The following is a 72,089-nucleotide window of genomic DNA, read 5'->3' as shown; positions in this document are numbered from 1 at the left end:
CCAAATCCTGGAGACAGCAGGATGGTCAAGGGGAAAAACGTTCCAACAATTCTACCATAAACCAGTGGTTAAACCTGGAACTTTTGCAGAATCAATTTTAAATTCTGTAATATGATTTCACCCCATAAAATAGGGGCTATAATTTGTTGTTAATAAATGTATCATGGATTTTCAATGTCGGATTCATGTTTAAACATGTTAACACAATTCCTCCCTTAGTCAATTAAGGCAGATGTGATGCATGGACTCGTTTCCACTGCATGAAATCACAGAGCTTTGAAATCTTCACGTAGCCACTCACGTGACTCCGAAGTAAAATAGTAAGATTAAACGAGAATTTACCAGTTCGAAATTTGATCATTATTTTATGAGAAGTAACGTTGAGGGATTATGTGCCCTCCGCTCCCACCCTTGATCATAAAGTTCAACTGGTAACCTCTTCTCTAATCTTACTATGTTCAGTCATTACTGTTATCTGTGATTTCACACTGCTGCTTTGAAGAATGACATGCATGCGTCCTGGCGGGTTCTTCTTCACGTAATCCCTTAACGTTACTCCTCATAAAATAATGATCAAACTTCGAACTGGTAAGTTCTCGTTTAATCTTACTATTTTTCTTGGTCTATTTGCTGTGGCCCCTGTAGTTTGTTTATCAAGAAAACCTGGTTGTTAAACTGCAGTTAGTTTATCAAGGAAAACTGGTTTTAAAACAGCATCAGGTTAACCAAGGTAACCTATCAAATAAAAATCTGAGATATGAAGACATCATTTACAGGCTGTGGTTAATCCATCTGTGTGTGCACTTAAACTGTCATTTATGCACATTGTACAGTCATTGATACAAACCAAATAAGTATAAAATAATCTCCTGCAAATAAACTGCTTCAAGGAAGTATCTATCGGAAATACCACAAGTCTCAAATCTGCAGAAGAACTGACAAAATGCGAATGCTATTAGTTGAAATTAAATGCAGTGTTGAGAGCACCAATAATCCTGCGGGAAATGTATTCAATACAATGTTTTGCAAGAAAGCAACAAGTTATCTCAACTGAGAAGTGAGGACAGATTCATTTGGGCGAGTAAGAGGGTGATCAAGAAGGTAAGAGCAATGCAAGAGAAGTGGCACACTTTACGACACATGATTTTCCAAATAATGCAAGTTTCTCTCAAATTCTCGCAAACCACCGATATGACGTAGATGTAAAACATTCTTTCTCTTTCCACTTTCATTAAACACATTCCACTTTCACTGAAAATAATCATAGACTCCTTGGTCAGTCACTAGTTTGCCCTCAAATGACCATGCTGCACCTACTCCACTGTTTAGTGCCATCATGAATCTCTCTATCCACAAAATGTACTTGAAGGTCACTAGACAAAATTGTGCAAGCAATGTTTATATAAACTTTGTAATCCTAACCCTGTAAAACATCCATTACATCCTTTGCAAAGCTACAAGTCTTACTCTTCTACTTTCTTCCAAGTGTTGTCCCTGTTGCTTCAACAGGAATGCAGCAGCTTGTTATGACAGTCTGAAGGCTGAAGAAGGATCTTGACCCGAAACGTCAACCATTCCTTCTCTACAGACTTGCTGCCTGTCTCGCTGCGTTACTCCAGCTTTTTGTATTTATTTGGATTTGGTTATTTAATTTAGTTTAATTTATTGTCATGAGTACCTAGATACAGTGGAAAGCTTTACTGTTGCATGCACATTATCAGTACACATGAATCTCAATGCCTGATAGTGATACTCCCCCACGAGTGAGAACTCTTTCTTTCTTTACCACTTTCTCAATGTCCCACTTTCCGCAACCCCACTCCCCATCTCTCAAACCAATAGCCTTATATTCTATCAGGTTGTTTCCCAGGCTGCATTTTCTCTTTAGGTTTGATTGTGAGATGGTTGTCAACTTCAGTTGTGAGGATACCAGAAATGTTTGTTCTCTTAAAAGTGAGGGACTAGTTTATTGATATAACAGGATATGTTGAATGGATGGAGTGATTTATAGTGGTGTAAAATTGTGAGGGGGTGGGGGGGGAAGTGTTGAATCCCTTTGGTGGACAGATGAGATATGAAGACATCTGAATAGAAAGGCATGAGTGTAACTGCAAGGTGAATTGGTGTGATAAATGTGGTGCGGAAGTGATAAAAGACTGAACGCATGCACAAAACAGTAAGTGAATACGGGTGGCACAGTGGCAGAGTTGCTGCCATACAGCGCAAGAGACCAGTGTTCAATCCTGACTATGCTATCTATACAGAGTTTGTATGTTCTCCCTGTGACCACATGGGGTTTTCTCCTGGTGCCTCTGTTTCTTCCCATTTCCAAAGACGTGCAGGCTTGTAGGTTAATTGGCTCCTGTAAATTGTCCCTAGTGTGTGGAATAGAACTTGTGTATCGGTAATTGTTGGTTGGCATGAACTCGGTGGACCGAAAGGCCTGTCTCCACGCTGTATGTCTAAACAATACTTCACTGTGTTTTTTTTTCTTGATTGAGATCATTAAGCTGCTTGTGGCGCTGAATCCCGGAGTAGAACACTACATCTCTGCTTTTTTTTTTTTAAGGTGCATTGTTCCTTGCACTAGACAAAGGATTTAAACTCCCCCCCCCCCTCTAAATATCTCTACTAGAGTAGTCAGACGAAACTTACTGAGCTGTTTTTGCATGCTTAAAGCCTTCTTTATGATTTTCTATTGAAGGAAAGCAACTCGTGTATCAATCAGTCCAATTTTAAATTCTGACCTGAAATGGCATCCAGTACATGCTAATACCTTAGCTAGATTAAACGGTTTCCAGCAAACATACTGCTGAATATTTTGGATCTGCTGTCTACACAGGATCAATCTCTGCTCTCACTATACTGATAACAGATAGACCAACAACTCTGCAGAGAATGTAATTTATTTTGGGAGAAATATTTTATGTGGCTGGACTTCACCTGAAAACAACAGATTCCCTGCAGACTGACAGGAATTTAGCATTCCCATGCACAATCCCAACGTTGTGGTCAGCAGACAGGTTTGTATTGCTGTCAACATTTGGCGCTGGATTCCGCATGGAGCCAAGGATGGTAGCACAAAGTTGTGGAAAATTTAAGCATTAAGGGAGATGAAGGATATGGGAAGAGTTTGGGAAAGTAGTTTGACGTCAAGATTGGATCAGCTTTGAATACTGTAGTTATGCTCTGAGTCTACTTTTGCTCCAGCTTTATTATCCTCTGAGCTAAACCACAAAACTGGCAAAGAATAAGCAGGAAGATGAATGTTGTGAGCAGCTTTATCAGGTTTGTTCATCTCGCTTTTGTGGCTCATTAACTCCAAATTTTGATGAGTGTAATCTATTTGAAGGTAATTCAGATAATTTGTCCCTGGTTGATTCCAATATTTATGCATGCTAGCGATTAACCTACTTATTGCTAGGGGGGGGAGAGGAGGAAGGGGGGAGAGGAGGAAGGGGGGGAGGATGAGGGGGGAGTGGAGTGGAAAAGAGAAGGAGTTGGAAGAGAAGCCGGGGAGAGAGAGGCCGTGGGGGAAAGAAGCCCGGGGGGGGGGTGGGAAGAGAGGCCGGGGCAGAGAGGCCAGGGCGGAGAGAGTCTTCAGCTATAATCTTTGGTCTTCAGTCCACGGCCCGATTGGGGGTGGAGGGAGTGGGGGTGGAGGGAGTGGGGGTGGAGGGAGTGGGGGTGGAGGGAGTGGGGGTGGAGGGAGGGGTGGGGGATGGATGACGTCACTCACAGCATGAGGAAGACGGCACGCAGATCCATTGTGACATCATTCGCGACAGACAGTCATTTTTAGTTTTAGTTTAAATCTTTTTATTTGAATTTTGAATTTAACAGCAATTTGCATACATACAATGATAACAGACAGTGATAATCAGGACATAATTGTACAACAGTATGTAAACGACCCTCAAAACCCTTACCCTTACCCTTACCCACCCTCGCCACCCGGGAACAAACAACATTCACATACGTACACATCCACACAAATACGATTAAAAAAAAAAAATTTAATAAAAAGAAAATTTAAAAAAAAGGAAAAAAAAGAAGGGAGAAAAAAGAAGAAATTAAATACAAAATAAATAAAAATAAAAAATAAATAAAAAAATTGTGGGGAGGGAGGAGGGAGGGGGGAGGGGTTGAGGGGATAGCAGCTGCAATAAGACAGAGCTGTGATAGAGGACACTCAGTCCACTTCCGAGTCCGGAAACAAGTTAAGAGAGTTAATAAGTTCCAGGAAAGGGTTCGATGTATTTAGGAATGTCTTGGTAGAGCCTTTGAGAGAGAACCTAAGTTTTTCAAGCTTTAAATTGTAGAGCACCTCCTTGATCCAGCGGGCGTGTGTCGGGGGACAGGTAAGTCTCCAGTTAAGCAAAATCAGTCTCCGGGCTAACAGGGTTGTAAAAGCCAGGACCCGCTTCAACGCAACAGAGAGATTGGTGTTGGGGGGAATACCAAAAATAGCTGACAGTGGGTTTGGAGGAATAGTCTGGCCATAGGCTCTGCTTAGCACGTCGAAAGCACTCCTCCAAAAGGTTGCTAGCTTAGGGCAAGACCAAAACATATGACTATGGTTCGCAAGGGATTGATTGCATCTGTTGCAGGTGTCTTTAACAGCGGGGTATATTCTAGATAATCTTGCGTTTGTGTAGTGGACTTTGTGAAGGACTTTGCATTGGATTAGGCCATGACGGGCACATATGGAGGAAGAATGGATCAAATCCAAGGCAGAGTCCCATTGCTGGTCTGTAAGTTTCATATTCAGCTCGCCCTCCCACGCAGCTTTTAATGAGGTATAAGGTTTCAATATAACCGACCCTAACAAGTTGTACAAAAAAGAGATGCATTTCTTCCGGTTGGGATCTAGAGCTAGGATGGAATCGGTCAGGGTTTCAGGGGGACGATTTGGGAAATGGGGGAATATCTTCTTCACAAAATTCCTAATCTGGAAAAAACGAAAAAGGTGGGAGTTTGGGAGGCTATAGTTGTACGAAAGCTCCGCAAAAGACGAAAAAATACCATCCTTGTATAGGTTTTTGATACTACTGATGCCATTACTATGCCAGGTTTTGAATGCGGAGTCTGTACTTGAAGGTTTAAAGATGTGATTTTTAAGCAGTGGGGTCAAGATGGAAGGGCCTTGTAAACCAAAGTTTTTCCTAAATTGACTCCATATCTTGAGCGAGAGGGACGCAATTGGGCCTGCACCCGCAGATGTTATAGAAAGGGGGAGTTGAGAGCATAGGACAGACCGCAACGGGAGATGTGAACTCGCCTTTTCCATGTGCACCCAGGTCGGTAGGTGGTCGCAATCATCATTCATCCAGTACAGGATTTTTTGCAAGTTAGCAGCCCAGTAGTATCGCCTAAAGTCAGGAAGTGCCAAACCGCCGTCACTCTTAGGAGACTGCAGTAGCGTCTTTCGAATTCTGGCCGGTTTGCTACCCCATAAAAATTTAGATATTCTCCTTTCTAATTTATCAAAAAAAGATTTAGTGATAAATATAGGAACATGCTGGAAAAGGTACAGGAATTTGGGTAGGACGACCATCTTGACCAGATTTATCCGGGCCGCGAGGGATAACGGTAAGACTGACCAGCGGTCAAAGTCTCTTTCAGCTTTCTCAACCAGAGGCAGGAAGTTTGTGCGGAACATATCAAATATAGGTATTGTGATAAAAACGCCGAGGTAGCGAAATCCGTCCTCCGCCCATTTGAATGAGGTTAAAAAGCGAGGGAGCTGCTTAGCCAATGAGTTAATTGGTAATAGTTCACTTTTTTGGTAGTTATGTTTATAACCAGAGTACACCCCAAACCGTTCTAAAATATTCATAATCACAGGGAGAGAGCTGACTGGATTCGAGATGTACAGGAGCAGGTCATCCGCATACAATGAGACTTTATGAATTGTGTCAAACCGTGTGATACCTTTAAAGCCCTTCTCTGAGCGTAACCAGACCGCCAAGGGTTCTATCGCGACAGCAAACAGAAGTGGTGATAACGGGCAACCCTGCCTGGTACCTCTCCGAAGGGGGAAGTGGGGCGACAGTGTGTTGTTTGTTTGTACTGAGGCCACCGGGGACGAGTATAATAGACTGACCCAATGAATGAAACTATTGCCGAGGCCAAACCTGTCCATCGCCTCGTATAGGTACTTCCACTCGACCCTGTCGAAAGCTTTTTCGGCGTCGAGGGAGACCACTATCTCCGGGGTCTCACTACTTGGTGAATGGATGATGTTAAGGAGACGCCTAGTATTGTGGGAGGACTGTCGGCCTGGCATAAACCCTGTTTGATCTAATGAGATAATAAAGGGCATCACGTGTTGAAGATGGAGCGCAAGAACTTTAGAGAGGATTTTGAGGTCCACATTCAAGAGTGAAATTGGTCTATAGCTACTACAAAGCAGAGGATCTTTCTCCTTTTTAAGAATTAGGGAGATAGTAGCCAACGACAAGGTGGGCGGTAGGCGACGATGTAAAAACGCCTCATTGTACATATCTCTCAGGACTGGTGCGAGGAGAGCAGAGAAAGCTTTGTAATATTCTACAGTGAAGCCGTCAGGGCCGGGCGACTTTCCGCTTTGCAGCGATGTGATGGCTGCTTGGACCTCAGTGACAGTTATGGGACCACCCAAGACTTTCGTGGCTTCATCGTCAATTCGGGGAAACGTCATACTACGGAACATGTCATCTGCAGTGGGAGGACAATCGGAAGCGTATAGCTCAGCGTAAAATTTAGCAAATGCTTTATTAATTCTAAGAGGATCGGTATGAATCTCCCCTAAGCTGGATCTAATGGCTGGAATTAGCCGTGAAGTCGCCTCGGTTCTGGCCTGATGGGCCAAAAGCTTCCCAGGTTTATCCCCAGATTCAAAAAAGTGTTGCCTAGATTTAAGCAGTCGTAACTTGGCTTTATTGGTAGATATGAGGTCAAAGTCTATTTGTAACCTAAAGCGTTCTTTATAAAAATTAGGGTCTGGGTCAGATGCGTATTTATCATCAATGTCCTTTATTTTTCGTAACAGGTCTGCCATTTGGGACGTCTCAGCTCTTTTCAGGTTGGAGACAAAAGAGATGAGTTGGCCCCTAATATAAGCTTTTGAAGCTTCCCAGAGTATACCTCTTGCTATGTCCGGCGAGTCATTTTTAGTTTTGACATATTTTTAAACATTATCAGTAATAAGTAGAGAAATAAAGCATGAAGGACTCAGAGAAGTAAGTTTGGACTCCACGGGAAAAATGTCTACTGGAATATGTAAAATTGTTTCCGATACCACGTCGTCTTTTCACGAAGATGTGATTATACACAAACAACCACACAAATAAATACACATCCAAGATCAGACTTATAATAGTTACTAGACCAAGTGGGTCCCGTTGGGTTCCATTCCCACAATGCGTAGTTGCTGGGGGGAGGGTATGTAGCATCACACACACGCTAACCACCTCACACCCACTAACCACCCCACTTCATATTATATTAATATTATTCATTCGCTCCTTTTACCCCATCCCCCGCCCTATCCACTCATGCATAACCCCCATAACCTCCAGTCGCGGCTAGAGAGGGAGGGAGGTAAAGAGAGTGAGGACTGAGGCAGGCAGAGGGCAGAGGCATTGGGCAGGGACAGGGGGCAGGGGGAGAGGGCAGAGGGCAGGATGCAGGAGGCAGAGGGCAGAGGGCAGAGGGCAGAGGGCAGAGGGCAGAGGGCAGAGGGCAGAGGGCAGAGGGCAGAGGGCAGAGGGCAGAGGGAGAGGACAGTCAGCAGGTAGAGACAGAGGCAGAAGGCAGAGGGCAGCAGCAGAGAGAGGGCAATGACAGAGGCAGAGAACTGCAGCCACCTCCACGCCAGGCACCAACACTAAGACCCCTAGCGAGGCGGTGAGAGCGCGAGGCGGTGAGAGGGCAAGGCGGCGAGTGGCTGATGTGGCGAGACAGCGTGGTGGCGAGGGGGGCGTGTGGGCGAGCGGGCAAGGGGGCGAGCGAGCGGGTGGGCGGGCGAGCGAGCGTCAACCGAAGGACAGTGAGTTGGGCAGCTGCAGTCTTTAGCTATGATCTTTGGTCTTCAGTCCACGGCCTGACTTCATCTCCGGCTGCATGTTTTGAATTGCGTGAGGGTTGAGGTGGGAGTGACACCAGATGCAGCGATAGGAAGCCGCATGCAGACCCATTGTGACGTCAGCAGTGAAAGGCAGTCATTTTTTCATTCAAATTTTTGCCATTTTTTGTACATTTTCGGTAATAATTCGAGAAATAAAGCAGGACATTTTCAGATAAGTGGCTATGGACTCCAGGGGGAAAATATCTACCGGAATATATTAAAAAATTATCGTTATGCCCCTGTCCCACTTAGGAAACCTGAACGGAATCCTCTGGTGATCTTGCGCCCCACCCAACGTTTCCATGAGTCGCCATAGGTTTTGGTCACTTGCCTGGAAAGCCTCGACCGGCGTGGGCTACATCTAATGACAAATGATCCTACAGGATCTTTGCTACCGACCGCACACACACACACACACACACACAAACACATCGCGAAGTTGGGGGCCAGGGACAGCGGAGGAGCGCTGTCTGCACGATGAAGAGGAAGGTAAATGGCTGCCACAGAGCACGGTAAGTCCTTCAGAGAATGCGGGTGGGAGGGAGAGAAGGGGAAAGAAGGGGAGAGAAGGACAGAGAAGAGAAGGGGAAGAGAAAGGATGAGAAGGGAAGAGAGAAGGGGAGAGAAGGGGAGAGAGGGAGGGAGAAGGGGAGGGAGAAGGGAGAGAGAAGGGGAGAGAGAAGGGGAGAGAGAAGGGGAGAGAGAAGGGGAGTGAAGCGGGGAGTGAAGCGGGGAGAAGGGGGGGAGAAGGAGTGGAGACAGTTTTAAGAAGTTTAATAAAGTTAGCAGGCATTTTACCTTCCGGCAGATCTTCTAGGTCCTGAAAACTCCAATGAGCCAACCAAAATGGCCGGTCAGTGAAGGAGATTGCCTTCGACTGCCTGTAAGTAAATAGCAACCCCACTCCACTGGCTTCGACCAAACGGCAACCTATTTTTAGTCGAGGCCGGTTTTGGTTTTGTTGAAATAATCGCTGGAACATAGAAGAAGCCTCGGCTATGGGGAAACCACTTTCGACCGAGTGACCAAAACCTCCGGGAACTTCACGGAAACCTTTGGTAGGGTGCAAGGTCTCCAGAGGTTTCTGTTCAGGTTTCCTAAGTGGGACAGGGCTCAAAGTGGGACAGGAGCATTACCACGTCATATTTTTGTGAAGATGTGATTATACACAAAAAAACATGAATAAATTAACATCCAAGATCAGACTTTTAATAGTTACTAGAACAAGTGGGACCCATTGAGTCCTGTCCACTCAACATGGTGGTGGGGGGTAGGGCGCCCTGTGGTGTCACACAGACAATAACCACCCACTCGCACACACGCACTAACCGCCCACCACACACACACTCACTAACCCCCACCCCCACACACACACACTAAACACTCCCCCACATACACACATGCACACTTACCACCCCTCCACACACACTACCCCCCCACACATACATACTAACCACCGCCCTCACACACACCCCCCCCACACACACACACACTCACACACACACACTCACACACACACACTAATACCCCCCCACACACACACACTAACCACCCCCGACACACACGCACTAACCACACACACTAACCACACACACTAACCACCCCCCCCACAGACATACTAACCAGCCCCCCTCGCACAACACACACTAACCACCCCCCCCACACACACACAGTAACCCCCCCCGACACACTAACCAGCCCCCCCCCACAACACACACACTCCCCCCCCCCCCCCACACACACACACAAAGTAACCAACCCCCCTCACACACACACTAACCACCACCTTGATATTATATTCCTATTATTCATTGGCTCCTTTAACGCATCCGCACCCTATCTCGAGGGGGGAGGGGAGAGAGTAGGGGTGGAGGGAGTGCGGTGGGCAGATGGGATGGGAGAGGGAGTAGAGAGGCAGGGTGAGGCTGGGAAAGGAGGGGGAGAGGGAAATGGAGAGGGGGAGGATGAGAGGGTCAGGAGGGAGGAGGGGAGAGGGGGGTGGGAATAGAGTGGAGAGGAGAGGGTGAGATGGGGAGAGAGTGTGGAGGGAGAAGGGGAGTGGGAGGGGACGGGGAGGGGGGAGGAGGAAGGGGGAGGGAGAGAGGGGGGATGGGAAGGGGGGGTGGAGAGCAGGGAGGGGGAGGGGGAGAGAGGGGGGAGGGAGGAGGAGGGGGAGGAAGAGGAGGGGTGAGGGAGGAGGAGGGGGAAGGGAGGAGGGTGAGGGGAGGAGGGAGTGGGGAGGAGGTGAGGAGAGGGGGAATAGAGGGGAGGAAGGGGGATAGGGAGAGAGGGAGAGGAGGGAGGGGAAGAGGGGGGGAGAGGGGGGATTGTAGAGGGAGAGAGTAGAGGGGAATGGGGAGAGAGAGTGGGGAGAGGGAGGGGAGGAGGGGAGGGGAGGGTTGGTGGGAGAGGAGGATAGAGAGGTGAAGGGAATAGGGAGGGGAGGAGGGAGAGAGGAAGGGAAGAGGGGGAGGGGAGGAGGGAGAGAGGAGGGGAGGAGGGGTAGAGGAGGAGGGAGGGGAGTGAGAGGGGAGGGGGTTGGGAGGACGGGGGAATAGTGGGAAGGGAGGGGAGGGATAGGGGGGGAGAGGGGGAAGAATGGGGAGGGAGTGGGAAGAAGGGTAGGGGAGGAATGGTAGGGGAGGAGGGAGGGGGAGGGGAAAGAGAGACAGGGAGCAGGGAGGGAGAGAGAGGGGAAGGGGAGAGAGTGGAGGGAGAGAGAAGAGAGGGAGAGAGAAGGGGGGGGAGAGAGGGTAGGGGAGACAGGGTAGGGGAGAGAGAGGAGGGGGAGAGAGGGGAGGGGGAGAGAGGCGAGGGGGAGCGAGGATAGGGGAGATAGGGGAGAGGGAGAGAGGATAGGGAGAGGGGGAGAGAGGTGAGGGGGAGAGAGTGGGGAGGGGAAGGGGAGGAGGAGGGGAAGGGGAGGGTGGATGGGAGAGAGGGGGAGGGGGAGGGGGAGGAGAATGGGGAGGGGGAGGGGCAGATAGAGTGGGAGAATGGTAGAGAGGGAGGATGGTAGAGGGGGAGGGGTAGATAGGGATGGGGCGTAGACAGGGGGTAGGTCAACTTGTTCTATTTGATCTTATTTGATAGTGCACGCCAAACCACGTGAAATTGCAATCTCCCACCCCGTCCCATCGTGATGTCATATCATATGTAAATGAGATCCATTGTGATTGGAAATCTGTGAGATGGCACTGTGACTCAAGTAGCAGTTTGATTTTAATTGGTTTGATGTTTTTAACTAAAAAAGCGGGGAAATTAATAACCAAATTTTCTAATTTTCAAAACAAAATGTGGAGGAGGAAAAACTCTACAGGATTATGTAAAAATGTCTCCGTTACGGCAAAGAGTGGAGGAGTAAATCCACAAACAGCTTAAACAAATTTTCGCGAAATAGAATCCGTTACAAACCAACAAACCAATGAGAGTTTTAATCAAATACAGGTATGTGATGGGGATTTGCCTCAACAGAGATAAACTTAGATACGGTGGTGATTGTTTGTTCCTGCCATCCAGCAAACTTTTTTTGGTGCAAACCATCTAGAATGGCATGTGCAATAAATATGTCTGAAACTTCACAGAGGCCCTGTGTGTATAAGTGTTGAAGACAGAAAAGAATCATCATCTGAGATGCGTAATGGGCCTGTCCCACTTAGGCGACTTTTTAGGCAACTACAGGAGGCTATGCGGTCGCCACATGTTCGAGGGTGGTTGCCGGGGAGCCGCCTTCATGGTCGTGAGCAGTACCCTCAGACTCACAACAAGTCGTAATGGCATTCTGGTCGCCGCTAATTTGTTGAAAAGTTGTTGAAAAATTAGCGGTGACCAGAATATTGATGCCATGGAGAGTAGCAAAAATTCTTCTGACGAAGGTGCAGTGGTAGTGGGTCACCAGGAGGACGAAGGTTGTCATAGTTTGTTACTGTTGGTGACCGGTGAATTTCATTGGCTCATTGGGAAAAAAAATGTAAGCAGTAGTTTTCAGAACCAAGGATAACCGACCGGTAATGTTAAAGTCCGTTGAGCTTCACAGCCGTGTATCTCTGGCTTCTTAAAATGTGTCTCTTCTCCTACTCCCCACCTTGTCTTCCCCTTTTCTCCCCTTCTCCCCCCTCTCCCTCCCGCTCTCCCCTCTTTTAAAATAATTAAGTGACCCTTCCCATACACTGTGCTTTCACTGTCTTAATTACAGTGCCAACCTTCCTGTTCATCGTGGTGTGTGTCTGTATCACATTGGCTTTGCACCGTGTGACTTTCACTCACACAGTGCTCCCCCTGCTTGCCCTGTCCCCCACCTGCCCATAAACCCCGTAACAAAAATCAACTAAGCCGGGTTCAAAAACCAAAGCTTTGCAAAAGTATGTAAAAAGTTATTGGTTCCAAATGCCATTTGAAAGTTTTGTTTTACCAACTTTTACATTTTAGGAAGGTTTCCAAAAGGTATTTTAAACTTTTCATTCTTTTAGAATTTTTTAATAGTTTACTAATATTGTGAAATTAAATTGACAGTCTATTGAGTGGTGAGAAAAGAAAATGTAGCTAACTTCATGGCTTTTAAAAAAAACAGAAAAAAAAGGGAACAGCCACAGATGGAAGATTTGGGAAGGAGCCATAACTTCAGCGACGAAGACCTGAACAGACGTCTTAACAAAGTGGTGTTGCGGCGTCATCAGTTTTTGGGGAATGGGAAGAGCAGGGCTCCCAGAGAATCAGTATGTTTGCATGGAAGGAGGTGGCAGAGATTGTGAGCAGAAACTCCAATGTGCCACCGAGTGCAGAGCAATGCGGCAAGGAACTTAATGACTTATCATGTGCTGCTCGGGCTTGTAATGTTATTTGATATTTTAAAGAGTATTTATTTGTCATATGTACCAAAAATGGAGCAACAACATTCTTTACTAGCAGCACAACAGTCTTAGAAACACAAGGCTCTACTTTTTTTTACCTTACTGCTGCCTGAATTGGAGGGTTTCAGTTACAGGGAGAGTTTGGATTGTTTTCTCCAGAATGTCGGAGGTTGAGGGGAGACTTGATAAAAGTATATAAAATTATGAGAGGTTTTAATGGGGTAGGCAGTCGGAACCTTTTTCTAAGGTTGGAAGTGTCCAGCACTAAGGGGCATAGTTATAAGGTGAGAAAGAGACAGTTTAATGGAGATGAGCAGGGCAAGTCATTTTACACAGTGGTGGGGGGCTGAAACACATTGCCATGAGTGGTGATGAAGGCAGATAGTGGTGTTGAAAAGGCCTTTGGATAAACACATGGAAATGCAGGGAATAGAGGGATATGGATCATGTGCAAACAGATGAGATCAGTTTAAATTGACATCATGTTCGGCACAAACAGTGTAGGCCGAATGGCCTGTTCCTGCGCTGTACATTATATAATGAATAACATGATAAACTAGCAAAAAAACTTAAAATAAATAAAAACTCAATATAGTACAAAACAAGGCCTGAAGTCCCTACTACAACCAAGGCATTTCATAATTTGAAGTTTAGTTGGAGTTTGAAGTGTTCAGTAGCCTTGGGAAGAAACTGTTCCTGAACTTGAATGTCCCAAGAACTTGAAGTTATTGACACTCTCCCACCACTGACCAATCGATGAAGACAGGTTTATGGATCCTCAATCTTCCTCTTATAAAGTCAACAATCAGCTCCCTTGTTTTACTGATGTTGAGAACAGGGTTGCTGTTCTGGCACCATTAAATAAAACGATCATCAGTGTATTTAAAGATGGATTTGGAACTGTGTCTGGCTACATGAGTATAGAGTAGAGCAGGGGACTCAGCACCCAGCCTTGAGGTGCCCCTGTGCTGATGGCTATCGAGGAGGAAGTGTTGTTGCCAATTCTTACCAATTGTTTTCTGTTGCTAAGGAAATCAAAGATCCAGTTGCATAGGGATGTACAGAGGCCCACAGTTCCCCAAGCTTGGAAGATTTGCTGGAACAGTGATTAGCAACACAGATCTTTATGCATAATGTAGGTGATTATCGTTCAAAATAATTAAAACTGGAAAGAAAATTGTTATTGGGTATTAGCCCCTTTAAGTGGCTGTAATGATTTGTATTTGCCACGCGGAGTAGTGGGAGAGTACATTTTGTGATTCTTTTCTTGTAGCCAAACTATCGAAGTTGGGACTCTTTCTCAGAGTGACGTTTTTGTGTTTAGAGTAAGCTGATCCAAAATAAACATTGGAAGAATAAAGGAACCATGGTCTATTCCAAGAGGTTGACAGAGTATGGAGAAAGGACTGCCCGGCTACTGTTAATCAATGGTAGTCTGGTGTCTGGTGCCCAGTCAGACATTGAGGGCAAGGGAGGTGAGAGTCGCACACAACACATTGGAAAAACGCTTATTGGCTGTAATATGTGAAGAGGAGATTTAATAGCATCAACATCTGAGCTTCTGCAAAGTGACATTTGAAGTAACTTTACTAATGTAATCACTTTTTTTCCCCTTTCAACTGGATATACAGAGTGTGGACTTCCCAGCCAATGGTGCAGAAACTGATGGGAAATGCCATGATGTTGCAACAGCGAGCGAGGCGGTGGAGAGCGAGTCGGAGGAGAATCAACATGACCGGCATTCCGAAGAAGAGGAAGAGAATGGACGTACTGACTGCAAGGGCAGGCAAAGCAGTGCCACTATTCCTGCACCCGTGGTGTGCCTTAAGGCCACCAAACTTGGGTCACTTTACCTCAGCTGACAACCTCTCCGTCAGCCAGCCAATCTAGCTTTAGCAGCAGCTGAGCTCTAATGATGGAACCATTCAGCCAAGGTGTCAGAGGTGTGTCTGGCCAAGGGGATCGGGGAGAACCTGCAATAGTCACACTAGAAGCTGCCCAGACAGCTATGAGACGAGGAAAACATCATCGTCATGTGGATATTAACTTGGAGAATCATTTATTTTCTGCAGATGTGAAGCATTTAATCCTGGAGCAAAATAGCAGGCACCTTGAGTATCTTTCTTCCATTGCACGAGATTAAGTATTCCTATATAATGCTTTGCAAGCAACTGGCAACAAATAATCAAGTTACTAACAATCCTTTGGCCCTCATCAATGAAAGTATTTCTAAACACGGCCCTCGCTCAACATGTGTCTGCCAATACAAATCAAAGCTTTCGAGATAGAGTCATAGAGTCATAGATTAATACAATGTGGAAACAGGACCTTCGGCCCAACTCGCCCACACCGGCCAACAATGTCCCAGCTACCTTAGTCCCACTTGTCTGCACTTGGTCCATAACCCTCCAAACCCGTCCTATCCATGTACCTGTCCAACTGTTTCTTAAACGATGGGATAGTCCCAGCCTCAACTACCTCCTCTGGCAGCTTGTTCCATCCACTCACCACCCTCTGTGTGAAAAAGTTACCTCTCGGATTCCTATTAAATCATTTCCCCTTCACCTTGAACCTACTGTATGTCCCCTGGTCCTCGATTCCCCTACTCTTATAACCATATAACCATATAACAATTACAGCACGGAAACAGGCCATCTCGACCCTTCTAGTCCGTGCCGAACACGTATTCTCCCCTAGTCCCATATACCTGCGCTCAGACCATAACCCTCCATTCCTTTCCCGTCCATATAACTATCCAATTTATTTTTGAAAGATAAAAACGAACCTGCCTCCACCACCTTCACTGGAAGCTCATTCCACACAGCTACCACTCTCTGAGTAAAGAAGTTCCCCCTCATGTTACCTCTAAACTTTTGTCCCTTAATTCTCAAGTCATGTCCCCTTGTTTGAATCTTCCCTACTCTCGGTGGGAAAAGCTTATCCACATCAACTCTGTCTATCCCTCTCATCATTTTAAAGACCTCTATCAGGTCCCCCCTTAACCTTCTGCGCTCCAAAGAATAAAGCCCTAACTTGTTCAACCTTTCTCTGTAACTTAGTTGCTGAAACCCAGGCAACATTCTAGTAAATCTCCTCTGTACTCTCTCTATTTTGTTGACATCCTTCCTATAATTAGGCGACCAAAATTGTAAACCATACTCCAGAATTGGCCTCACCAATGCCTTGTACAATTTTAACATTACATCCCAACTTCTATACTTGGTAAAAGACTCTGTGTATCTACCCGATCTATTCCTCTCATGATTTGTATACCTCTATAAAATCTCCCCTCATCCTCCTACGCCTCATGGAATAGAGACCCAGCCTACTCAACCTCTCCCTAAAGCTCAAACTTTCCAGTCCTGGCAACATCCTCGTAAATCTTTTCTGAACCCTTTCAAGCTTGACAATAGCTTTCCTGTAACATGATGCCCAGAACTGAACACAATATTCTAAATGCAGTCTCCCCAACGTCTTATACAACTGCAACATGACCTCCCAACTTCTATACTCAATACTCTTTTTGTCTTTTTGTCCACCTTATCTACCTACGACTCAGCAATAATATTAGACAATCGCCTCTGCAAGCTCCCATTGTTCACACAGTAAGCTCAGTAGTAAAGCGAGCAGCCACCAAAGAACCCTCCCGCACCAACTCTTCCTGCTTCCAGCATAGATGGCCAAGTGCCCGCAGTTACACATCTGAAAGATACCTTTGAGCAGGAGCCTCCAAGCTCTGAGTTCTCTACTGACAGCCATAGCAATAATGCCACCTGAGTCTCAATTCAAACCAGTACCTGAAGAGGTTATTATTTTTGATGTATATTTTTAATATATCGTGTTGTGATTTGCTAGTTAGTATTTCTACAGTTTATATCACTGCTAGTCTTCCATTCGGTAGGCATTTTTACTCAACTTCATCAACTTCATCAATTTTAACTGTTGCTACTGCTGACAAACATTGCTAATTATTTGTAATTTTATGTTTAACGACAAACACAAAATTTGTGCGTGTAAAAGTTTCTAATAACTTTATCAAAAGTATTGTTCTAAAAATGTTCGGTTTCAATTAAAAAAAGTCACAATTACATGTTTGAAACCTCCTGGTCACTTGGTGTGCTTTCATGCAAGTGAAGTCAGCATGGAAGCCAATCTTGGGAGCTAGTTTGGCCATTAGGGACGATAGATGGTGCAATGGGCTAAGTGCTCGGCTGGCGACCGGAAGGTAGCCGGTTCGAATCCCGCTTGGAGTGCATACTGTCGTTGTGTCCTTGGGCAAGACACTTCACCCACCTTTGCCTGTGTGTGAATGTGTGTGAGTGATTGGTGGTGGTCGGAGGGGCCGTAGGCGCAGATTAGCAGCCACGCTTCCGTCAGCCTGCCCCAGGGCAGCTGTGGCTACAGAAGTAGCTCACCACCACCGAGTGTGACTGAGGAATGTATGAATAATGCGATGTAAAGCGCCTTGAGTATTCTAGAAAGGCGCTATATAAATCCCATCCATTATTATTATTATTATTATTATTATTATTATTATTATATTGTGCACAAGTTAAGTCAACAAATTTGACACAGCAGCATGAGAGGCACAAAGGGTCAGAGAAACAGACAAAAATAATCATGCATAAATCACACACAATTTCTCCAAGAAAAAAGATTATAAAAACATATCTAGATAGAAATAAATCCATGGCAGTGCATGAGGTGGGCCATAATGTTATGCTGTCAATGTAGGATTGGGGTTGTGCAGGTGAGTTCAAGAATCTGATGGTAGTAGTAAAATAGCAGTTGCTGAATGTGGTGGTGAGGAACTTAAGGCTTCTGTACACTGCCTGATGGTCACAATGAACAGAAGGCATAGCCTGGTGGTGGGGGGTCCTTGATGATAGATGTCACCTCATGTTGACACTTTTGATGGAGGGGAGGTGCTGAGGATATGATAGGTTTGCAACCTCTTGCGTTCCTGTACATTGGAATACTGTACCAGGCTGTGGTGAAACATGTCAGTTTACTTTCTACAGTACATCTGTCAAAATATATATTTGGAGACCTGCCGAATCGTCTTAAATTTCTAAGTAGAGATGTCAGCTGCTATCTTTGTGATTACATCTATGTGCTGGGCCCAGGACACATCATTCGAAATGTTAAGCCCAGGAATTTGAATCTGTTAATTCTCCACCACTTTCCCAGCAATGAAAACTGGCATTCTGTCTCCTAACTTCCCCTTTCTGAAGTTGTCTATTTTTTTCTTGCAGATTACGAACACCGATGGTCCTCACCCATGAACATGTGGAAGAAGATGGTCCACCTAACTGATGAGTGCTTAACTGAATCTGTTTTGGTGAGAGCTTGCTGAATGTGATAATAATAATAATAATAATATATTTTATTGTCATTGCACGTCAGTGCAATGAGATTTAGTGTTCAGCTCCACTGATGTACCAGGGGAGAGAAGGAGGGAGGAGTGGAGACAACTTTTGTTATCTCCAAATGTGATCAGCATGTATCTTCTTGTACTTTGCCCTATTTTATTTGCAAGTGACTCTTTTTCTGTTTTTCCTAATGTGCCTGTCCCACTGAGGCGACTTTTTAGGCGACTGCAGGAGATTATGCAGTCGCCAGATTGTCGCCTCATGTTCGCGGGTGGTTGCTGGGGAGTCGCCTTCATGGTCGTGAAGAGTTCCCCATTCTGGGAACTAGTCACGGCCTCATTATGGTCGCCGCAAATTTGTCAATTTGTTAACGACTAGAATGAAGCCGCCATGGAGAGTAGTGAGATTTCTCGTGCCGTAGGTGGGTTGCCAGGAGGTCCTAGTCGGTTGCCGGGAGGTCAAAGGTTCTCATAGGTTATTGTAGGTTGTAGCCAGTGCTGACCGGTGAATTTCATTGGCTCATTGGGGAAAAAAAAGTAAGCAGTAGTTTTCAGAACCAAGGATAACCAACCGGAAATATTAAATATCTGCCGAGCTTCACAGTCGTGTATCTCTGGCTTCTTAAAAGTTGTCTGGTTTCTTAAAAGTTTTCTCCCTCCTTCTCTCCCCTCTCCCCCCTCTTTTAGAGGACTTACCGTACACTGTGCTTTAGCCATCTTAATTACAGCACCAACCTTCCTGGTCATCGCGGTGTGTGTCTATATCACCTTGGCCTTGCACCGTGTGAATTTCACTCAGACAACGCTCCCCCAGCTTGCACTGTCCCCCACCTGCATAATGGGCTGGTGAAGGAAGCGATGTGTGTGTGTTCCAATCTGACAGTCGCTGTACCAGTTGCTGGTTTTTCAGATAACTGCCGACCTGAAAAATCGCCTGTGGGACAGGCCCACAAGGCAGAATTTTGCTACATTATCAAGTCAGTGATGAAAGATTGAGGAACAATGTTATTCCTTCAACAATTGAGAAATGCAGAAAAATGGAAATTCAATCAGCATGAGAATTGGAGATTCAAATCTGAAATTTAGCATTGAGAATGTAACCAAAGTTAAACTGTAAGTGATGCTGGAATATGTAGTTAGTAGTTCACAAACAGCCAGTACTGGCATTGGAAAGTTAACGGCAATATGTAGAGGTGGTAATTTAATGTTGCCAAAAGGTGGGTCAGCACTCTGAAACTTGGATGTGGCACAAAGGTTATAAAAGTTATTTAATTTTGCTGAGTTCAACAGAAAAAAAAGGTGCTAACATGATTTGTGGGTGAATGTTTCAAATTGATGGAGAGGAAGAGGATATGCTGCTTTATAGCTCAATTCCCTGTAGTGGTTTGTGTACGATTGATGGGTTGAATGTCTATTTTTGTCAAAGACTTAGTGCAAGTCACCACATTATTTTTGTCCACAGTTTATTTAGATTTTAGACTTTAAAGATACCCAGTGTGGAAAAGGGCCCTTCCATAATTACAGCAAACGAATTGCTGAGTGAATTAATGAAGAAATAAAAAAAGCTTGTAGCAAAGAAAATGCAATAATCATGGGGCTTTAATCTTTATATGCATAGGAAAATCAAATTGCTAAAGGTTTTTGGAGAATAAATTCATAGAATACTTTCAGAACTATTCCCTTCAACAACTTATGAAATCAGAAAATAAATTGGCTATCATGCAATGAGACACACTTAATTAGTGATTTCATGTAAAAGAACCTTTGGAGGGAAAATGACCAAAATATAATAGTAAGATTAAACGAGAACTTACCAGTTTGAAGTTTGATCTGTATTTAATGAGGAGTTGCGATGAGGGATTACGTGAAGAAGCCCACCAGGACGCATGCGTGTCATTCTTCAAAGCAGCGGTGTGAAATCACAGATAACTGTAATGACTAAACATAGTAAGATTAGAGAAGAGATACCCGTTAAGTATATGATCAAGGGTGGGAGCGGAGGGCACGTAATCCCTCATCGTAACTCCTCATAAAATACAGATCAAACTTCAAACTGGTAAGTTCTCGTTTAATCTTCCTTTTTTACTTCGGAGTCACGTGAGTGACTACGTGAAGATTTTAAAGCTCTGTGATTTCATGCCGTGGAAACGAGTCCATGCATCACGTCTGCCTTGATGACTGTAGGAGGAATTGTGTTAACATAATTTGGACATGAATTCGACATTGAAATCATAAAATTTGTTAACACAAAATTATAACCCTTTTTATGGGTTTAAATTAATTTACAGAACTTAAAATTGTTTCTGCAAACGTTCCAGGTTTCATTACTGGTTTGTTGTAAAATAATTGGAATGTTTTTTCCCCAGACCATCCTGCTGCCTTGAGGATTTGGTCCATTGGTACATCCAAATGTATCGCTGCCGATGTAGCTGCAGCCCTGGTGGAATGAGATTTAAAAATATTAGTATCCACCCCAGCCTGTGTTAGCACCTGTTTCAGCCATCTTGAGATGGTCTGGACCGTCACTCTTTTGTGTGGTTGCTTGTGGCTGACCAAAAGTGCCTTCTCATTGCCTCTTAGGATTTTCGTTGTCTCCATGTATAACGACAGATGTCTTACTATACAGAGACGGTCATCTGTTGGGTATGACCTAAATTGTATATTGAGGCCTGCTGATCCCTGTCTGTTCTGCTTTACTAACTCATAGATATGAAACGTAATATTTTCTGTTGAGGAAGTCATGTTGTCCAGTCTTAGTTTATGCAGTGACTGTGCCCTCTGTGCCGTGACCAATGCCATTAGCATGACTGTTTTTAATGTCAGTCTGTTGCTGGAGACCAATTCCTGAGCATCTTCAGGACAATACTTACATCCCATATTTGGGAGTACCTGGTTCTTGGGGGATTAGCATTAAAAATTCCCCTCATAACTTTTGTTACCAGTGGGTGAGTCCCAACAGAGTAACGCTCTGTCCCCTGCCATAGGTAAGTCGATAGGGCACTTCTGCCGCAGTTGATGGCACTGTAACTGAGCCCCTCATCATAGTGGAGGCCTGCCAGATATTCCAGAACAGACGGGATGTTCATGTCTCTGTAGGTGATGTTGTTTTTATGGCAGTACATCTCCCACTTCCTGATATAGACCAGATACTGTTTATTGGCTGACTGTCTTTGGGCCGCCGAGATTATGTTCACTGTTCGGTCTGTCAGTCCCAGTTGAAGTCTGGAGTCTGAAGAAGGGTTTCGGCCCGAAACGTCGCCTATTTCCTTCGCTCCATAGATGCTGCTGCACCCGCTGAGTTTCCCCAGCAATTTTGTGTACCAGTTGTAATAGAGGTGTTTTTAAACTCTACAAATTAATAAGTTCAAATGTTTATGGCATGGGTGGCTATCCCTTGTTACGGGATGTAGCAATAAATCTGGTCTATGTGGGATGGTGATACATGGTTCTAATACCATGTTTAATACCACTGGGAATCATGGTTGAGTAGGCCAATCGGGTACTACCAAAATACCAGATGCAGAGTCTTGTTGTATTTTCCTTAATACCCGACTGATGAGGCAGAAAGGAGGGAATCCGTAAATAAACAATTTCCCCCCAATGCAGCAAAAATGCATCTGTCGCCGCTGCCCCAGGGTCTGGATCCCATGAAACATAATTTGATAACTGGTGGTTAAGTCTGGATGCGAATAGATCGATATCTGGTGTTCCATATTTTGCTGTAATATCAGCAAATACTTTTTTATTCTACATCCATTCGGTGTTTTCATTAAATTTGCGTGACCTGGTGTCTACCACTAAATTTAGTCTTCCTGGTAGGTAAGTGGCTGATAACCAAATATCTCTCTGGATACACCATTGACAAATTGTATTAGCCAGATTGTCACATGATGTCGATTTGTTTCCACCCATGTGGTTAATGTATGCTACCACGGTGGTATTGTCTATCTGTAGTCTAACATGCTGGTGATATGACCCAGTACAATATGACTTTAGGCCATGGAATGCACCCAACATTTCCAGGTAGTTTATGCCCAGTGTGAGTAATAATGATGCCTCCTGAGCAGTCCATCTACCTCCACAGCTGGTGATGGTATTGGTGGCTCCCCACCCAAGTGCACTGGCATCAGTTTGTAGTACCATGGAAGGGTTACTGACAATGATTGGATTGGAACAAAGCCAGATCTATCCACCATTTTAGTTCCATTTTAGCTTTGATTGGTAGTTTCATAGGTCTGTCAAAGTGACCTGCATTCATTTTGAGTGCTTGTATTTTTGCTCTCCGTAAGTTTTGGTAATGTAGAGGTCCAAATTGTGTGGCTGGAAAGGCAGCCACCATTTTGCCAATTACTTTTGCTACCAATCTGATGGATGGTTTGCTGATGTCAATGAGGTTATTGCAAGCCTCTATTAAATATCTAGCCTTTCCCTTAGGCAGAGTCACCGACATGTGAACTGAGTCAATGGTGAACCCCAAATAGTCCATTGTAGTGAAAGGTGTTAGTTTAGATTTAACTGGATGGATAATAAATCCCACTTTTTCAAATAACTGTTTTGTGGCTGTTACAGTTTGTTTGGCCAATTCCAAAGTTTTGCCCACAATGAGTATGTCATCTAAATATGCCATGACCATGTGTTTACGTTTACGTAGAAACGCTAGGGCTGGTTTCAAAATTTTTGTGAACAGCCTGGGGGCTGATGATAAGCCATTTGGCAGTGCTTTATACTGCCATGTTGTCCCATCCAGTTGAATTTTAAGTAACATCTGTGGTCACCTCGTATAGGCACTGAACAGTAAGCATCTTTTAAATCAATGCTGGCCATGAAGTAACCTTTGGAAATTAATTGTTTAGCAGTAACAAAGGTTTCCATTTTGAAGTGAATATATTGTACAAATGTATTCAATTTTGTCAGATCTATGATGATGCGACAACCACCATCTATTTTGTTTTTGGTAAATATATTGGACACGAATTCTAATGGTTCGTGTTGAATTTTCTCAATTACACCTTTTACGTAAAGCCGCTCCAGTTCAGCTTGCGCTTTTGATTTTTCTTTATCAGAAAGCACGAACATTCGGTTCGGTATATGTTGAACTGGAGGGCTGTACTTGTGTATAAACTCTATTGTATTTCCCTGGATACTGCTTAAGATGTAAGTATCGGTTGTTAACATGCTCCATGCATTCAGAAAAGAGTGTAATCTCCCCCCAACCTCCATGCTCCCTGTATTTTGTAGGAAACCAGACCCACCTACCTCCATAGTTACCAGTGGCAGGTTTACTTCTTTTTTGTAGGTTCTTCGCTGCTGTTGTTGCGCTGGTGTCTGGATTTTCGGTTTGATTGGCGTTGGAGGTCCCCGCATCTTCCAAGAAGGCCGGCCTGGGCCATGGCCTAAAAAGACTCATGTTTTGAGTACCGGGCCTTCGAGCTTTCACCAGTTCTGCTGGTGGGTATGTAGGGGTGCTGTCTTTGGCTGTAGTGGGTTTTTGTTGGAGTCCCTTTTATTAGTCCCAGGGTTTTTGCTTCCTCATCGAGCTCCTTGACTTGCTTTGATAGGTTGCCTCCAAACAATAGTATTGGTGGTTTTGTGGACCCAGGTTTGCACAGTCCCTGCACCCCTTGCACACTTGTCTTTCCTTCTGCGGACCCCTCTTCCAGGTCAGCCCAGAACTGACTTGCAGTGCTCCCCTCTGATGAGGTAGAAGCACTGTGCAGCCCTTCAAGAGGTACTGCTGTGGGTTTATCATAGGGCCCACAGTGACCCGACTCCATCTCCCGGAGTCTGTCACGTTGGAGCAAATGCTCCACACACCGCTCCATCCGGCTCCAGCGCTCTCGGTCGCTGGCCGCCCGCGGTTGTTCAAAGTCGGACTCCTCTGAGTCCACGACCTTGTTTGTTTTGTGTATAGCCTTACCGCCCGGCCACGTGGATCTGGCCGGTGCGGAGGCGACATCGGGCACAGCTGATCCCACTATCGGAGATCCGAGTGCCGCTGGCTGCTGCTGGCTGCCCGCTGCTCCGCGGTCCTCCCTCACCAGCTTTGTCGCAGCCCTCTGGTGCGGAGGCGACATCGGGCACAGCTGATCCCATTATAGGTGATTCAAGTGCCGCTGGCCGCTGCTAGCCCACCAGCTTTGTCGCAGCCCGTTGGTTTCTCCACCTGTAATCAGCATGGGAAAACACAAAAAGACCGCAGCTCTTACCTGCAGGTCCTGGGTTTAAATTGTCGCTACGGGGGAACGTCGTTCCACCCCACCTCCTGCCGTTTTCGACTTGTCAAAAGTCGACGGCCCCATTCTGAATAGTCTCCCGCCCGGCCGTGGTGTTCTGGCCGGCGCGGGACCAAAAGTCAGCACAGCTGATCCCTTACGGGGCTTGTGCCTTCAGCTGCTGCTGGCTCCCGCAACTTTGCGGTCCTCCCCAGCTAGCTTCACTTGCAGCACTTGTGGACACTATTTTGTCCAGCCTCCCCCCCTGTGTAAAAACAGCGCGGGGACAAAAACTACCGCAGAGTAAATCACTTACCTGCAGGTCGCGGTTTCAAACTTACCGCTGCGGGGGAACGCTCCACCCCGCCTGTCGTTTCGCAAGCGTGAAAGCGATAAGACACGCATGCGTCCTGGCGGGCTTCTTCACGTAGTCACTCACATGACTCTGAAGTAAAATAGAAATCTATATGTAGCAGGGGAGAAATAGATAAGTTGAAAATTAGAGATTTGAACAGAAATGCAGCCCATTTGAATTTAGAAAATATTTCCAAATTCTCAGTGAAGATATATTTTGTTGATTAATAATTACCCACAACAAAACTGATTTATCCTTGACTAATGAAGATGATTAAGGTATTAATTTAAAAGATTATAATGTTGGCAAATAGAGTAGCAAATGCGTCAATATGGACAATCTGGAACATGGATTCCTGAGTTGGTAATCATGGGGAGCTGGTGATGAAAGATTTGATTGCTGTTATTATTGCATGTGGTGGATGAATGGAATTAGGTTGTGTTCACTTGTTATGGAAGTGGTAATGGAATGTTATGAAGGGTAGCTTTATTAAGTAAAGTTGCCAAAAGTTGTGGGAAGAACATGCATTTGAAAATTGGTTTATTTCAGGCTATTAACCTGACGAGGTAAACTACCTCATATCACTAGCACAAACCTTAAATTCAATTAGATTAATAAGGACCTGGTTAATACAAAGTGCAGCCAAACATTGGTTGGTTGGATTGATTAACTGGGTGACCTTTAGGAGCTATGTTACGGAGAAACATGGCGGACGAGGCGACGCTCCATGTCCACAGCGGCATCCCGCTGCTGCGTGGAAGCGGCTCAAGGAGGAATACCATGCTCTGATTAAGTACGTGGAAAATAACAAACAAGCTGACAACGACTGATTCAGAATGTGGCACAAGGTGGTTCAGAAAATGTTAGTACATCCATGAACTCCTGAAGTATGAATTTGACATTGAGTTTGACATTCCGGTCACGTATCCCACGACGGCACCGGAGATCGCTGTCCCAGAGCTGGACGGGAAAATGGCTAAAGTGCACAGATTTTATTGGGATGCATCACAGCATGGTTTGGGAAAAGCTCCATCCAATAACGCAAACATTTGCAGTTATTTGCAGATGCAGCCCAGACCACAACCCAACCCTCCCTTCCATTCACTCAATCTATACTTCACCCCTATAATCAAGTCTCACCCCGGTCATTTCCTCTTTTTTTTTTTAACCCAACATTATTTAATTCATTATTTACAATAATATTTACTGAACAAAATTAAACTAAACAAAACCAACCACCATAATACAAGACAAACAAATATACTAAATACATTATTATACAACTATATTGTAATCCTTATTGAGGATGATTTTAATCCCACACAGAGCTGAACGGTCCTGTAAATGCCAGAGGACGCCCATGGACAGCGCGTAGTACATCTCACGTACCACCTGGGAGCGCACGTAACCCCAGAAAAGAGCCAGGCAGCCGGCTCAGGCAGAGCTCTCTTCTGCATAGCGCCTTGACTCATGGATGACCAACTTGGCCAGGCCCAGGAATAACCCAACCAGGGTGTGGAGGAAGTGGAGGGTGTGGAGAGAAGCCCGTACAGGAGACGCTTGCCTGCGTCCCGGAGGGAGATGAAGGGTGGTGAGGAAAGGCGGCTCAGGTTGTGGGGGACCAGCTCCCAAGAAGGAATACGGCGCCTGGGTCCAACGAGTACTTCCGGCTGAGCGGGGTTTTGCTCAGCCGCGAGGACTCCACACGTTATCCTGGTGGGTGGGACAAGGGCTGGCCACACTCACGATCGGGCCCTGTCGCCTTCCGCTGGTGGAGGGGGTCCTGGTCGAAGGCAACCAGGTTCCAGACTCTTAGCAAGTCCCGGTAGAAGCCGGGCATCCTCTGCATGACAGTATTGTTGACGTCCACCAACGGTATCCCGGTCACTCCCTCTTCACCCCGCTCCCATCAAGCAAGAGGTACAGAAACGTGAAAATAAATACCTCCAGATTCAGATACATTTTCTTCCCACCTGTCATCCGTGAACAGAACCATCCTACCACTAGTAACTAGTGAGCAGTTCTGAGCAACCATCTGCCTCATTGAAGTCCCTCAGACTATCTTTAATCAGACTATACTGGATTTTATCTTGCACTAAACATTATTCCAGTTATCCTATATCTGTGCACTGTGGACAGCTCGATTATAATCATGTATTGTGTTACCGCTGAGCGGTTAGCAAATGACAAAAAGCTTTTCACTGTACCTCAGTACACATGACAATAAACCATACTAAATCAAGCGGGTACAGATTGGTACATTTCAAACAGGCTGGTTTACTAATGCCTTGGATATAAAGAGGGTTTGAAACGATGACAAAATTAAACAGCATGTTGTCTTATGAAAGCCTTGTGAATAACTCCATTGAGAACCAGGCTTCTGAAAGAGGAAATGAAAAGGCTGATAAGATGAGCAAAGTGGGAATATGAGAAGTGAAAATCAATTAATATACAAAGAAATCAAAACATCTTGGCAGGTAAATAGTTGGCAGGTAGTACAAGGAGGGGTGTTCATGGTGGCAGAGCAGTAGAGTTGTTGCCTTACAGCACCTGAGACATTGGTTTGATCATGACTACAGGAGCAATGTGTATGAAGTTTGTACATTCTCCCTGTGGCCATGTGGGATGTCTTGGGCAACTCCAGATTTCCCCCAGACTCCAAAGATGTGCAGGTTTGTAGGTTAATTGGCTTCTGTAAAATTGTAAATTGGTCCCAGTGTGTAGCACAGTGCTAATGTATGGGTGATCGCTAGTTACTGCAGACTTGGTGGGCCAACAGGCCTGTTTCCATGCTGTATCTCTAAAGCCTAAAGGGTGGACCTAATGAGACAAGAATCATACTTGGAGGAAACATTTAGAATAATAAACCGGTGCTTCATTTTAGATTTTACCAAGAAGGCAGAGGAGATCATGGTTTAGCTGATCATTTATCAGGATAAAGTGTGAGAAAGGATGGGTATTATTAAATTAATTATTCCGTTCCATTGAACTGTATACTAAAATGGAGAGACAGGAGACTGCTGGAATGTTGATCAATACACAAGGTTCCGGAGGAACTCTGCATTGCAGGCAGCATAGGTGGAGGATAATGTATAGACGACATCTTGGGTGAGACCCTTCTTCAGATTCGGTTGCTCAATGATACGGTGCAGAAATTGCAGAAAAAGCCCCCATAATCTTTTTATCCACCCATTACAGAGCAGATGGGGAAATGGGAAATATAACAGCTGGTTATAAAAGAAGTGTAAAGATGCTTCAGGCAACTGCAAACTAATCAGTTTACTCACTGAGTGGGGAAGTTAGTAAAAATAAAAATCAAGTGAAAAAAGTAAGAGGCACTTGGAGAAATGATTTGATTAAAGAGAGCCAGCATGGATTTGACTAAACTAATTAAATTTCATGATGAGGAAATAGAGAAGGTTGTTGAATGAAATGCAGTAGGATGCTTTTGTCATAGAAGACACTTGATAAAGTCCCACGTAAAAGGCAAGGTTAGCAAAACTGAGCCGGTGGAATTAAAGGGGCTCATTTAATTCTAGCCATCGATCTAGCCATCCTGATGAGACACAAAGAATGGAAGACAATCAAAAGCTCCTTGAGTCAAGACATGGGGACTTTGGCAGTTTACCTACGACAGTGGCGTCTAAAGCTGAGCGAAGGCAAAACAGTGTCAACAGCATTTCATCTAAACAACAAGGAAACTAAGCGAGAGCTAGCTGTCTTCCTTAACATCAAGCGCTTGGACTTCCAACAAACACCCACTTACCTCGGCGTAAAGCTGGACCGGTCGATTAAATTCCGTCAACACCTGGCTGGTCTCCGCAACAAGGTCATGGCACGTAGTGGCCTCATCCGACGCCTGGCAGGAACAAGTTGGGGAGCCAGTCCATCAACTCTTGGCACCTCTGCCTTAGCTCTTGTGTAGGCTCCAGCTGAGTACTGCACACCTGTATGGAGTAGAGGTAGACATACGAGCCTGAACAGCACCTTATGAACCATCACTGGGTGCCTTCAACATACTCCAGTCGAGCAGCTCCCTATACTTGCAGGCATTCTGCCTGCAGGGATCCGAAGGCAAGCAGCAACTCTGGCACTATCTCATCATGCCATGGACCCAGATCATATCCTCCGTCAGGCTATCAGCAGAGAGCAGAAGCCACCCCGACTGAAGTCCCATCACCACTTTGCTCCACATGGAAAACAACTCCAAAACAAAACTGAGACAAAAGCACACTCGATAGCCACCAAGTGGCCGCAGGAGTGGAAGGCAACCTCATCTCCATTACACAGCTACATCTCTTCACCAGATAAAAGCTGTGCAGGGTCTGAGCTCCCCAGAGGTACGCTCAACAGACTTCGTACTGGAGTTGGGTGTTTCAATGCCAGCATGTGGGGATGAGGGCTCCGCCAGAGCCTAACCTGTGAATGCGGAGCAGAACAACAGATAGCCAACCATGTCATCTCTGGGTGCCCACTCTACCACCCACCAAATGGAGCTCAGGGCCTGGCAGACATTGACACAGAGACAACAACCAGGCTGCTCAACACCCGGCTTGAGATTTAACTATTCCTTTAGTTTATGTTTCATTCGCAAGAAGAAGAAGAAGAGTTAATTCCCTTTTAGGAATAGGAATTGGAACTGACAGTCATGGGAAGTTGGCTTCATAAGAGTAGGCAAAAGAGTAATGAATGATTATATGTGACAATAATCCTATCCATGATAGTTAATTCCTATCCATGACAGATGAGTGTCATGGATAGGAATGAACTGTCATAGATTGGAATTTGGCTGAATAATAGTAACAGTAGGCAAAGCAGTAATGAAGGGATTTTTTTTAGATTTAAGTATGTTAGTCTGTGATATTTCTTTGGGTCATTGCTGGGACCACTGAATTGTTTAAATACATGTTTTAAATATCAGAACATGGCTGTGCAGAGTATGATTTCTGACTTTAAATATGACACTAGATTACAAAATGTGCTAAACAATGATGGGGGTAGTGGTGGACTGCAAATACAAATATGGAGAGGTTGACCCTATGGGCAAACGAGCGGCTAATGAAATTGAATAGATGTGTGAACTGAAAGGTTTTGTCTGGAAGAAAAAAAAATATATATATACACAAAATAATGCACTTCTAAAGTGTGTTTGGAACAGTGGGATCTTGGCTATACATATGTATACATCCTTATAACTGAATAATCACATTGAGCTTCATAAAAAGAAGCAATGAGTCCAGAGCAAAGCACTCTCAGAACCAGTAGATCAGTGGTGGATAATTAAGCAATTAAAGGAAGGTAGAAAATGGGGCCCGAAGAAATATTCTTTTTTTTAGAAATATCACTCGTCCATGTTCCCCGGATATGCTGCCTGACCCGCTGAGTTACTCTAGCACTTTGTGTCCTATTTAGTTAATGGAAGGTGAAGGTTGCAAGACCATCCCCATTCTCAATGATGGCAGGCCCAGCAAGTGTGTGCAAATAATTACGCTGAATCATTTCTACACAATTTTTAGCCAGATGTGTCAAATAGAAGAATGATATTGGCTTCCTCTGTGATCACCACCATCATCACAGTTGCCAGTATCCAGCCAATTCAATTTACTCCACATGATATCAAGATTCACTGGGAGTATGGGTTACAGCAAAGGCATGGGACCAGGCAACATCTAAGCAGGTATTAAAGACCAGTGGCACTAACAATATAGGGAAGTGTGTCTGCATGTTCTTTTCACAAGGAGCAGAGGAAATCCAATGTTGCTAATTATCCTGCAATTAGTGAATTCACAATCGTCAGCAAAGTGATGGAAGATGCTGTTGCCAACGTTAATAAGTGGCACTTAGTCACCAAATAATAGGCACAAAGTGCTGGAGTAAACTCAGTGGATCACACAGAATCCCTGGAGGAAAAGGATGGGTGATGTGTTGGGTTGGGACCCTTCTTCAGACCCATCCTTTTTCTCCAGAGTTGCTGCCTGACCTGCTGAGTTACTCCAGCACTCTGTGTCTATCTTTGGTATAATTCAGCATCTGCAGTTCTTTGTTTCTACATTTAGTCACCAATAACCTGTTACTGATGCCCAGATTAGATTTCACTGAGGTTCAACGACCTGAATTACAAATGTATATTGAGATATTGATCTTGACATCAGGACATCAACTGACCAAGAATGACATCAAGCAGCCCTGGTAAAATTGAAATCAGTGAGCATCAAGAGAATACACTCCATTGGGTGGAATCATACCTTGCATAAAGTATGATAGTTGTTAGAAATCATTCATCCCAGTTCAAAGACTTTCCTGCAAGAGTTCTTCAGGCAGTGTCCTCAGCCCAACCATCTTCAAGTGCTTCATCAATGACCTTCCGTAAGTCAAAAATTGAGATGGTTATTAATGATTCCACAATGTTTAGTCTGTTTGCAATTACTTTGTAAAGGGGCAGCCCGTACCTGCCTTCTGGAAAACATATATAAAATTTAGGCACAGGCTGATAATTAGCAAGTAATATTCATTCCACAATGATCATCACCTATAACAGTGTTGAAGCGTCTTCCCTGACATTTAGTGACATTCACATTTCTTGGTCCCCACCTCCTGGACACCACTTTCCTGGTTGAGTGTAGCTCCAAGAACTCTCAGGAAGTCTAATGTCCAAGACAAAACAGCCAACTCAATTGGTATTACACTTGCTACGCTAAACAATAATTCCCTGCAGAATCTATCCATATCCCATTTGCAGAATTATCTCAGCATGCTGTTCCATTTATATTTGTATCGTCGACAAACTTGAAATCTTATGTTTCATTCACTCCTTCATTTCTGTGCTACTGGGGTCCACTCTCCCAGCTCTGTCATCAATTCATAAATAACTGCATTGATGCAGCTTCATCCACTCAATAGACCTCAACCATTTCATTATCTTTGCAGTCAAATCTCACCCTACTCTCATTTTCACATGATCCATCTCTGACCCTTCCCTTCCCTTTTGGATCTATTCATCTTCATCTCAGGGATATGCTTGCCATGAATGTCAATTGTCCACATGGAAACCTTTAAGCTGCATCCTCAGACAATGACAATCCTCCTTGACACGCGGCAAAATTCTGCTGTATCTCCATTTATACCTTTGCAAACACACCACCATAGTGGGCCAGATCTCGAACAATAACAAGCTGGAGTATATTAAGAAGATACGGAGCTTAGATGCATGTCAAGACTCCACCTCCGTCAACATCAGCAAAATGAAGGAACTGGGAATTCATTTCAGGAAGTGAGATGGAATACATGGCCCAGTCTGCAGCAATGGTGTTGATATGGAGATGGTCAAGATCTTCAAGTTCTTAGGTATATCTATCACCAATAATTTGACTTGGTCAATCAACATTGAAAATGTAGCTAATAAAGCACACGAATACCTCTACTTCCTTAGAAGATGAATGACTTACCAATTTTTGTAGCTCTAGAAAGCATCCTATCATGATGCATCACAGCTTGGCGAGGCAACTAATCTAACCATGACTGCAAGAATTTGCAAAGTCATGGAAGCAACCCAATCTATTACACAAACCAGCCTCATTCCCATTGACTTCATCTACACTTGTGCTGTCCCAACAAAGCAGCCAACTTAATCAAGGACGAGTTACATCCCAATCATTCTCTCTTCTTCCTTTCCTATTGAGTAGAAGATACAAAGGCATGAGAGCATGTATCACAAGCTTCAAGAACAGCTTCTTCTCCAGTGTTTTCAGACTCTTGTGTGTACCACCCTAATGCTAGGGATGTATTCCTGAATTTCTAATTTATCTCATTGCAGCACTTGCACTAAAGTTATGGACAAAGGAATTATTAGATCACAACTTTTGGGATTATCAGGTTTTAGGATAATATTGATTTTTGACGGGCATCAAATTTAAGGGTGATGTCAAAAAGGCCAAATGATCATAGAAACATAGAAACATAGAAATTAGGTGCAGGAGTAGGCCATTCGGCCCTTCGAGCCTTCGATCAAGAGAGATAGGAACAGGAAAAGGCCATTCGACGCCTTGAGTTTGCTCTGATATTCAATATTATCATGATTGATCCAATGTTTTCCAATTTCACTCTTAAGGATGCTAGAGCTAAATTTGATAAGCTATTTTTTTCTTCCTTCAGGACACAGGTTCTTGCTGTTGAGGTGAATACCACAGAATACCACAGAATACCACAAGATTGGTACTCAGCACAGCAGCATTCAAGATTTAAGTGGTGAAATCTGCTGTAAAAGTGGATTGGAACACAGCTTTTGAAAAAGTCTGACCTGTTGGAGGATGTATCTAGCTTCACTGGTTGGCACCGAGGAGGCATTTCATTAGATTGAGTGGGCATCAAGTGTGAGGCAATTCGTGTTGCACAAAATAGAACATTTGAAGAGAAATAACATCATAGGACTATTGCAAAAAAAAAAAACAGGTTACGTGCACCTAGATGCAAAGGATTGTTAATGTAATATCTTATGCATCACTAATTGTTTGGCCTTTCATGTCTACTGTGTGTGTACTACTTCAGTGTTCTCAGTGATATCTAGACACTGCTAGTTCTATAATAGACACCAAAAACCTTGTATTTTAATGCTTTTCTTAATAGCATTACTAGTCACTTGTCAGGAAAGATAGCAAGATCGGTAAAACATATACTAAAATGTAATGAATAGCAGATTAATTTTAGAAAATTTTCAGCAAATTAAAAACACCAATTTAACAATAATTCCTGCTACTGTTTTCCTTCTTTTAAAATGTACGTGGTTATTTTACAATTAATATAAACATTTGTGGTGAGTAAATATCCCTTCCTAAAAATATTTCTGTGTGATTATTTCTCCACAATCACTGGAGCAAAGCATGGTTGGAACTGGATTTGAATTTAGATTTGCAATACCATTCAGTGCAGCTAAATTCTGCTTCACTGAATAAAATACATTGATGTAGGGCAGTGCAGCAAATTGCTCGAGTGGATTGTGCAAATATATACTTTGTCCCTTGTCCTCAATTTTCCAATAAGAACACAGGCATTTTATATGATAGTCTTGGTTGTTGTGGGATTAAGGGATACCAATTCTTTGATTTGATTCTCTCTTGATCTTTCCTTGTGCCTTTGTCCTTTATCATCAAACTTTAATATTATGCCACCCACATTTACAGCTGGATTGTCCTGCAAGTGCTATCATCCCAAGAATTGAGCTTCATTGTAAACAAACTATGCTTATGAAGAATTAAGGTTAGTGAAGATGGAACAGATGTGTCTCAGATCATTACAGTTTTGCTGTAATATTATATGGCAGAGTGTCTGCTTCAATCTGTTTTGTTGTTTAGCCTATTTTAGATTGCTCATGTTTCCATTTATGATGCGTACTTGCACGTAACAATAAATAACATTTGCAACAGTAGATCTGGTTGGCATGATAACTAATTTTCACCCAGCAATTTAGAGAATACAGAATTTGCTTGAGGGAGATAAACTAAAAACCACTGATGTTTTTAAAGAAATGCACCAATTAAAGTGTGAGGGAGAAGGAAGTAGTAGGGTGTACTGAACAAATAAGATGAAATAATGTGAAGGAAGGAACTACAGATGCTGGTTTAAAACGAAGGTAGTCACAAAAAGCGGGAGTAACTGAACAGGACAGGAAGCATCTCAGGAGAGAAGGAATGGGTGATGTTTCGGGTCGAGATCCTTCTTCAGACCCGAAACATCACCCATTCCTTCTCTCCAGAGATGCTGTCTGTCCCGCTGAGTTACTCCTGCTTTTTGTGTCTATCTTTAGAATAATGTGAAGATTAACGTGGGGATTAAGCATGATCAACCATTCCCTGTGCTATATTATCTGTGATTTCATGCCGCAGATTCAAATCCTGGCCTCTCACTGCGTCGATTGACTCAATATAATTAAAATAATGAATAATGCATCAACCATAACATTGCTTTAACGAATTAACGGTTTATTTTTACAAAGAAAACAATAGTAATCCCTCTATCCCAGGGGGAAACTATATAACTGAATTTAAAAAAGAATCGGCAAAAACCCCCAGCCTTGTAATAGGCTTTACGATAAAACCTTTGGAACATCAGTTCACTGGACCATCCTGCGGCCGCGAGGATATGGTCTATAGGGACGTCCATCACCTGGCCGCTGAAGTTGATGCCGCCCTGGTGGAATGAGATTTAAAACTATCAGTGTCAATCCCAGCGCTTACCAGAACTTGCTTTAGCCATCTTAAGATAGTTTGCACCGACACCTTACTGTGCGTTTTTTTGTGGCTTATGAACAACGCTGACTCTGTTCCCCTCAAGGTTCTGGTAGCCTCAATGTAATGACATGACACTCCACACAACATGACACTCCACACAAGCGGTAATCCTTGGGATATGCCGAAAAGATAATCTTACACCCTGTCGCCCCTATTCTACTCTGCTTGAGCAGATCATAAACATAAAAAGTGATGGCATTTGCTGATACCTCCATCTTGTCTAGCTGCAGCATCTGTAATGTCTGCACACGTTGGGCTGATACCAACGCCATAAGCATGACCACCTTCATGGTAGGTTTGGCTAGAGATAGGACTGTGACAGGAGCCCACTGGCGAAGCAGCATTAGAACTTCGCTCACATTCCAGATAACCGAATACCTGGGCTTGGGAGGATTGGAATTAAAAACTCCCTTCATTAATCTAGAAACTAACGGATGTGTCCCCACTGAATGTAATTCTGACACCATGGGTAAATATGAAGACAGAGTACTTATGGCTGTGTTGATCGCACTATAGCTTAACTTTTGATCGAAATAGAGAGTTGACAAAAATTCTAGCACATCTGGGATGCCTGCAGTTTGATATGAAACATTCTGCCGTAAGCAGAACACCTCCCACTTTCTTATTGAAGAAATGTACTGCTTTTGGGTACTATCCCTCCAGGCCGCAGTGATAACATCCACGGTGCGCTCGGATTGTCCTCTCCCCAAATATGGTCTCCTTAGAATCTGCAAATTAACAGATCAATACGATCATGTAAAGGATGCTGATCGCTAGTTACCGGATTCACCAGTGGCTTTTTGTGTTTGGGAACAATCATGTGAGGCTCAATAGCCATCTCCAAAACATGAGCATACCATGGCTGAGTAGGCCAGTCGGGTACCACCAATACTCCTGAAGCGGAGTCCTGCTTGATTTTTTGCAGGCATCGATTGACGAGGCAGAATGGAGGAAATACATATATAAGCATTCCACCCCAGTGCAGCGAGAACGCATCGACTGCTGCTGCCCCAGGATCTGGTTCCCATGAAACATATTTAGGCAACTGGTGGTTTAGTTTGGATGCAAACAAATCGCTATCAGGCATCCCAAACCGCGCAACAACATTTTCAAATATATCATGGTTCAACATCCATTCTATGTTGTCATTGAATTGTTGTGACCTTGTGTCTGCGACTATGTTGAATCTACCAGGTAAATGGATTGCTGAAATCCAAATGTTCCTGTCAATACACCAGCTCCAGATCTGATTAGCCAACCTATCACAAGCTTTCGACTTGACTCCACCCATATGATTCAGATATGCTACTGCTGTAGTGTTGTCAATTTGAACCTGCACATGCACCTGACTTTTGCTAAAACAATAAGCTTTAAGCCCATAGAATGTTCCCAGAAGCTCTAAATAATTGATCCCTCGCAATTGCAGAAGGGATGCCTCATCACTATTCCATCTGCCTCCACAGCTGGAACCCATATCAGTAGCACCCCAACCTAGGCCACTGACATCAGTCTGTAAAACTATAGAAGGTGGGTCAACCAAAACCTTTCTGGAGCTAGTTGCAACATTCATAATCCACCATTGTATCTCAGAAATGGCTTCTGTTGGCAACTTCATAGGCCTGTCAAAATGGCCTGCATGTACGCTCAATGCTTGTTCTTTTGCTCGTTGTAATTGTTGATAATGCAGAGGCCCAAACTGCACAGCTGGAAAAGCAGCCACCAGCTTGCCAATCAACGTGGCCACCTGCCTACTTGAGGGTAGTTGTTCCTCAACAAGCTTGACACATTCTTCAATTAACTGCTGCCTTTTATCACTCGGCAGAGTCACTAACATGTGATCTGAGCTAATGGTGAAGCCCAAGTAATCAATAACTTTAACTGGTGTTAATTTGGATTTATATGGATGGATAATGAACCCCAACTGCTCAAAACTGAGTTTAACAACTGACACAGATGATCCAGCTGCCTCCCTAGTGTTCCCTACAATAAAAATATCATCCAAATAGGCCATTACCACATGACCCTGAGTTCGGAGTAAGCCAAGAATTGGTTTTAACAATTTGGTAAACAATCTCGGAGATGAGGTTAACCATTAGGCAGTGCTTTGAATTGCCACAATTGACTCATCCAGCTAAATGTCAAATATCTCCGATCAACACAATGAACAGACATTGAGTAATAAGCATCCTTGAGATCTATGCTTGCCATATAACACCCTTTGGAAACCAGCTGTTTAGCAGTAGAGAAAGTTTCCATTTTGAAATGTCTATACTGCACAAAAGGGTTGAGGCTCGTCAGGTCCAGAATGATTCTACACCCCCAATCCTTTTTAGACCTAGGAAAAATACTTGACACAAACTGATGGGATTGACCAACCGACTTCTCAATAACCCCTTTTTTGCATGATATCTCAAGCTCTGCCTGTATCTGTATATTCTCTTCATGTGAAAACACGAGTGTCCGACGTGGGACATGCCGAGTGGGCGGACACACAGTAGGGCAGAATTCAATTCGAAACCCCTCTATACTGCCCAGCACAAATGGATCTGATGTTATCTCCTGCCATTCTTTGAGAAACAAGTGTAACCTGCCCCCAACTTGAACATCTTACCCACTTAATTTATTTCCTTCAGGAGCAAAATCTCTTACCTGCACATTTCCTGACTGTGCTTGTTGCCCCCCAGCCCCTCGTACAGAAATCCATCTTTGCCCTTGTGCCTGTGGCAGGATACCATCTTCGTGTGTTCGAGAATGAATGACTCGTCCCTTCACCAGTCTCTGTGATAGCACTCTGTCGATTGGGGAAAAACCTTTTGCCCATTCTGCTACTTGTTGGCACTTTGATGAGGCCCACAGTTTTTGCCTCTTCATCCAGTTCTTTGACTCGCTTTGCGAGGTCCTCCCTAAACAACAGATTTGGTAACTGAACATTATTAGGTTTGCAGAGTGCTACACATTTTGGGTGAATGGCTGGGCGTATGGCACTCTTTCTAAGGCAGTTCATTTCAAAATGTGCACTGCACAAAAGCCCCAGAGCATCCTTGTGAACTTCAGTCCCCCTCGACCACCATTCTGGCGAACGCAGTGATACCTGCTGCTAACAACTTGAGCACCTTCTGGAGCTTCAACTCTTGTGTCCTCACTGCAATCCCCATTTGCCCCATATAACATGGTTGACCAACGGCACCTTCAACAACCCACAGTTAACCGGGGTTTCATATGTTTTAGCAGTTTCGTCCATTGTCAGCATATAATGGCACATTTCATGAAGCATGGGAGAGCATATAATTAATTGTAGTAGCCAACTCCTCCCCCAATGGCTCCCCTGCTTCTCTGGGGATTGCAAACTTAGCAGCCAAATTAGGTACAAAGACCTCTTGCCCTTCACCCTTTGGGCTATGTTCAGCCACTACCTCGGCATGAGCATACTCCTGACCCGACACACCCTCCTCCTCAATAAGGGGGCGATTATGCAGCCCTACTACAGGCACTGCTGGCACAGGCTCTCCAACAGCCTGGCGAGAACACCACTCCTCCTACCGGAGAGCATCCTTCTCGAGTAACCTCTCCATCAGGTGCTCGTTTTGTGTGAGCCATGAGCAAACGGACTCGCCTTGTGGAGGTGAAACCTCCTGGCCGACTTTGGGTCTATAGGCCTGGCAGACTTGAATGTGGCCTTACTCCCTACCGGTGCGGCAACGATGCTCCCAGGCAGCGAGTCTGCAGTCGCAAGCCTCCCTGCTTGCGACAAAGTCGGTGAACTCGGCAGGCACCCGCCAACCACACTCCCGCGGTCCTGCACACTTTTCGCCATGGGTCGCCTCACCTTCACCTTACTCGCCTTCACCTTACTTGCTTTCTGCATCGTCAAACTCGAAAAACAACCACCAACACAGAAAGCGGCATCAAGACTAAGTTTTCCACCGAGAGAGAGTCTGTGTGTGAGTGTCTGTGTGAAGTGGAGGGTGTGTGTGATCAACAAATAACAAATAGTACAAATAATATAGCCTTTCTTAGTTCAGAGCTTATTTGTTATGTATAATAGCCTGATGGGTGTCAGGAAGAACCTGTTCCTCAATGTGGATGTTACAGTTTTCAGTTTACAAATGTCGGACGTGACTCTTGAAGTCGGGCGTCAGTCACCCTCTGGGATAGCAGCTACATTAATGCCTGGTGGAAGAACTGCACATTCTCGATTTAAGATACCCATCCAAGTGGCCGAGGATACATTCTGCAACATCGAGAAGAACTCTAAGACGGCACATTTCATGAGGCAAGTGAAAGTCATTGTTTGGGATGAATGTCCAATAATTAGGCGAAAAAAGCTTTGAAGTGGTGGACAGCGGTGAAGGAGGTCAATCTTGAGATAGCCATCAGGGCTGTGCTCCCTGCTGATCACCAGCCCCGCACACTCACCCCATACGACATGTACGTGGCACTGAGCAGGATTAATGCACATAAGGCTGCTGGCCCTGACGGCATCCCCAGGCGCGTCCTCAGGCCCTGTGCTGCGCAGCTGACAGACGTCTGGACTGACATCTTCAACCTGTCACTTGCCCAAGCAGTTGTCCCCATGTACCAAACCATTCCACTGCAGCGAGCCTCAACGACTTCCGCCCAGTTGCACTTACTCCCATCATCACCAAGTGCTTCGAGAGGCTGGTCCTGGCACACCTCAAAGGCTGCCTACCTCCCACACTGGATCCCTATCAGTTCGCCTACCGCAAGAACAGGAGTACGGAGGATGCCATCTCAATGGCACTTCACTCTGCCCTCTCCCACCTCGACAACAGAGACACCTACGTAAGAATGCTGTTCATCGATTATAGCTCAGCATTCAACACCACTATACCCTCTAAACTGATCACCAAACTCGGCGACCTGGGCATCGACCCCTCCCTCTGCAACTGGATACTGGACTTTCTAACCAACAGAGCCCAGTCTGTTGGGTTAGACAAGCACACCTCTTCAACCCTCACCCTGATCCCTCACAGAGTTGTGTGCTGAGCCCCCTCCTCTACTCCCTCTTCACCTACGACTGCACACCTGTACATGGTACTAACACCATCATCAAGTATGCAGATGATACAACGGTGATTGGCCTCATCAGCAACAACGATGAGTCGGCCAATAGGGAGGAGGTCCAGCTCCTAGCAGCATGGTGCGCTCACAACAACCTGGTCCTTAACTCCAAGGAGATGAAGGAGCTCATTGTAGACTTCAGAAGGTCTAGGGGCGGCACGCACACCCCCATCCATATTAACGGGACGGAGGTGGAACGTGTTTCCAGCTTCAGGTTTCTGGGGGTCAACATCTCCGATGACCTCACTTGGACCCACAATACCTCAACTCTGGTCAAGAAGGCTCACCAGCGTCTCTACTTCCTGAGGAGACTAAAGAAGGTCCATCTGTCTCCTCAGATCCTGGTGAACTTCTACCGCTGCACCATCGAGAGCATCCTTACCAACTGTATCACAGTATGGTATGGCAACTGCTCTGTCTCCGACCGGAAAGCACTGCAGAGGGTGGTGAAAATTGCCCAACGCATCACCGGTTCCTCACTCCTCTCCATTGAGTCTGTCCAAAGCAAGCGATGTCTGTGAAGGGCGTGCAGCATCGTCAAGGACTGCTCTCACCCCAGCCACAGACTGTTTACCCTCCTCCCATCCAGGAGGCACTACAGGTCTCTCCGTTGCCGGACTAGCAGGTCCAGGAACAGCTTCTTCCCTGCGGCTGTTACATTACTTAACTCTGTACCTCGGTGATTGCCAGTCACCCCCCCCCGGACACTCCTTCCACCAGAAAAAATTGCACTTCTACGACTGTATGTACGTAAATATATTTATTGCTCATATTCTATGTTCGCTCTTCTGGGGAGATGCTAACTGCATTTTGTTGTCTCTGTACTGTACACTGCACAATGACAATAAAGTTTGAATCTGAATCTGAATCTGAGAACTCTTCAAGATGTCTGCAGCACCACTAAGCATTTTGGCGGCATTCTTATCGTTTGTTGTGGCGATTTTCGACAACTACTTGCTGTGGTGAAAAGGGGAAACGATGCTTATGATGAAAATGCCTGCATCAAGAAATCCTACTTTTGGAGACTTTTCACCAAGTTTCAATTGCACACAAATATGCCCCTATTCTCAATTTTTGTTGAAAGATGGAGAAGACAAGATTTTAAAGAATGAAGACGATGAAATTGAAATCCCACAAGACAGGCTTCTATCAGCAGAAACACTGGAGGATTGTATTGATTTCATCTATCCCACATTTGACAATCCTGCAGAATTATTCTCCAACAATTGTATCTTGGTTCCTCACAATGATACCATGAGAAGCATCAATTCTACATGCATCAAACGCTTCCCTGGAATTGATAAGGAGTACTTTTCTTTCAATGCTGTCATTGATGGAACTCATGATACTCACTTTCCAACAGAATTCCTCGATTCACTCAAGCTCTCTGGATTACCACCACACAAATTGGAGTTGAGAAAAGGATCTCCAATCATATTAATGAGAAACTTGGAGCCACCAAAGCTATGCAATGGAACGAGGATGATTGTGGAAGAGCTACACAATAATCTGATCATTGCAAGAATCAACATGGGAGCCTTCAAATATGGCATTGTTCTCATACCTAGGATAGCACTCATTTTGACAGAAGGTGAAGACATTCCCCTCAGCGGAACCAATTCCCCATTCAATCAAGTTTTGCTATGACGATCCATAAAGCACAAGGACAAACAATGCAGAAGGTGTTGATCTACCTCGACAAACCGGTATTTCAGCATGGACAACTATATGTGGCTCTTAGCCGAGGAATGATGAAGGGAAATGTTAAAGTTTTCCTGAAGGATGGAACATCGACCAAGAATGTTGCCATTAAAAGCTTGCTTCATTGAATGATGACTGCTGAGATAAATTCTCAGATTTTCTTTCTTAAAATTTGACCGCTGAATCTCTCTATATTAAAATTGTTTCTTTTTATCAACAGGAAATAGTCATCAAGAGGCAGGGAGCAACAGAACACAACAAGAGACACAACAAGAAAGAACTTAATAATTCTCATCTTTAACATTTAAATTGTTCTTATATTTTAAGAATCATTCACATTTTAAACTTTAATAAATCCTTTTTGCACTTTTGATGCCTGTGTGTTCTTCATCACAATGGGAACCTAATAGGCAGGAATGGCTGCTCTGTGGGAGAGCCACTAAGAGTGAAGGGGGAGGTTGTGGGGAGATGCACTGAATGTGAGGGGGGGGGGGAGGGGAATGTCAAGGAGCAGAGTGGGGGGTGAAGGAAGGAGGGATGAGTGACTGCACTGCCAGCCTACCAGCCCTGAGTAAGTGAACTGCCAGCCATCCAGCCCCATGACTCACTGAACTGCCAGCCCAATAATCCATTCAGTCAACCCTCACCCCTTCTCTCTCACAGTCTGTCACCTGTTTTGGGCAGAATTTCTGGCAGTTTCGCAGCTGCCAGCGTGCCAGGTCCATGTGACTGTACTGCCAGGCCTCAGTGACTGAGCTGCCTGGCCTCAGTGACTGAGCTGCCAGCCCAACAATCAATTCAGCCCACAATGTCCATACTAGCCCTCTTGAAATCAGACCCTTCGGCCCACAACACCCATACTAGCACAACAGAAAGCCCCCCCCCCCACTGGACAGCAATATTGGAATTGGTGGAGAGGTGGAATATTGCGTTGGGTGACCAGCCCTCCCATGTGATGCTGGGACCCAACGGGTCCCACTTAGTCCAGTCTGTATTACTAAAAGTCCGATCTTGACCGCTTTTGGCCCACTGTGCTGCGATTTCCGAGAGAACGCCGCCACCTACGGCCGTCATTTTGGCCACCTCGCTCAGAGCCCCCCTCCACCTTCCAGGGCCACAGGATTTTTCCCATCGATGAAAAATCAGAGAAATATTAATGTTTTTTTTTAAATTGCCATTCTCTCTGCTGCCCCTGCTGGATGGAGGGGGAGGGACTATAAAACCAGGAAGTGGTGTGCCTCAATCAGTCTCTGCAAGATGGAGGAAGCCATTTCTCTGAGCTCTGAATAACACTGAACACATGTTTACTCAACTGTGAGTGCCCTTAATATGGTTTGAAAATGAAAATATTGTTGGTTTGAAGTAAAAAGGCACTGCCTGCAAATGGTTGTTTGGGGGGTTGGGGTTGAAGTAAAAAGGCACTGCCTGCAAATGGTTGTTTTGGGAGTTTGGGTTGAAGTAAAAAGGCACTGCCTGCAAATGGTTGTTTTGGGGGTTTGGGTTGAAGTGAAAAGACACTGCCTGCAAATGTCTAAACTTGACAACTTCCTGTAACTTACTATATTGATTTTAGATAAAACTCTACCACTTACAGCTGTGATTTTTGGCCATCTTACTCAGTTCCTCTCCTCTCATCAGGTGCAGAGGATTCTTCCCGTCAATGAAAAACAAAAGTGTTATTAGAAGTTTAAAAAATGTTGAGAATCTCTCTCCTGTCAATCACACCATGAAGGCCACACCTTTACCGGTGGGACCGGGAGGGATTATAAAACCCAGAAGTGTGGGTGTGGCTCAGTCTCTGCATGATGGGGGAGGGAGAGGTCACAACTCTGTCTGAGCTGTGAATCAACTGAACACACTGAATGTCTACTGTGTGGTTTTATGGCGGTTTTTATGGTGGTTTCACCCTGCTTGAAATAGTATGAAACTGCATTTGGATGTGGTGGCCTTGCACGAAATGGTATGAAACTGCATTTGAATGTGGTGTTGTTGCACCCTGCATGAAATGGTATGAAACTGCATTTGAATTTGGTGGCCTTGCACCATCCTTGAAATGGTATGAAACTGCACTTGAATTTGGTGGCCTTGCACCCTGCTTGAAGTGGTAGGAAACTGAACCTGAATTTGTTGGCCTTGCACCCTGCTTGAAGTGGTATTAAACAGCACTTGAATTTTGTGGCCTTGCACCCAGCTTGAAATGGTAGGAAAATGGATTTGAATTTGGTGGCCTAGCACTCTGCTTGAAATGGAATTTGAAGGAATAGCTGTGAGCCAACTGCCAGCCCACCAACCATGAGTGAGCTGCCAGTACATCAGGCTTGAGGGACTGAACTGCCACCCCAAGAATCCATTTGGCCCACAATGTTCACACTAGCCCTCTGGAGACCAGTAGTCACTGCAGTCACCACACCCATACCAGCGCTCCTGAAAGCCCCTCCCCCCCCCCCCCCCACTGGCCACCAATATTGGAATTGGTGGAGAGGTGGAATATTGCGTTGGGGGGCCAGCCCTCCCATGTGAACATGGGACCCAACGGGTCCCACTTAGTCTAGTATATTACTAAAACTCTCATTGTTTTAGTAATATTGTTTCTATCTATCTATCTATGCACGTATATGTGTGTGATCAAGGATCTACAAGATAGCACTAACAATGTTGCAACACCTTAATCACTATTGTCTTGTGGTGTTTTGTGTGAATTTCCATTCAGATTGATGTTCTATTTTACAAGTTATTCATAATTTTTAACTTTAGAAATTCATTTAACAAAAATATAAGCACCTAAAATCCTTGCTGGCCCAGCTTGCAACAAAGTTGCAACAACATTGCAATCGAGGAACACTCAAGCGGCCTTTTCACGGGGCGACTTGACGCAAGAGTTAACCAGAGTTTAACATCGTGGGAACCTCGTGCGATAACAGTATGGCATTCGTGGACCACCGTGGACCACCGTAGCGCTAACGGCAGGTAATCATGTATCTTGGTCACTCGGGAGAAAATTCAAGAAAGTTTGAATTTCTCCAAGAGTGACTTATACACTTGTGGTTGAGCATTGCAACATTATATGGACGTAGTGGCCAGTGCAATATCCGTAATAACTCTTGCGGGTACCGTGGGAACTCCTGCGAACGGTGAACCCGGAAGCTGGACAGAGGGGACAGAAGGTGAGTTAAAAAGGTGGTCTCAATATCGACAAGGGAACATGTGTCCTTCGAGGACGTCCCACCTAATTGTCATTGTTGGATAATCTTTTTAACAGGAACACTTGCAGAGATGGCTCCCAGAAAATCTCAAAGAAAGGGGGTAAAGCGTGTCAGAGATGTTTTTGCCATGTTGCTCTATTCAGTTTCTATATTGTTTCAGTTTCTATATCTATATTGTTGCTCTATTCAGTTTCCCAGGGGGTCGGGACGGGACGGGACTGGAGTTGGGAGGGAAAGGTGGGGGAGTCGAGGGAGAGGAGGGGGAGACAGATGGGGGTGTCTTCATTTACTGGCGGCGGGTGTCTGTCACTGAAACAGGCAGGTGAGATTTCACATCCACCTTGTGTGTGCCTCTCTCTCTCTCTCCCTCCCTCCCTCTTACACAGGCTGAGAGACTCTGCCTCTGTGAGTGTACGTCTCTTCTCCCCCTCTCCCACACACAGTAAGACCGAGGTACTGTGCTCAGTCCATCTGTGTCCAGGGCCGGCGTTAAGCCGATTTGACCGATTGCTCCCAATTGGGCCCCGCGCCTAATGGGGGCCCCGCACTAATGTTCAGTATTTCGTACGGAAATACGAATTCTCTTTGTTAAATAAAGATTTTTTTAAATTCGCCATCCGGATTTTTTTTAAACGGACATGCATAACAACCGCTGCACGGCCATCATACACAAACGATTTGTTAACTAGTGCTGTTAGCACTTCTTAACGGTACGTAGTTAACACCTTGTTATGCGATGTCATGCATCTGCATCTATCCACATTCCTCAGTAAATGTTATAGTGTTTTGAACAAGTATTAATGACGCCGTGTTCAAAAGGGAACTGCAGATGCTGGAATATCGAAGGTACACAAAATTGCTGGGGAAACTCAGCGAGTGCAGCAGCATCTATGGAGCGAAGGAAATAGGCGACGTTTCGGGCCGAAACCCTTCTTCAGACTCATTTAATGACGCCGTGTTCCTTTGAATAAAATTCACGCGGCGTCATTAATACTTGTTTAAAACACAATTACATTTACAGAGGAATGTAGATCGATGACACGTTGAGAATTTCATTTAACTCACCATCATGAGTGAGGGCCCCGGACCGCGAGAAGGGGCTTCTTCCTGGTGTGCAGGTTAGTCATTCACCTACCGACCCACGTTGTGTCTTTCTGTCTTTTGCTCACTCCCTCCCTCCCTCTTTCTCTCGCGCTCTCTCTTCCGCTCCCCGTCTCGTCTCTCTCTAGCTCTCCTACTCCCTCTCTATCACCCTGTCCCCTCAGCATTCCCGGAATCATTGATGTTTAGCGGTAGACAAAAATGCTGGAGAAACTCAGCTGGTGAGGCATTCGCCTGGCCCGCTGAGTTCCTCCAGCACTCTGTGTTTTTGGTTTGGCTCTGAAGTTGAAGGTGGCTCAGCGGGACGGGCAGCGGCTCTGGGGAGAGGGTTGTGTTTCTGGTCGAGACCCTTCAGACAATCACAAGTACTCTCACCGACGCGAGTTCAGTTCAGTCTGAAGAAGGGTCTTCTCTCCAGAGTCGCTGCGCTGTCTGTCTGCTGAGTTACTCCAGCTTTATGTCTATCTTCAATTTCAGAGAAATACAATTTCTCACGGGGGGCTTATAACGTCTCTAAACCCCTCTGGGACCCTCTGAACACTAAACCCCCTCTAGCCCCCCTATTTCCCTCTATTCCCCTCTAAACAATTGTAAACACACCTGAACCCATCTGAAGCCCTCTAAACATCTCTAAACCGTTTAAACCCCCTAAGGCCGGCCATGCACGCACACACACAGACGCATACACACAAACGCACACACTCAGTCACACAGACACAGAGACACAATCGCATACACTCATAAACACACACACACACACACACACACACACACACAACACACACACACTCTTTCAAAGTGCCGCTCATTTTATTAGATGTGTGACACTTTCATATAGTTTTTCAAAATTTTCGTATATCAAGCATTTAATGTTTTTTTTGGTTAAAGACGAGCATACTACACGAAATATAAACATACATAAATGTTTACTTTTCTAGAGTAGGGGCCCCGCCATCAATTTTCTAATTGGGCCCCGCAATTCCTAGCACCGGCCCTGTCTGTGTCTCCCACATACACAGTAAAACATGTCTCCAAATGAGCCAATTCAACCAAGGGAGGATATTTATAGTGTGTGAAAAAAAAAGTTACATCATTTGTGTCACGTGTAGTTCACGATGTTCATTCAAGATTTAACGCGAAAGCTCGGGAGACGGACAAGTCACTCGCACAAATAACAGAAATGCCGAGTACCGTGGGAACTCTTTATCTACCCCCCGTTATATCGTGCGAGACTCGTGCTGGACCACGACCACTTCACTCTGGTGACATCTTGCGTCAACTCGCCCCGTGAAAAAGCCCCATCAGTCCTTCCAGGAAGTTTTTAGCTGAACAGGAGGGGAAGGGGACAATTGCTTAAATTCAGGAACACTCAGTTCTGCCAGCAATGTTTTAACCTTTAAAAAGAGGTATAAAATAAAATGGAATAAAAGTGAAGTTATGCCAATAAACGCTCAAGACCCTATACATCTCCAAAAATTCTGTTTCAGAATTGTTACTGAAAAATGTAGATACCTTGAAGTCTATGTGACTAGAAAATACACCTCCCTATTTCAAACAAATTTCCCACCATTAATTACTAAATTAAATGCCCTCATTCAATTTTGGAAAACACTCCCTATTTCCCTTCTCGGTAGAGTAAACGCAATAAGGATGATTTTCCTTCCACAACTCCTATATCTATTTCAATGAATACCGATTTATCTCCCTAAAAGTTTAAAAAAAAAACTTGACTCAGTTATCACAAATTTCATTTGGGACTATAAAACCTATAGAATACACAAACGACATTTATGTAAATCTAAAGAAAATGGTGGTTTAGCACTTCCCAATTTCCTTTTTTATTACTGGGCGACTAATATTAAAAACTTAATCTACTGGATGGATGACACATGCCAACAGGTAAACTGGTTAAAAATGGAGAGGGAAGATTGTTTCTCTTTTAATATAGGTGTGATTCTTCTTTCTCCAACACATCTGAATAAATAAATGTATGAGCAAAATCCGATAATACACAGTACCCTACGCATTTGGAAACCGTTGAAATCAAACCTCAAATTGAGAAATTTATCTCTACCTTTACCATTCGTTAATAATCTCTCGTTTAAACCGTTTACTTTAGATAAGGCATTTGCACAAAGGAAAAACTGGAATTAAAACGGTGGGAGATCTTAACGAGAAGGGGATTTTCCTCTCGTTTCAAGAATTACAGGAGATATATCACTTGAAAGCAAGTAATTTTTTTAGATATCTTCAAATCCGAGACTATGTGAAAACATATGCACAAGACTGTCACTCTATGGGTCCAGATATACTAGATGCATGATTCATATATATACATGATTAGACATGTTGATACAAGCAAGTTAATATCCTACATTTACAATACTCTTTTAATTGCACACATCCCATCTTCTGAGATGCATAGGCGAGCATGGGAAGACAAATTGGTTTATTAATTTCAAAAGATAGCTGGGAGGAAAGCCTTCTATACATACACTACTGCTCTCTCAATGTTCGGCACTCCCTGATACAATTTAAAATACTGCACAGACTCTACTATTCAAAGACCAAATTAAACAAGATCTTCCCAGATCTGGAGGGGAATATTTGATATCTTCTCCAAAATACTTAAAATTAAATTGGAACCAGATATAAAACTGATCACTTTAGGTATGTCAAATGCCTGCTCTAAATTATTCCAAAGACGTTTCCTCAACTACGGCCTAATAACGGCGAAAAAATTAATACTCAAATTCTGGAAACAGACATCAGTCCCTAAAGTGAAGATGTGGTTTACTGATATGTCCGATACACTACATTTGAAAAATATTAGGCTTGTCTTGGTGAAAAAAGCAGATCAATTTCTTAAGATATGGTTCCCTTTTACTGAATTTCTGCAACAACAGAATGGTTAAACACAAATTTAAACCCGATGCCAGGGATGGATGAGGGAGGGGGTGGGGGTTGGGGGGGGGGGGGGGGTGGGCGTGGGGGGGGGGGGGGTGGAGAGGAAGGTATATCTCCATCTTCTCTTTTCTTATTTCTTTTCTTTTCTCTTGCACTTCTTTGGTAGCTTAGGGGTCTTTTTCTTGCTTTTTCTTATTTTACTTCGCTAAAATAAGAAAAAGCGAGAAAAAGAGCTACCAAAGAAGTGCAAGAAAAAAGTGAGAAAAAAGAAGAGAATGAAGAAACAGTTCATTCTCTTCTTTTTTCTCTCTTTTTACTTTTTTTGTTATTTTTTTAAATTTAGGTTCTAACGTTAAAAATGAAGCTATACAATAATTGTATAACTGTTATGTCGATCGCCTTATCCTTGTACAATCACTTCTAATAAAATTAATTCAAAAAAAAGAGAGAGAACAGGAGGGGGAGGGTGTTCTGTGGGTGACAGGGGAAGTGGAATTGGAATTTTGTTTAAGTCCTGGCAGCAAGTGCTTGCAATTTAAAAAAATGTTAAAAGAGGGAAGATGAGAGGCTATGGGTGAGTGGTGGAATATTGCGTTGGGGAAACGGTTGCATTGGCGGTCAAGGCCTCCCATGTGGGCTTTGGGTGACTGGTGGAATATTGCGTTGGGGAAATGGGTTGCGTTGGGGGAACAGGTATCCCATGTGACAGGCACCCAACGGGTCCCACTTGGTCTAGTATATTACTAAAACTCTCATCTTGTATGTTTGTTATTTTAGGCCCACCTTACTGACCATTGTCATGCGATGTAAACAAAACAAGTTTCATTCAGATTGTTGTTATATTTTAAAAGTTATTCACATTTTAAACTTAAATTAACTTGAAACAGCGTCCCCACTTGCCGGCCGTGCCTGCACAGTTGGGGGAGGCCCGTCAGCTGCATCACAATTGAAAATGGCGCTGGTGCTCCCCACCCCCCCCCACGAACCAGGGGGGAAAAATGGCGCTCCCCCCCCCCCCCCCCCCCCACGAACCAGTTTCCATTCCTGGAAAGTATGAAAGGTGCCAGCAAGTTGTATTCTTCGATCTGTGGAAGATCCATTACTGGAGTATATGTCCCGTTCTGTAAAATTTAAGAAAATGCCTAAATTATCACAGGTATTGCTGTACCACCTGGGCAAGATTAAACAAAATGTGCAGAGGATGCTGGTAAAATTCAGCAGGTTAAGCAGCATCTGCTGAAAGAGGAACACAGTTAGTGATTCAGGATGCAGGCCCTTTGTTAAAACTCTGAAATGTTAATTCACTCCCCTTCTTGTACACCCATGACTGTGCAGCCATATACAAATCTAATTAAATGTTCAAATTCGCAGACAACTACACCATTGTGAGCCGGATATCAAATAATGATGAGATGGAGTACAGGAAGAAGATCGAGAACCTTGTGTCTTGGGGTCGAGATAACAACATTTCTCTCAATGTCAGCAAGACAAAGGAGATAATGATCGACCTCATGAAGCGAGGTGCCGAAGTACAGATGGTTGAAAACTTCAAATTCCTAGGAGTTAATATCACCAATAACTTCTCCAGGACCACCCACATTGAAGGAACGACCAAGAAAGCACACCAATGCCTCTATTTCCTTAGAAGGCTTAGGAAGTTTTCATATCCCTTACAACTCTAACCAATTTCTACAGGTGCACCATAGAGAGCATTTTATCAAGATGCATCACTGATTGGTTTGGGAACAGCTCCATCCAAGACTGCAAGAAATTGCATTGAATTGTTGATGCAGCCCAAACCATCACATAAACCAACCTCCCTCCTCCATTTGTTCCTCATGCTGCCTCAGCAAGGCCAACAGCATAATCAAGGATGAGTCACACCCTGGCCACTTCCTCTTCTCCCCTCTCCCATCAGGCAAAAGGTATAGATGTGTGAAAACGCACACCTCAAGATTCAGGGACAGTTTCTTCCCAGCTGTTATCAGGCAACTGAATCATCCTACCACAATCAGAGGGCAGTGCTGAACTACTATCTATCTCTTTGGTGACCCTCGGACTATTCTTGATCGGACTTTGTTGGATTTACCTTGCACCAAAAAACGTTATTGCCTTATCATGTATCTATACATTGTAAATGGCTCGATTGTAATCATGTATTGTCTTTCTACTGATTGGATAGCATGCAACAAAGCTTTTCACTGTACCTTAGTACACGTGACAATCAACTCAACTGAAATTGGCTGCTACTTTTCCTAGGCTTAAAGAGGGGAAAGCAAAGTGATGCAGAGGTAGAGTTCCTGCCTTATAGCACCAGAGACTTGAGATTGATCCTGACTACAGGTCTATCTGTACAGAATTATTCGTTCTCGCTGTGTCCACATGGGTTTTCACCAGGTGTTTCGGTTTCATACCAACTCCAAAGCCGAACAGGTTTGTAGGTTAATTGGCTTTGGTAAATTATAAATTCTCCCTAGTATGTGTTGGATAGTGCTAGTGAATGGAGAGATCACTGGTTGGTGTGGACTCGGTAGGTGAAAGAGCCTGTTTAGAAACATAAAAACATAGAAAATAGGTGCAGGAGTAGGCCATTCGGCCCTTCAAGCCAGCACCACCATTCAATATGATCATGGCTGATCATCAAAAATCAATACCCCGTTTCTGCTTTCTCCCCATATCCCTTGATTCCTCTCTCTTGAAAACATCCAGTGAATTGGCCTCCATTCTGCATCTCTCCAAAGGGACAACACTTCAACAATTCTTCAATAGGTGGAATTTGACTGACTAATCCCATGCACTCTATTTCACTTCTCTAATCCGGCCAGCCCTGATTCCCATTTACACAGCATGTTCCCATGTTATAGGGGCAGCACAATGGCACCGGGGTAGAGTTGCTGTCTTACTGCACCAGATCATCCCAGTCATGGGTGCTGTCTGTTCAATCCCGGCCATGGGTGCTGTCTGTACAGAGTTTGTATGTTCTCCCAGTGACCTGCGTGGGTTTTCTTTGGGTGCTCCGGTTTCATCCCACATACCAAAGTCGTGTGGGTTTGCAGGTTAATTTGCTTCGGTAAAATTGTAAATTGTCCCTAGTGTGTTGGATAGTGTTAGTGTATGGGGATCACTGGTCGGCATGAATTTGGTGTGACGAAGGGCCTGTTTCTAAACTAAACAAAATTAAGGATGAATCACCTCCCTTTTTCCCTCCTCTTTTTCCTCTGTCAGGGGAAACAAGAACTCTTTCCAGATCCAGAACAATTTACTCATACTTACTCCAATGAGAAGAGACAATAAAAGCTGGAGAACATAATCCTGAAGGGGTAGAACAGCAGAGAGATCACGGACATGTTTGCATTGTGTGTTGAATATAGGAAGGCAGATTGGGAAAGCAGTTTAAAAAATGCAAGATCCTGAGCTTCCTGGAGAGATAGAGTGCAAGAACATGGAATCAAGTAATGGTAAAGGAACAAGAAATGTTGGACTTTATTTATTGTGCATATGCTGATAAAAAATAATAGTTGGAAAGATATGTTGCACATTTTTACCATTGAGAACTTTCCTTTCTCTACAATTTTAAAAATAATCAGCAGTGTGCTATTCTGCTAGATTTAGTCATGCATTAAATTTGCTAATCTGCAATAATTCTGCCATGGAACATAGCAATAGGACAATTATTAAATGAGAAACAGAGTTTGAGTTTTGAGTATCTGAAAATAAACTGTAGGAAATATTTCTGCAAAATAATCAATAATTTTATTTCAGGATGTTGGAGATAATTATGATTCTTGTTGCAGAAACAGCCATGTGGAATAATTATATGTCACTTTACAGCTTGCACTCCTATTGCTGCTGACAGTGACTAAGGATTAATATCTGCATAAAATGCCATACCAGTATTAATCTGAATCTCCCATCAGCAGAAATTACATTTTAAGTGACCCATGAAATAACATTTATTCCATACTCATATATTTAATCCTGATTAATTAAACTGTGTGAAAATGGTTTTACATTTATCTGGATTTTTGCTATTTACATGGATATTGTTTTGGTTAGTTTTCATTGTTATAAAGTTAACAAAAATTAATAAGATGGTGCCAACTGTGAATTTCAAACTGCACTAGATTGTGTAAATTTGGTTGATGAATCTTGTGCTTACTAAAGTGGAGAATGTCTGTACATGGAAGTTGCAATCTATCACTTATTGTCAGCTCCCAGTCAATCAGGCACGTGCTGTCAAGGTAGGCAAGGTAGGCAGTGCCTTCCCTGACTAAAATTATAAAAAGGTCAATATTAAATATAAATAGTAAAGATTTCCAATTCATTTACTAAATTCAGTATTTGTTATTAATTTAACAATCGATCTTAGGTAGGCCTTTCATAGGCTGTACATGTAATACGCGGAACTATGTTGAACTCACGTGCTGTGGACGCTGCTTCAAGCCTTCACTTATAACGGGCAATAAAGGCAGCTGAAAACCTGCCTGTGCACCGTGGACTGCGTGCAAGGTGCTGTGCATGCCCACAGGAGAGGAGACCAATCTGCGCATGCGTGGTTTTTAAAGATTTTTTATAAGTCGATGGACTGCCTACAGGATCGATCTGCGCATGTGCGGTTTTACAAAAAAAATTTTTGCGCATGCGCGGATTTTTCCAATTTTTAAAAGGCAACTGACTGCCCAGTGCCTACGCTGAGTAATTACTCACGGCACGTGCCTGCAGTCAATGTAGTAGTTATCTGTAGAAGAAGAACAAGTTTATCCCACCCTACTCATATTTCTTCTCAGCACAGTTTATTTTAGTTTAGAGATACAATGAGGAAACAGGCCCTTTGGCCCACTGGGTCCGCACCAAACAGCGATTCCCGCACATTAACACTACCCGACACACACCAGGGACAATTTTCACAGGCACAAAGCCAATTAACCTACAAACCTGTAAGTCATTGGAGTATGGGAGGAAACCAATGATCTCGGAGAAAATCCATACAGGTCATGGGGAGAACGTACAAACTCCGTACAAACAGCACCCGTAGGCGGGATCGAACCCATAAGCGCTGTAAGGCAGCAACTCTACCGCTGTGCCACCGTGTCGCCCGAATCTGTTGCATAAATCTTTTTTATTTTTGCTTACTGCAATTAATTAATATGTTATGATAAGAATATTAGAAACAGAAACAGGAGTGTGTCATTTGAGCCATTATACTGTTCCACCGTTTAGTAATATATTATCATGACTGACAATTTAACCTTGTGCAACTCCCCTGTGCTAACCCTATATACCTTGATTCCTTTAATATATTTTTGAAGTTGCTCTTGATCATATTCAAAGACCATCATCCCTCCGGGTGAAGATCTGCAAAGACTCACTGCCCTTTGGTTAAATTAATTATTTCTCATCATGACCCTGAAATGCTGACTCCTTATTTTTTAACTGTAGCTCCTATTTCCAGGCACTGTGGCCAAGGAAAACATCATATAAGCTGCCAAACCTTGTGAGAATTTCTCTTTAATGTTGCAGTGAGATAATTTGTCATTCTTCTAAATTCCAGAGAGTATAGGCTCTGTCTACTTAATCTTTCCTCATACGATAAACCTGTCGTCCTGGGAATCAATCTGGTGAACCTTTGCTGCACTCCTCTATCACAAATACGTCCTTCTTAGGTTGGGAGACCAGATCTATATGCTATATTCCAGATATGGTCTCAATAGGGCCAGGTATAATTGGACCAAGACATCTTTACTCGTGTGCTCAAATCCTCTTGCAATAAATTTTTGCTCGCTTTCATCCTTTCCCGAAGGCTCTGTGGTGTTAGGAATCATGCCCACAAGCATTTGGATTGAGATTACCCAAACTCATTTCATATTGAACTCTTATCTGCAGCTGGGGAGAGCTCTGTTCCATCAGTCACAGGCGGTAAAGGTTCAAATCAATGCTGAACAGCCAGCTGCATTTCTCAGTTACTCAGGTTGTTTATGGGTGATGTGTGAAGAAGTTGCTCTTCGTATATCCCAGATTTCCAGTATCTGCAGTATTTTGCTTTGAGAGCATTTGTTCTGACATTGTCAAGGTCCATACTAGAGCTTCCACAGTGTTTTCCTTTCCCCTCTACCTTTGCTGACAGGGTTCCCAACCATATATGTTCTCACCCTGCCTGTCTTCTCACACTCAGACCAAGGAGGTAGATCCCTTGAACACAATGTCCACAGTAATTTCCAGCATTTCCAAAGTGATGCCAACAAATCCTAATTAGATTTCCTCCAGACATAAATGTTGTAATTTCCTTAACTATCTGGCCCTCTCGGCCAACGCCATCACAGATTTGCCATACAAAGGCCATATTCATGGACAATTCCAAGAGAAGAGGACAAACAATTAATTGAAGAAAAAGAAAGGCAAGAAATACATGGGGGGAAAAATCAAGCCATTCAGCTCAGCTATTCCATGCGATAGAACATTTCTCCTAACTTACTTTATCCTATTAACAGTTATTAATACTTTGTTGTTAACTAAATTAGCTTGCTTGTCAATGTTACTGTTGTCACCATGCAGAATATAATTGGGGAAACCTTCCCCTGACACTTTTCTCTTGCCATTATATAATAGTACTTCCACAACTTACCTGCGTTCTCTTCAAAATATAGCAATTCATGCATTAACATCAGGACATTAGTATCCACAAGAATTATCTAATTGCTTTCAAATAATGAATTGCAGAACAGAAGAACTATCAATCACTGGAACAGTATTGAAATTTACCAGTCGTGCTGGAGTTGTGTTCAAAGTGTTTTGCTGCTGGGCTGTTGATTTTCCAATTATATGAAGTGTGGTGCAAGTTCCTACATTTGTGTTTCTTTTTATTGCTGGTCACAAATAGGAAAGGGAAAGAGATCAAGACTACACCTTATATTTCAAGATGGTTCTGGAAGTAAGGACACATGGATACCAGGAGAAAAAATAGACACAGAATATTGGAGAAACTCAGTGAGTCAGGCAACATCCCTGGAGAACCTGGATAGGTAACGTTTTGTGTTGGAACCTTTCTTCAGTCTGATTGTTGGGGCAGGTGGAAAGAAAGTTGGAAGAAAGGGGAGACAGGACAAAGCATTTAAAGTACTAGGTGGACACAGGCAAGGGGGTGAGGGGGTTGATAGGCCAGAGATGAGAAGACAGAAGATGTGAGACAAAAGGATAGATGAGTTGTGAATTGTGAAGCCAGAAGAAATAATGAGGAATGTAGGTGGAGGGAAAGGGGAGAAATAGGTGTGCGTCCAAGTATGGGCACAGGAGAGGGGACCTGAGGGGAGGGGGGGATCGGGGGTGTTGAGGGGGAGAAAGGGGGTCTGGGAAAGAAAGTAGAGGAGGAGTGGGGCGGTTGTTAGAGGTTGCCTAAAATTGGAGAATTCAATGTTCATACCATTGGGTTGCAAGCTACCCAAGCTCAATATAAGATGCTGTTCTCCCTGACAAAAAGAACATGCAAACTGCACAGATACAGAAGGTCATGATTGAACCTGGATCTTGGACATTGTGAGGAAATGGCTCTACCAGCTGTGCCATTGTGCCAGGCAGTCCTGCAGTGATGTGGGGTTTGGCTTCGAAGTAGAGTGTTGGTAGAAGGAACATGGACACGAAATGCAGGACACATAACACAAAATGCTGGAGTAACAGGCAGCATCTCTGGAGAGAAGGAATGGGTGACATTTCGGGTTGTCCCTTCTTCAGACTGAGAATCAGGGAGGAGGGAGTCTAGAATATGGAAGGGTAAGGTATGAAAAGGACTGATCAAAGCAGATAATAAGGAAAATTAGAATGGTTCATTATTAGCTGAAGGGAAGGTGACAAGGTGGCAAGCAATCAGCAAAATTAATTAGAAAGACAGTGAAACTTGTCGGAGAATTATGGTAGGGTAGGGGAGGGACAGAGAGAGGGAAAGCAAGGGTTACATGAATTTAGAGAAATCAGCATTCATACCACTGGGTTTTAAGCTGCCCAAGCAAAATCTGAGGTAGAGGGAAGTTGTTTGAGTCTCCGTTTGAGGAAGGACTGGAAATCCTTGAGACCTTCCTGAGGGTGGGATGGAAATATAAAGGAATTGGACGTCCATCGCTAAACTGAGGCAAGGGGGGTCTAGAAATGTAATGTTATTGAAGAGTTGAAGGGCATGTGGGGTGTCTGGGAGGAGGTGGGAAGGGAGTGGACAAGGAGGATATAGGATGGAATCAAGGTATGTGGAAATGAATATTGCCACTGTTGAATTAACTAGCTTGATCAATGCATTGATTCAGCCATTCTCCTATATGCACCTGGCTGGGAGACAGGGAATTTAGTTTAGTTTAGTTTAGAGAAACAGCGCTGAATCATGCCCTTCAGCCCACCGTCCGCACCGACCAGCGATCCCTGCATATTGACACTACCCTATACACGCTAGGGACAATTTTTACATTTACCAAGCCAATTAACCTACAAACCTGTACGTCTTTGGATTATGGGAGGAAACCCAAGATCTCAGAAAAAATGCAGACAGCCAGCACCCGTAGCTAGGATCAAACCCAGGTTTCCGGTGCTGCATTCGCTGTAAGGCAGGAAATCTACCGCTGCGCCACCGTGCTGCTACAGGGAATTGAATGTAACATTCTGTACATCAAGTGTGACTACTTCAACCAATTCCCTTATGTTGCATGCTTTCTCCAAATAGCCGAATATATGTGTGGCAATGGAAACAAAATATGTTACTGAAGCCCAGTTTTGCAAAAAGTTCAACCTGTCAGTATTGAAAACACCAGGAAAACGTGACAGAAAATATTTATCAGCCCTTAAGCTCAGCTACAATTAAGTACACCAGGATCAGTCATTTATTTAGAGACCAATGAGTAATTTTGTGACAACCTCCAAGAATGCCACAAGATGATAAGAAGTTTGAAGGCTCTGGGCCTGTAGGCAGAAGGATGAGGGGAGATGTCATTGAGAACTACCGGATAAGGAAAGATAAAATTATAAAAGGACTGGGCAACCTAGATGCAGGAAAAATGTTCCCAATGTTGGGCGAGTCCAGAACCAGGGGCCACAGTCTTAGAATAAAGGGGAGGCCATTTAAGACTGAGGTGAGAAAAAAACGTTTTCACCCAGAGAGTTGTGAGTTTGTGGAATTCTCTGCCACAGAGGGCAGTGGAGGCCCAATTACTGGATGGATTTAAGAGAGAGAGTTAGATAGAGCTCTAGGGGCTAGCGGAATCAAGGGATATGGGGAGAAGGCAGGCACGGGTTATTGATTTGGGATGATCAGCAATGAACACAATGCATGGCGGTGCATGCTCATAGGGCCGAACGGCCTCCTCTTGCACCTATTTTCTATGTTTTTATGTAAGAATGAATGAACGTGGAAAGGATATTTCCAGTAATGTGAAATTCGAGAACCAGAAGGCACAGCTTCAGATTAAAAGGATGTACCTTTAGAATGGAGATAAGGAAGAATTTCTTTAGACAGAGGGTGGTGGATCTATGGAATTCATTGCCACAGATGGCTGTGGAGGCCGACATTGAGACTTTTCAAAGCGGAGATTGATAGGTTCTTGATTAGTAAGGGCATCAAAGGTTACAGGGGAATGGGGTTGAGCGGGAAAAATGGATTGGGCAGGATTGAATTGCAGAGTCTCGATGGGTTGAATGGTGTGGTTCTGCTCCTATGGTTTTAAGATCTCTATCCCGTGTGGCAAAAGCACAAGTAACTCCATGTCTGTACCTACTGTATGCTATAAAGAACTTAGGCCTGCTTTGCAATCCTGAGGATAATGACATGGTGCTTGCAGTTATAAACCCTTTGGGATGTAGATGAATATATGGCATGTGATGCCATGAATTGCACTGAAATAATGGGGAAAGGGTCTCTAGATAAAATAATAAACAAGAAAATAAGAGTATAAACAACCTCGAGAAAAGGATGTTACGCATGAGATCAGGGATGTTTCTAAATTCTGCTGACAGCAGTGTCTCGGTGTATAAAACATCCTGTTGTGGGGAAGAGCAGCGTAGTTACGTCTGGTGTCTTGGGCGATATTTATTCCCAATCAACATTACTAAAAAATTGATTATTTTTATTCATTCTCGCATTGACAATTCACGGTTTACAGCCCGCCCTGCAATTGGCCGTTTACCCAATTTTGCAGATTGCTTCACAATTCCTGGGGGCTTCCGGCATCTGAATTTCAGTGGAACAGCTGGCCAACTATCAATTTAGCCAGCTGTCAGACAGGTAATGAAAGAAAATATGTGCTGAGTTCTTGATGTGAAATTCAGTAGGTCCTCTGTGTCACCAGTCTTGACAAATTTCTACCACAGTTTTTCACTCCTCTCCGCTTTGCTCCCTCTAAATATCATTGCTACCACTTACCAATTCTTGGCTATTGTTGGTAAGGATTTATTCTGAATTTCTCTAATTTAGTTCTGATCAAACATTTTCATGACCATTACACACTCACTTAAAAATTGCTTGACATCTGTTGTTTGTTATCTCTGATTTTGAGAGGACAATGGACTTATTTTCTTATCAAATATTTGAACAAAAATAATTGTACCAAAGCCATTTGATACTCATCCTCTGTTTTAAGATTATTTGCATCTTTTAGATTTTCCCAGTCTCTATTAACTGACCTGTACCATTGCAGTACTGAATGCTTTTGTTTTCTATCCTCTCCAGCATTTTTGCTCCAGCTCCATCAAGTGTCAATTTGATAAGTTATTTTATTGCGTTACTTCAATTTATTACCTCATGGAACTCATATTCTGCTTTATATGCTCTGGTGGCATTCTGTTCTTTCTTTGCCAAAGTCCTCATCAACTTATTCTACGAAGTCAGTGCTAGCCATCAAGCATTCATTTCTGCACAAATATTTCCATAAGCAAGGGAGGATGACTAATTCACCTCTACCCCATGGTGGACATTGGACTTTATTTATGGAACTAATGCACTGCAGTGCTGAGAACTATATTCTGTACTCTGTATCCTCCCTTTTTCGCTATCGTACTTGACTTTGACTTGATTCTATTTATGTACAGTAGTATTTGATTTCATTTAGTAGCATGCAATACCAAACATTTCACCTTATCTTGGTACCTGACAATATTAAACTGAAAACTAAATCTAATCCAAACTTGATTTATTTTATTCTCCCCGTCAACTCCATCCTCTTTCTCCACTCTCCCACATTTTTTCAACCTCACAAACCCCTGAATTTTACCACTCATACTATATATACTCTAGGCACCAAATAACCTATCAAACCATACACTTTTGAGATGTGGGCGAAAACAGAAGCACCTGGAGAAAACCGACGCGGTCACAGTGAAAATATGAAAACTGCAAACCGACAATGCTGGACCTCAGGGCTGAATCAGGGTTTCAGCCGCTGTGAAGTATCAGTTCTACCAGTTGCACTTCTGTGCTGCCCTGTTAAACAATCAATGCATACCATTCGCATCAGCTGATTCTTTAATTGCAAGCATCATATCGATAAAAAGGGAACAATTTGTATGATGATTTTGAAGGGACATTATTGAGGATGATACATCTGTTTGTATGTCACTATTTATTACTACAAATATAAAACAGATCATTCTATTCCTTCACCATCCCAATATGTCAAATAAGTTGCAGGGAAAAGGTTATGTTGGTATTGAGATCCTTCATTAATTAGCAAAGTGTTTGAGAAAATTCCAGGCAATGCATCGGTAGTTTTCTGATTGGTACAATTACTGGCAAAGTACATCACAGTGAGATGGAATGAGAAAATGTAGTTCAATACTTCAGCTCAATAAATAGTACTCACTATAGTCAATGTGAAATCAATCAAAACCATTAAAAGAACAAGCATAGTGAAATCTGGAATTGCCTTAGTCTGATATCTCCCTGCTAAACAGCTGAGCAGGCTTCTATATTTCTTCATGCCTTGCATAAAAACTATATGTAGACACGTTCTGGAGAGCTGGTGAAGTGATCCAGATATAGGTGGTAAGAAACTGCAGGAAGGGGCACACAGAGAGGAAGATTAAAGAAGGCCCCCAACCAGATATGTTGCATGTCCATTTCCCTCCACAGATGCTACCGCACCTGCTGAGTTCCTCCAACACGTTGTGCTTTGCATAACATCCTCAATGGTTCAATTATGCTTTATTTGTCACATGTATAACTGCACAGTGAAATTCTTTCTGTACATTTACAAATACACTCACCGCCATCTTTTGGAGCCATTTCCACATATCTAAAGTCCGGTCCACCCACGTGCTCAGTCTGCTGGAGCAGTTCCCGATCCACGTAAGCCCGAGGCTCCTGCAGGGCCTTCCTCTAAAGCCTTCAACTGGATCGACATATGAACCAACATCCCTCTCCTAGCCTGGCCATCTTTGTGTTCCGGGGGCACCTCTTGCAGACAACCTTGAAGGTGCTGGAGGCATTACCCTGGTTCACACTGCTACTGGCTCTTGCTCCTCACAGCCGATGTCTCCAGCAGCTTTCTCCCGGTACCACAATCCACCATACCTTCGGGTCTTCTGAGTGGGTACCCAGGTCTGCAATCGGCGAGCCTTCAGGCGGATTCTGTGGTCAGCTGAGCATTCGGTGAATGCCTCTTGGTGAATCTCCTTTCCCGCTTAATGACATCCTTCCTGTAGCTGGGCAACCAGAACTGCACAAATTACTCCAAGTATGGTCCCATTAAAAACTTGTGCACCAATCTCATGATATCCCAACTTTTGTACTCAATACTCTTCCTAATAAAGGCTAGTGGGTGAAATGCCGTCCTCATCACGCTGATCACCTGAACGGCCACTTTCAGGGAAACATGCACCCGCACTCCAAGATCTCTCTTGTCGTCCTCCTCCTCTATCTCTTCCACTTGGATTTGTCCATTTTAAGTGAATGTTGGTTCTCGTTAGACTGCACCTTCAGCAGGTGTGCAAGCATATTTACATATGGCCATGAAGAGTAAATTTCTGCTTTCTTTAAGATTAGATTACATAATTTCACCTTCCCTGCAATATTCAAGATATCATCTCTGGAACATAGAAACATAGAAAATAGGTGCAGGAGTAGGCCATTCGGCCCTTCGAGCCAGCACCGCCATTCAATATGATCATGGCTGATCAACTCAGTATCCTGTATCCTGAACATGTTGACAACAAGGAGCTCTATGTTAGAAGCTTCTTTTTATCAAAAAAACTTTTATCCTTTTGGTTCTTCAACACCATAATCTCACCCACACTCATCTCTGAACTCCTGGACCTAGGAATCAGCACCCCTCTGCCATGGGACCCTCAAGTTTTTAGCCCAGAGACCATGATCAGTGAGGATCGGTAACAACACATCCTCCACAATAATTCTCAACACAGGTGCCCTGAAAGGCTGCATTCTCATTTACCTACTGTACTCCCTATGCACTCACTATCACATGTTAAATATATGTTAAGGGAAAAAGAATAGCAAAGTCAAATGTGGGTCCCTTGAAGGCAGACACGGGTGAAATTATTATGGGTAACAAGGAAATGGCAGAAGAGTTGAACAGGTACTTCGGATCTGTCTTCACTAAGGAAGACATAAACAATCTCCCAGATGTACTGGAGGACAGAGGATCTAAGGGAGTAGAGGAACGGAAATAAATTTTCATTCGGCGAGAAATAGTATTGGGTAGGCTAATGGGACTAGAGGATGATAAATCCCGTGGGCCGGATGGTCTATATCCCAGGGAGGTGGCGCTAGAAATAGTGGATGCATTGGTGATCATTATCCAATGTTCAATAGATTCAGGATCAGTTCCTGTGGATTGGAGGATAGCTAATGTTATCCCACTTTTCAAGAAAGGAGCGAGAGAGAAAATGGGGAATTGCAGACCAGTTACCCTGACTTCGGTGGTGGGAAAGATGCTGGAGTTAATTATTAAAGAGGTAATAATGGGGTATTTGGATAGCAGTAAAAGGATTAGTCCAGGTCAACATGGATCTATTTATTTATTTATTTATTTTAAATTTTATTTATTAGAAGTAAGCACAATACAGTGGCACCTTTTTACAGGTTCCCAAAATTATGTTAACATAATACATTCTCTGTATAACTTCCTTTTTTTTTGTTAAAGAGAGAAATAAGAATGAAAGAGATAGTAAAGAATAGAGGAAAGACTAGTGTGTGTGAATAAAAAGAGGGAAAAATGAAGAGATAGTGAAAAAAAAAAATAAGCAAGAAAGGAAAACAGGAGGGCGATTATCCAATCGCCACAAGGAGATGATTTTTTATATTCTTGATCATCTTTCACCCATACCTGAAACTTTAAATTTTTACGATACTGTTGCACCACATGAATCCAAGAAATCAATAAATGGAAACCAACTCGTTAAGAATTGGTCTTGTTTGTCTATTAGGAGGAGTCTCATTTCTTCCAAGTGTGCTGTGTCCAACATATTACTGATCCACATTTTAAACGTTGGTATAGTAATACGCTAAATGCATTTCGTTGTCTCTGTATTGTACACTGACAATGACAATTAAATTGAATCTGAATCTGAATAGTAGCATTTTTCCAAAATTTAAGTATGTTTTTTTGCTGTTATTAACCCATAATTAAAAAATGAATTTTGGGGTATATTTAATTTGTTCCCATCTCCCATTACTCCAAATATAATCATTTCAGTATTAGGTTCCATTTTTATCTTAAATAGATTTGTGAATTTATCAAATATATCACACCAAAATTTATGAAGTTTTGTGCAAGAAACAAAAGAATGTGTGATATTGGCATTTTGAGAAAGACATTTGTCACAGATGGGAGAAATATTTGGATAGAATTTATTCAACCTAGTTTTTGAATAATATAATCTATGTAATATTTTAAATTGAATTAAATTGTGTCTAGCATTAATTGAGCATTTATGTATATATATCAAATACTTTTCCCATGTTTCTTTTGAGATTTTTATTGTTTGTTGATGGTAATTCTCTGTTTAGAATACTATTATATAGATATGATATTAATTTTTGTGAGTCCGCCTTAATATTCATTGCTTCTTCCAGTGGATCTAACATTATACTCTGAAATCTTGGTATATATTTCTTCATAAAGTCACATATCTGTAGATATTTAAAATATTGGTTGTTATTCAGTTTAAATCTAAATTTTAATTGTTGAAATTATAATAAATTTCCCATTTCATACATGTCACCTACCTTTTTAATTCCCGATCTTTCCCATTGTCTATATGTTTTATCCATAAGAGATGGTTTAAATACTGGATTATTCACTAGTGGTGTTAGCACTGATAGGTTTCTTAATTTTAAAGTTAATTTTATTTGTTTCCAGATTCATATTATATTATGTATAATTGGAATCTTCTTATATAATGTGTTGTTCAATTTTATCGGGGAGAAGAGGATCAACATGGATTTATGAAAGGGAAATCATGCTTGACTAATCTTCTGGAAATTTTTGAGGATGTGTCAAGTAAAATGGATGAAGGGGAATCAGTGGATGTAGTGTATCTAGACTTTCAGAAAGCCTTTGATAAGGTCCCACACGGCAGACTGGTGACTAAAATTAGAGCACATGGTATTGGGGGTAAGGTGTTGACATGGATAGAAAATTGGTTGGCAGACAGGAAGCAAAGTGTAGGAGTGAACGGATCCTTTTCAGAATGGCAGGCAGTGGCGAGTGGAGTGCCGCAAGGCTCGGTGTTGGGACCGCAACTGTTTACCATATATATTAATGATTTGGAAGAGGGAATTAGGAGCAACACTAGCAAGTTTGTGGATGACACAAAGCTGGGTGGTAGTGTGAACTGTGAAGAGGATGTTAGGAGGTGGCAGGGTGACCTGGACAGGTTGAGTGAGTGGGCAGATGCGTGGCAAATGCAGTATAATATAGATAAATGTGAGGTTATCCACTTTGGCGGCAAAAACAAGGGGGCAGATTATTATCTCAATGGGGTTAGGTTAGGTAAGGGAGAGGTGCAGCGTGACCTGGGTGTCCTTGTACACCAGTCACTGAAAGTTGGCTTACAGGTACAGCAGGCAGTGAAGAAAGCTAATGGAATGTTGGCCTTATAGGATAGGAGTAAAGAGGTTCTTCTGCAGTTGTATAGGGCTCTGGTAAGACCACATCTGGAGTAATGTGTACAGTTTCGGTCTCCTAATTTGAGGAAATACATCCTTGTGATTGAGGCAGTGCAGCGTAGGTTCACGAGATTGATCCCTACGATGGCGGGACTGTCATATGAGGAAAGATTGAAAATACTAGGCTTGTATTCACTGGAGTTTAGAAAGATGAGGGGGGATCTTATAGAAACATATAAAATTATAAAAGGACTCGACAAGCTAGATGCAGGAAAAATGTTCCCATTGTTGGGCGAATCCAGAACCAGGGGCCACTATCTTAGAATAAAGGGGAGGCCATTTAAGATGAGGTGAGCAAAAACCTTTTCACCCAGTGAGTTGTGAATTTGTTGAATTCCCTGCCACAGAGGGCAGTGGAGGCCAAATTACTGGATGGATTTAAGAGAGAGTTAGATAGAGCTCTAGGGTCTAGTGGAATCAAGGGATATGGGGAGAAGGCAGGCACGGGTTATTGATTGGGGGCGATCAGTCATGATCACAATGAATGGCGGTGCTGGCTCGAAGGGCTGAATGGCCTCCTCCTGCACGTATTTTCTATGTTTCTATATGGCCAAATTCTGCTCTAACTCCATTAACGAGTTTGCAGATGACACCATTGTTGGAGGCTGGAGCACAAACAATGATGAGATGGAGTACAGAAAGAAGATTGTGAACTTAGTGACATGATGTCAGGACAACAACATCACCCTCAATGTCAGCAAGATGTGGAAGTGAATTATCAACCTCAGGAAGCATGGTGGAGTATGTGCCCCAATCAGTATCAATGGTGCCAAAATGGAAATGATTGGGAGTTTGGCGTGAATATTACCAATTAAATTCAGGATGTCTCCAATGACTCTTGTAAATTTCTATAGATGCACCATAAAAAGCTTACTGTTAGGTTGCATCACAGCTTGGTTGGGGAGTAGCTCTGACTGCAAAATTGTGGATGTAGCCCATTCCATCACACAGGCCTCACTCCCCACTGTTGGCTACATCCACATTTCATGCTGCTTCGGAAAAGCAGCTGGCATTAACAAACATGTCCCATCCCGGTCATTCTTTCTTCTCCCCCCTTCCATGAGAAGAAGATAGCAATCTCCAGCAATGTTTGTTTATATGCCAGTCTGTAGGAAGTACAAAGGTAGAATAAATATGTGATTCCATGGAGAAATTATCTGATGCTTGCTGAGGTAAGAAACATTATTTTATTTTAGATTTAATATGCTGTGTGGAAACATGCCCTTCGGCCCACCAAGTCCATGCTGACCAGTAATCACCCTGTATATTAGCACTATCCTACACACAAGGGACAATTTACATTTTTACCGAAGCCAATTAACTTACAAATCAGTACGTCTATGGAGCGTGGAAAGAGCCCGGAGCACCCGGAGAAAACCCAGGCAGTCACAGACAGCACCCCATAGTCAGGGTCTTTGGCACTGTGAAGCAGCACCTCTAGCATAGTGGCCCACTGTGATTTGAAACAGTGCTTTGGAGACACCTCATCTAACCCATGAAAGGTTGAAATCAACAAAGATGAACAAGGCAAAAGAGATAGTCGAGAGAGAAACAAAAATATTACAAGTTAATGCCATTACATCAGAACTGTGTAAAGTTCGAGACTAAAAGGAAAGTTTTAATTTGCAGAGAAAACAATGGAGAGAACAATGGAGTGTGTGTTTGTGTTAAGACAGAGACCAGCAATAATTGAATGAAACAATGCAGTAAACATCCATTATTAAAGATTCAGTTGTACTGAAGACCCCACCTACCTATGAAATAGAATTGTTTTATTAAGATGTTAAGACGTTACTTTAAACTTTAGAGATACAACGTGGAAACAGGCCCTTTGGCTCTCCAAGTCTACGCTGACCAGGAATCAACCCATACACTATCCTATACACTGAGGACAAATTACAAATTTACTGAAGCCAATTAACTTATAAACTGCGTCTTTGGAGTGTAGGAGGAAACAGGAGCACCCAGAGAAACCCCACGTGGTCTCAAGGAAAATGTACAAATTCCGTACACACAGCACCCATAGTCAGGATCTAACCCGGGTCTCTGCCTCTGTAATGCAGTAACTCTACCGCTGCACTACTCTGCCATATATAACTTAAGGTGAAATGTAACTCTGATCTTGGTGAAGTAATGGATTACTTCTTATACTCAGGTTCTGCACTATCATGTTTCAACTCACCCCAAATGTTCGTTCCAGCCTTCATCATCAGTCAAATGACATCGACAACTTCGCCTAACGTCTGATGAAGCACCTATCGAGGAGTTGTTCAGCCATTGTGCATTCGCATTCACACTTTTTTGTTGTCATAGACTATTGTAATACCGATAAGGTTCAACCCCTTTCTACTCACAGAAGTACAAAGGAACAGTACCTTTCCCCTCTACTTTCAGTCTGAAGAACGGTTCCAACCCAAAACTTCACCAGAGATGCTGCCTGACCCAACTGAGTTACTCAAGAACTTTGTGTCTATCTTCGGTATATACATCGAAACATAGAAAATCGGTGCAGGAGAAGGCCATTCAGCCCTTCGAGCCAGCTCCACCATGCAATATGATCATGGCTGATCATCCAAAATCAGTACCCCATTCCGGATGTTTCCCCATATCCCTTGATTCCCAAAGCACTAAGAGCAAAATCTCTCACTTGAAAACATCCAGTGAATTGGCCTCCACTGCCTTCTGTGGCAGGGAATTCCACAGATTCACAACTCTTTGGGTGGTAATGTCTTTCCTCATCTCAGTCCTAAATGGGCTACCCCTTGTTCTTAAACTGTGACCCCTGGTTCTGGACTCGTCCAATATCGGGAACATCTTTCCTGCATTTACCCTGTCCAATCCTCTAAGAATATTATATGTTTCTATGATGTTTCTATGATGCCCTCTCATCCTTCTAAATTCCAGCAAATACAAGCCCAGTCGACCCACTGTTTCATCATGCGTCAGTCCCGCCATCCCAGGAATTAACCTAGGTGAATTACGCTGTACTCCCTCAATAGCAATAATGCCCTTCCTCAAATTAGGAGACCAAAATTGTACACAATACTCCAGATGCGGTCTCACCAGGTACAACTGCAGTAGGACCTCCTTGCTCCTAAACTAAAATCCTCTCGCAATGAAGGCCAACATGCCATTAGCTTTCTTCACTGTCTGCTGTACCTTCATGCTTACTTTCAGTTATTGATGTAGAAGCACATCCAGGTCTCATTGCACCTCTCCTAATCTGACATTCAGATAATAATTTGTCTTCCTGTTCTTGCCACCAAAGTGGTTAACCTCACATTTATCCACTTTATACTGCATCTGCCATGCTTCTGCCCACTCACCCAACCTATCCAAGTCACCCTCCTGTAGCATCCTCTTCGCAGCTCACACTGCCACCCAGCTTTGTGTCATCTACAAATTTAGAGATGTTACATTTGATTCCCTCGTCTAAATTGTTTTATATTTATTGTAAACAATTGGGATCCCAGCACCGAGCCTTGCGGCACCCCACTAGTCGTTGCCTGCCATTCTGAAAAGGACCTGTTAATTCCTACTCTTTGCTTCCTGTCTGCCAACCAGTTCTCTATCCATGTAAATACCCTACCCCCAATAACATGTGCACTGATTTTGCACACTAATCTCTTGTATAGGACCTTGTCAAAGGCTTTTTGAAAGTCCAGATACACCACATCCTTACCTAAGCTCTCCCTTATCCTTTTTACTTGTTACATCCTCAAAAATTCCAAAAGATTTGTCAAGCATCATTTCCCCTTCATAAACCAATGCTGACTTTGACCGATCCCGTCATTGCTTTCCAAATGTGCTGCTATAACATCTTTAATAATCGACTCCAGCATCTTCCCCACTGCCGATATAAGGCTAACTGGTCTTTAATTCCCCGTTTTCTCTCTCCCTCTTTCTTAAAAAGTGGACTTATTTTGGCTACCCTCCAATACACAGGAACTAATCCAGAGTTGAGAAAACATTGGAAAATGATCACCAATGGATCCACAATTTCTAGGGCCACCTCCTTGAGTACTCTGGGATGCAGACTATCAGGCCCTGGGGATTGATCTGCCTTCAGTCCCAACAGTTTACCTAACAGCATTTTCTGACTAATGTGGATTCCCTTCAGTTCCTCCCTCCCATTAGATCCTCGGTACCATAGTATTTCCGTTATCTGCAGTTCTTTCCTATACATTAAATGTTCAGTGCTTTTTTTTTTGCTGCTGCTCGATAATAGGGGCCTTAACCCAAAGCCTATCCTGGACAGCTATGGAGTAAAGATTTGGAAATTTGGAAATAAAGATTTGTACTTGTTCAGAGGTGGCCTGTTAGTTAAATGGGCAGTCCTCTTACTAGCCTCTGACGTGGCTGTGGAATTGCTTTCAAGTAGACCTGTAAAGGTTCAGCAAAGTCTTTGTTTTCTGGATAATCCAGATGAAATATTTTGTCTGATGAAAAGCCACAGGCTCTGAGTATGCACAATTTGCTTTAGCATTATTGTGTATTCACTGACAGTTCTTTCCAGAGTGCTGAATTTAAATACGTTCTGCTGCCCTCTCCTATGGATTCCTGTTCGCCTCATTTATCTTGTTCACCTTCATTGATTTATTTCCCTTGTTTTGATCAGATAACAACCAAGACTCACTTTCACACTTGCGTTTACTTCATTCGTAAATATCGCTGGTTCAGATTTATCCCATGTGGATTCAGATAATTATTCCACATTCACATCTACACCAGGTTGACCTTTAGTTCTTTTTCTTGTTCCACTGCATTCTTATTTTGGTTTACACAATCATTATTTTGTCATTTAATCTATTCAGCATCCTATCCTACCAACAATCTTCCTTTCCTCTCCTCCTTTCCAGTCTTTCTCTCTCTGTATTTTGTTTCTAAATAAAATGATTGTGAGTATATCCCAATACTGACATTGTGAAACCACAGGATAACATATGTATTCATGATATAAAAGCAATTTTTTTCACCTATCATGTCTATGCCAGAATTACTGATCTGTGGTAAACTGAATGGATATTTGCTGGATCCAGTAAATTTAGAAGCTGTCTTTACATTAATAAAACAATGAACTACAGATTAATCAACTTCTCAAGAGCATATGTGTAAACTTTGACCATCAGTGCAATAATTAAACTACAGGAATAACTTCCATTCACATAGAGACTATAATTATAATAACGTATTATCTTTCCGCTGACTGGTTAGCACACAACCAAAAACTTTTCACTGTACCTCGGTACACGTGGCAATAAACTAAACTAATTTAGAAAAAAATGTATCTTAAAGAGATAGTAACTTTCCTGGACTGAGGAGTTCACCATTCAGTTTACGTTTGAGTTGAGTTTACTGTTACGTGTACCGAGCGAGATACAGTGAAATGGTTTTGTTGCGTGCTAACCAATCAGCGGAAGGATAATACTTGATTACAATCGAGCCATTCACAGTGTATAGATCTATCTTCTTCTTATCGAGTCCAAACACAAGAATAGAAGTTGTTCAGCTGAACACACTTCTCGGCATCTGCATTTAATGATGTCTGTCTTGTCACTTCTTGTGCTTCTTGTGTGTGGTGGTGGAAAGATTGGTGGAAACAGGGCCGCGATGTGAACGCTCTTTCCTTAACAGCTACAGATACATGATAAAGGGAATAACATGAATGACATGCAAGATGAAGCCAGTATTGTCCAATCACAGATAGTTTGAGGGTCTCCAATGGGGTAGATCGTAGTTCAGGACTTCTCATTAGTTGTGGAAGGATGGTGCTGTTGCCTGATAACAGCTGGGAAGAAACTGTCCCAGAACTGAGAGGTGTGCATTTTTCACACTTCTATAGGTTCTGGATGAATAGCCGCTTGGAGCATGGTATCTGTGGTTGTAACAGGTGTATATTCACCAACAAACAAGCAGAGTAGACCAGGTGGAAGAATCTCCCTGAAACTTATACTCAGGTTCTGCACTATCATGGTCTAGGTGGCTAGGTAGCCATGAGTGACTATGTGAAGAAGGCCCGTTCAGCCGCACGTGCGTCATTACGTCAGACGCATTGGTGCAGGCGACCGGTTGGGGCAGGAGCTCCCCAGCCCGGTAAAGTTTAAACTTCAGGTAAGCTTGTTTTTCTTACCTGTTTTATTCCCTGCAGGAACCTGTTGTTCCAGAGGTGTCCTGCCGGAGGATTCGCAAGGCCCAACGAGGGAACCAGCTATGGGCTGTGGGGAAACCCCGGTTCTTGCCGCCAAGAGCGGGTAGCTGGAGAATGTCGGGTGTCGTGGAAGTCGGTCGCTGATGGAGGTCAGTGGCTTCCAGGTGCTCCGGGTGCCGGGAGGGTTTCCCTCCGATAGGCACATAGACGCTGGGGTTCCCAGGGAGGGGACCTCCAGAGGGTTTTTCCCTCCGACAATAAAGAATTATGCGGGGGTGTCCCGGGGGAAGGGGACCTCCAGCAGGCCGGGTGCTGGGAGGACTTCCCCCCGATATGAATATGAGTACTGGGGTTTCCCGGGGAGGGGACCTCCAGTAGACCAGGAGTCGGGAGGGCTTTTCCCTCCGATATGAATGATAATCCTGGGGTTCCCCGGGGAGGGGACCTCCAGTAGACCGGGAGTCGGGGGGGGGGGGGGTTTCCCCCGATATAAATATATATGCCGGGTGTCGGGAGGATTTTTCCCGATATACATATAGAGGCTGGGGTTCCCAGGTAGGGGAATCCAGTGATCATCCCCATGTACGGGGTTAAACGGATCGGAACGGTCAGGCTT

At 43.6% G+C, this 72,089-nt stretch overlaps 1 protein-coding gene across 1 annotated transcript; it reads left to right on the top strand.

Annotated features, from left to right (window-relative positions):
• Positions 1 to 25,603: 25,603 nt before the first annotated feature.
• On the top strand, positions 25,604 to 61,781 carry ufc1 (ubiquitin-fold modifier conjugating enzyme 1). The gene is given in 5 exon segments (XM_033032575.1): positions 25,604 to 25,652; positions 25,655 to 25,736; positions 25,738 to 25,913; positions 50,547 to 50,696; positions 61,666 to 61,781. Coding segments are annotated over 5 exon segments (573 nt in total).
• Positions 61,782 to 72,089: the final 10,308 nt, after the last annotated feature.

This window comes from Amblyraja radiata, chromosome 1 (genome assembly GCF_010909765.2).
Source record: "Amblyraja radiata isolate CabotCenter1 chromosome 1, sAmbRad1.1.pri, whole genome shotgun sequence".
Lineage (NCBI taxonomy): Eukaryota > Metazoa > Chordata > Chondrichthyes > Rajiformes > Rajidae > Amblyraja > Amblyraja radiata.
The sequence above is the reverse complement of the archived record's forward strand: the minus strand, read 5'-3'. Positions and strand labels throughout refer to the sequence as shown.